Raw genomic sequence first — 54004 nt, forward strand, 5'->3', positions numbered from 1 at the left:
TGCCTTACTAAATTGACTTTCTAATACACTTAAACCATAAAGCTGACCATATTAATGTAGAAATATTGAACCATTAAAGAAGCAAAGCATGATGGAATAAGTTGACCATGTTAGCTAACCAGCTGAATATAATGAGAAGCTTGGAGTGTACACTTTCCCAGCAAAGACACTTTCCCAGCAAAGACACACAGAAGGGCTATTGTCTTTGCTTATGAGATAACTGTCTAACTAACAGAAATTAATGACCACATAACCTTGAGACCAAGACAGTCTCTACTGATAAGGGAGCTGTGTTGCTAGAGCAACGTACCTTTCCCAGATCCTGTGAGAGGCCACCGAGGGGGATGGGGGCCTGGGGGTTGGGTCCCTATTTTTGATTGACTAAAACACTTGAACCAATGAGATTGTACATGTACGCCTATATTCAATGATAGACAAACATTACTAAAGTAAGTGTATAAAAAGAAAGCTAAATCCTTTGTCTTTCGAAGTCGTAGCCTCAACCTTTGATTTGAGGTGGACTTCCCTTGTATACAAGCTTCTTGGTAATAAATTCTTACTTGTCTGAAAATAAGTAAATTGGAGTTAATGTATTGTGTATAATAGGTAATTAAGTTCTTTTCGACATCTTAAAGGAGCTTCTTCCCTTGCAGCTCCACAAGACATATTTAAACAATTCTGCAGCGAGTGACTAACCTCCTGACTCCCCAAAGCCTTTCCACCATCTACAAGGCACAAGTCAGGAGTGTGATGGAATATTCTCCACTTGCCTTGAAGAATGTAACTCCAACAACACTCAAGAAGCTTGACACCATCCAGGACAAAGCAGCCTGCTCGATTGGCACCCCATCTACCACCATAAACATTCACTCCCTCCACCACTGGCGCACTGTGGCTGCAGTGTGTACCATCCACAGGCTTCTTCAACAGCATCTCCCAAACCCACGACCTCTACCACCTAGAAGGACAAGAGCAGCAGGTACACGGGAACAACATCACCTGCACGTTCCCCTCCAAGTCACACACCATCCAGACTTGGAAATATATCGCCGTTCCTTCATCGTCGCTGGGTCAAAATCCTGGAACTCCCTTCCTAACAGCACTGTGGGAGAACCTTCACCACATGGACTGCAGTGGTTCAAGAAGGTGGCTCACCACCACCTTCTCAAGGGCAATTGGGGATGGGCAATAAATGTTGGCCTTGCCAGTGAAGCCCACATCCCATGAACGAATAAAAAAAATTACAATACAAAGCACTGCATTAAAGATGCAGAGCATCACATTGACAGGTGTCTGTGGAGAAGTCTTGATAGTTGGCCAAAGACAATTTTTAAAATTTGATTTCCCCCCCCCCCCCTTCCTCCTGTCAGCTCCCGAAGGCGCTGACTCGTATTGGTGCCACAGATGCCAGCAGGCCTCCATTACCTCATGTGTGCGTCGATGAACGATCCTAGACCATGAACAGCAGCTGTCCATTCCACCACAGGGGGTATCACTCTGCTAACCCACACTTTTCAGCAAGGGACACGAGATAGCGATCAGAATCCTTGTCAATATTCCCCCTCCTTAACCCAACAGTGCTGAGACCGATTGTAATATCCCGTCTGCTACCCTGGCTCAGATCAGTTAACTCAACACAGACTAGGGACCGAAAGAGACCGCGGGATCTTAAACTTGAAAGTTTCTATTTTACGTAAGAAAGGTTCGAGAGCGAACAGGGGAAGCTGGCGGGTTTGCATTTGAAGCTTAAAGAGCCCAGCCTGATCCGTCCTTGCCTGACAGCTGAGAGGAGCCCAGCCGAGCGGAGGGAGCGTTCGATAAAAGGCGGGATTTCAGAGCGCTGAGAACAGCTGAGAGGGGCCGAGCCGAGCGGAGGGAGCGTTCGATAAAAGGCGGGATTTCAGAGCGCTGAGAACAGCTGAGAGGGGCCGAGCCGAGCGGAGGGAGCGTTCGATAAAAGGCGGGATTTCAGAGCGCTGAGAACAGCTGAGAGGGGCCGAGCCGAGCGGAGGGAGCGTCCGATAAAAGGCGGGATTTCAGAGCGCTGAGAACAGCTGAGAGGGGCCGAGCCGAGCGGCGCCGGAGTTCGAAGTGACGTCAGGAATCAGATCGGGACGCGACACAGGGGAGGCACCTGATTGGTGAGTAGGTTCAGGTGAGTATTTCTACTTATCTACAGTAACTAAAGTAAAAAGAAAGGGAAGGTCTGCAGGTCTTATAGGAAGTAGCGTTTTTTTTAGTGAATCAAGGTCCCTAGTGTAGTTAACATTCTCTAAATTAAGAACAATTCAAAGGAGTAAACTCCTTAAAGGGAGTGGTAAGTAGTTTTTCTTTCCTTTTTTTACTCTTGACATTGTAGTTGTTGTTAAGCTAACTTAAGGGTTAAGTCATGGCAGGAGATCCCAGGGCCGTGTCATGTTCCTCTTGTGGGATGTGGGAATTCAGGGATCCTTCCTGTGTCCCTGGTTCCTTCACCTGCGGGAAGTGTGTCCAGCTGCAGCTATTGTTTGACCGCTTGACGGCTCTGGAGCTGCGGATGGACTCACTTTGGAGCATCCGCGATGCTGAGAAAGTCGTGGATAGCACGTTCAGTGAGTTGGTCACACCGCAGATAAAAATTACTGAGGGAGATAGTGAATGGGTGACCAACAGACAGAGGAAGAGTAGGAAGGCAGTGCAGGGGTCCCCTGCGGTCATCTCCCTCCAAAACAGGTATACCGTTTTGGATACTGTTGGGGGAGATGGCTCACCAGGGGAAGGTGGCAGTGGCCAGGTTCATGGCACCGTGGCTGGCTCTGCTGCACAGGAGGGCAGGAAAAAGAGTGGCAGAGCTATAGTGATAGGGGACTCGATTGTAAGGGGAATAGACAGGCGTTTCTGCGGACGCAACCGAGACTCCAGGATGGTATGTTGCCTCCCTGGTGCAAGGGTCAAGGATGTCTCGGAGCGGCTGCAGGACATTCTGGAGGGGGAGGGTGAACAGCCAGTTGTCGTGGTGCATATAGGCACCAACGATATAGGTAAAAAACAGGATGAGGTCCTACAAGCTGAATTTAGGGAGTTCGGAGTTAAACTAAAGAGTTGAACCTCAAAGGTAGTAATCTCAGGATTGCTACCAGTGCCACGGGCTAGTCAGAGTAGGAATGACAGGATAGCTAAGATGAATACGTGGCTTGAGAGATGGTGCAAGAGGGAGGGATTCAAATTCCTGGGCCATTGGAACCGGTTCTGGGGGAGGTGGGACCAGTACAAATTGGACGGTCTGCATCTGGGCAGGACTGGAACCAATGTCCTAGGGGGAGTGTTTGCCAGTGCTGTTGGGGAGGGTTTAAACTAATGTGGCAGGGGGATGGGAACCGATGCAGGAAGTCAGTGGGAAATAAAGTGGTGACAGAAACAAAAGGCAGTAAGGGAGAGTGCACAGAACATGACCGGACAGATGGTCTGAGAAAGCAGGGCAAAGACCAAGGGAAGTCTAGATTAAACTGCATTTATTTCAATGCAAGAAGTCTGATGGGCAAGGCAGATGAACTCAGGGCATGGATGGGTACATGGGACTGGGATGTTATAGCTATTACTGAAACATGGCTAAGGGAGGGGCAGGACTGGCAGCTCAATGTTCCAGGGTACAGATGCTATAGGAAAGATAGAGCAGGAGGTAAGAGAGGAGGGGGAGTTGCGTTCTTGATTAGGGAGAACATCACGGCAGTAGTGAGAGGGGATATATCCGAGGGTTCGCTCACTGAGTCTATATGGGTAGAACTGAAAAATAAGAAGGGAGAGATCACTTTGATAGGATTGTACTACAGACCCCCAAATAGTCAACGGGAAATTGAGGAGCAAATATGTAAGGAGATTACAGACAGCTGCAAGAAAAATAGGGTGGTAATAGTAGGGGACTTTAACTTTCCCAACATTGACTGGGACAGCCATAGCATTAGGGGCTTGGATGGAGAGAAATCTGTTGAGTGTATTCAGGAGGAATTTCTCATTCAGTATGTGGATGGCCCGACTAGAGAGGGGGCAAAACTTGACCTCCTCTTGGGAAATAAGGAAGGGCAGGTGACAGAAGTGTTAGTGAGGGATCACTTTGGGACCAATGATCATAATTCCATTAGTTTTAAGATAGCTATGGAGAATGATAGGTCTGGCCCAAAAGTTAAAATTCTAAATTGGGGAAAGGCCAATTTTGATGGTATTAGACAGGAACTTTCAGAAGTTGATTGGGAGAGTCTGTTGGCAGGCAAAGGGACGTCTGGTAAGTGGGAGGCTTTCAAAAGTGTGTTAACCAGGGTTCAGGGTAAGCACATTCCTTATAAAGTGAAGGGCAAGGCTGGTAGAAGTAGGGAACCTTGGATGACTCGGGAGATTGAGGCCCTAGTCAAAAAGAAGAAGGAGGCATATGACATGCATAGGCAGCTGGGATCAAGTGGATCCCTTGAAGAGTATAGAGATTGCCGGAGTAGAGTTAAGAGAGAAATCAGGAGGGCAAAAAGGGGACATGAGATTGCTTTGGCAGATCAGGCAAAGGTGAATCCAAAGAGCTTCTACAAATACATAAAGGGCAAAAGGGTAACTAGGGAGAGAGTAGGGCCTCTTAAGGATCAACAAGGTCATCTATGTGCGGAACCACAAGAGATGGGTGAGATCCTGAATGAATATTTCACATCGGTATTTACGGTTGAGAAAGGCATGGATGTTAGGGAACTTGGGGAAATAAATAGTGATGTCTTGAGGAGTGTACATATTACAGAGAGGGAGGTGCTGGAAGTCGTAACGCGCATCAAGGTAGATAAATCTCCGGGACCTGATGAAATGTATCCCAGGACGTTATTGGAGGTTAGGGAGGAAATTGCGGGTCCCCTAGCACAGATATTTGAATCATCCACCGCTACAGGTGAGGTGCCTGAAGATTGGAGGGTAGCAAATGTTGTGCCTTTGTTTAAGAAGGGCGGCAGGGAAAAGCCTGGGAACTACAGACCAGTGAGCCTGACATCTGTAGTGGGTAAGTTGTTAGAGGGTATTCTGAGGGACAGGATCTACAGGCATTTGGAGAGGCAGGGACTAATTAGGAACAGTCAGCATGGTTTTGTGAGAGGAAAATCATGTCTCACGAATTTGATTGAGTTGTTTGAAGGGGTAACCAAGAAGATAGATGAGGGCTGTGCAGTAGACGTGGTCTACATGGACTTCAGCAAAACATTTGACAAGGTACCGCATGGTAGGTTGTTACATAAGGTTAAATCTCATGGGATCCAAGGTGAGGTAGCCAATTGGATACAAAATTGGCTTGACGACAGAAGACAGAGGGTGGTTGTAGAGGGTTGTTTTTCAAACTGGATGCCTGTGTCCAGCGGTGTGCCTCAGGGATCGGTGCTGGGTCCGCTGTTATTTGTTATTTATATTAATGATTTGGATGAGAATTTAGGAGGCATGGTTAGTAAGTTTGCAGATGACACCAAGATTGGTGGCATTGTGGACAGTGAAGAAGGTTATCTAGGATTGCAACGGGATCTTGATAAATTGGGCCAGTGGGCCGATGAATGGCAGATGGAGTTTAATTTAGATAAATGTGAGGTGATGCATTTTGGTAGATCGAATCGGGCCAGGACCTACTCCGTTAACGGTAGGGCGTTGGGGAGAGTTATAGAACAACGAGATCTAGGAGTACAGATTCATAGCTCCTTGAAAGTGGAGTCACAGGTGGATAGGGTGGTGAAGAAGGCATTCGGCATGCTTGGTTTCATTGGTCAGAACATTGAATGCAGGAGTTGGGATGTCTTGTTGAAGTTGTACAGGGCATTGGTGAGGCCACACTTGGAGTACTGTGTACAGTTCTGGTCACCCTATTATAGAAAGGATATTATTAAACTAGAAAGAGTGCAGAAAAGATTTACTAGGATGCTACCGGGACTTGATGGTTTGACTTACAGGGAGAGGTTAGACAGACTGGGACTTTTTTCCCTGGAGAGTAGGAGGTTAAGGGGTGATCTTATAGAAGTCTATAAAATAATGAGGGGCATAGATAAGGTCGATAGTCAAAATCTTTTCCCAATGGTAGGGGAGTCTATAACGAGGGGACATAGATTTAAGGTGAGAGGGGAGAGATACAAAAGGGTCCAGAGGGGCAATTTTTTCACTCAAAGGGTGGTGAGTGTCTGGAACGAGCTGCCAGAGGCAGTAGTAGAGGCGGGTACAATTTTGTCTTTTAAAAAGCATTTGGACAGTTACATGGGTAAGATGGGTATAGAGGGATATGGGCCAAGTGCAGGCAATTGGGACTAGCTTAGTGGTATAAACTGGGCGACATGGACATGTTGGGCCGAAGGGCCTGTTTCCATGTTGTAACTTCTATGATTCTATGATTCTGCACCATTCGAGTTTCGGCAACAAGGACCCCGGCACGTTAGCGGCAGCCAAGTGCAGCTCTTTTCACCGAAGAAAAGAGGAGCCCAGATTTAAATGACAAAACGCATGACTGGGTGCAACACGGTGGAAAGCTCGAGCCAGGATAAGCAGCAAAAAGGAACAGGCTGGATCCAGGACCAAGTGAAGAACAGGAGGGAAAGCTCAGCAAGTAGAGCCGGGACGTTTATAAAGAGAGCAGAGAGTGTCCAAGACAGCTCGGAGAGGATTACTGGGACAGCACAAGGCGAGTAAGTTTAAATCCAATTTTAAGAGCGGATGCAGTGAAGATTTTTTTTAATATTACCAGTGGGGATGGAGCAGAATGAAGTCAGGGCAGATTAAATAAAGTCAAGTAGGTTTAAGTAGACCTGCTGGAATGTGGAAGAAATCAATGTTAATGCAAGGATGAGGGACTTCAGTTATGTGGAGAGACTAGAGAAGCTGGTATTATTCTCCTTCGAACAGAGAAGGTTAAGAGATGTTCAAAGCTATGAGAGGTTTTGATAGAGTAAATTAGGAGGAACTATTTCCACTGGCAGGAGGGTTGGTAACCAGAGGACACAGACTTAAAATAATTGGCAAAAGAACCGAAAGGGAGATGAGAGGTTTTTTTAATGCAGCGAGTTGCTATGATCTGGAATGCACTGCCTGAAAGGGTGGTGGAAGCAGATTCAAAAATAACTTTCAAAAGGGAATTAGGTATATACTTGAAAAGGAAAAATTTGCAGAGCTATGGGGAAAAAGCAGGGGAGTGGGGCTAATTGGTTAGCTCTTTCAAAGAGCCGACACAGGCATGATGGGCCAAATGACCTCCTTCTGTGCTGTATGATTCTATGGTTTTTCATGTAAGCCCACATGGATGGATAGTTGTGTATTTAGGTCTGGCCAACTGTGGGGGGAGGGAGGGTTAAACTCAAGATTTGGCCAACTTGGCAGAAAGGAGACCGAGCCGGGAACCACACCGACTTGCAGGTCGAATCTGGAGACCGAGGACGGGTAACAGAAGTTCCTGGGAGCGAGCTGGAGGCGGCCCTCCAAACCCACGTTGGTCGACCTCATGGTGATTGCCCCCCCATTTTAATATTGTAGGGAAAGTGATCTTAAAAATGGTGATTTGAACCACGCTGATAATACCCAAAGTGTTCATGCTAAGCATTCTGGAAAATTCAGACAAGCCTCTTGGAAGAAAGGATCCTTACAACTGGCAACTGGTTCCAACGAACAAATGGAGCTGTTAGACCTGTATTATAAAGGTCACAAGCCCAGCGATAACATACAGGTTACACTGTCTGGGCAGGATAAATAAGATCATGAAGGGGCTCAAAGTTTTGTCGTTACTTAAGAACGGAAAGTAAAAGGAGTTACCAGCTAACAAGCATGTCTGAATTTTTTTGTCTCATAACTAAAATTTGTCCATGATGACTCCTTAATAAGTGAATGTTTAAGGTGATTGATAGCTAAAGGTGAATCCTTGCAATAAAATGAGTCATCCTAATTGTTCAAACATTGAAATAAGCGGGAAAAGGGGCCTTATTTTGTGAAATTAAATGTATAAAAATTGTGTAAATGGAAGGTTGAAGGAAGAAAAGAAGTCTGTCGAAATCTGGGAAGGGTTCAGATTAGTTTATGAAGCAAGTCTTCTGAACCAAGAAAGTGTTTAGAGTGAGAGTTCACAGGGTTTTAAGAAGTCTAGTCAGATACATTCAAGTCTCTGAGAACAGAGGGACAGAAGGTAGCACATTTACACAAGCACACATATAGTAGGGTGCAAGGTTACAGAAGAGAAGCAGACAACGGAAGAAAGAAGGAATATCACGGCTACAGACAGAGATCAAAGTCACAAGCACCCCGAGAGTTAGTATCAGTGACCAGAAGGTGGCAGATCCACTCAACTATAAGACAAGAAGGAAAAGATTATCTGAAATCCAGGAGTAATATTATCAGATCTAGTAGTTTATCAGGAATATTCTGAAATAGACTTTACAGATACCTGGATAGACTTGTTATCCACAGCTGTTAACCAGTCGGCTATGCCATTGATAACCTTGATGACATCTGTAATCTTCCAGAATGAGTGTTTACATTAAGTAGATCCCAACTCATGATGAGTAGTTGTGATACATTTAAACTACATTATAGTTCAATAGTTACACGCTCATTCAGTTAACAATATTTACTCAAGTGTTTCATGTATTCCTTAATATTTAATTTTATAGCGGTATTAATTGCGTTATCATAGATGTGTCCATGTATATCTGAGTCTGACTTTGTTTTTGATGACTCTGGCAAGAGAATTTTAGTAAATTTATTCAGTGGTGTGCAACATTGTGATTGGGCTTGGCTTGTTTAACTGTGAATATAATTCTACCTGGATAATTTAATTTAAAATAAGCAACAATTTAGGCATCCAATTAACTTTAAACCTTCTGGTGTGGAGTTGAAGGAAAGACGCTAAAGATTCATCTGAAATTTTCTGATAAATTCTCTTATGTTAGCGTAAGGTTCTGAAAAAGGCTCTTGAGCATTGAAAATCAGGTGTCATCAATTTATTAAGCATACGGCACATGCAATAGTACTTAAACATACACTTAAAAGGTGGTACTTACAACCACACATAATGATGGTTGGTTGGGGATTCAAACGTATTACAGTTCTGAGCTCAGTATCTTAGGCCTTTACGAATCCAAAATATTCATTACATACTGTCAGTTTTTATACATTTCTCTCACTCCCTCTACGTCCGCACAATCCTGCATTACATAATTATGAGTTAAAATACAACACCATATAAGGAGAATTTAATTGACTTGTCCCTTATCAATAATTTTATTTTCCTTACACAACAAGCTCTTTTTCTGTTGAGCTAACAAGCATAACTCCCTTACTTTGTTATCTTATTGATAGCTGCACTCTTGTTCCATATAATTGCTATTCTACCAAGTGAAACCTTTAATTATAAGTCTGTCTTTCGTTTCTGTATCATTCATACCAATTAAAAAATGATGTATGCCCAGATGTTTTCCTTTGCCGAACTAACTTATTTTCCAGCACTCGTTATCAAATGATTAAAGATCTCTGAAACTTTTGGAACCAGTATGCAATAGCACATCTTATTACTTTTTCTTGAAGCTGACCATTTCTGCAGGGGGCAGCCACGGCCCAACAGCTCAGTGCTACCCTAAATTGGCTTATACTTCACTGTTTAACAGTCAAGGGCTAAAGATTAACATTACTACACTATAAAGAGAAATCAATAGTATTATAACATTAGTAGACTTCAGGACAGTCTGATTAACCCTTTGCTTACACTTACATGGTTTACTGATTGAGCAGTAAATTTTATTATGTTTTCAGTGTAAGACCCCTGTACGGGAGCAGTAAATTTTAATATATTTCCAGTGTAAATCCCTCCGAATCGGAGCAGTAAATTTTGATATGTTTTCAGTGTAAGACCTTTGTATGGGAGCAGTAAATTTTAATATATTTCCAGTGTAAATCCCTCAGTATTAGAGCAATAAATTTTAATACTTTTTCAATGTTAGCCTTTATCTCAAGGGGGCTGGAATACAAATGGGTGGAAGTTATGCTTCAGTTGTACAGAGCTCTGGTCAGACCCCATTTGCAGTACAGTGTTCAGTTTTGGGCACCGCAGCTCAGGAAGGATAGATTGGCGTTGGAGTGGGTGCAGCCCAGATTCACCAGAATTATACCAGGTCTGAAAAGCTTAAATTATGAGGACAGGTTACATAGACTAGGATTGTATTCTCTTCAGTATACAACCTAACAGGTCATCTAATTCAGTTGTTTAAGATGATTAAAGGATTTGATAGGGTAGATAGAGGGAAACTATTTGCTCTGGTGGGGGAGTCCAGAACAAGGGGGCATAACTTTAAAATTAGAGCTAGGCCATTCAGGGGTGATGTCAGGAAGCACTTCTTCACACAAAGGGTAGTGGAAATCTGGAACTCTCTCCCCCAAAAAGGCTAGGTCAATTGAAAAATTCAAAAGTGCGATTAATAGATTTTTGTTAGGTAAGGATATTAAGGGATATAGAACCAATGTGGGTAAATTGAGTTTAAATACAGATCAGCCATGATCTAATTGAATAGCGGAACAGGCTCGAGGGGCTGAATGGCCTACTCCTGTTCCTATGTTCCTAATATATTATCAGTATAAGCCCCCCCAGTACAGGACCAGTAAATTTTAATATATTTTCAGGGTAAGCCACAGAAAGGTCCCACAAACAACAATGAGATAGGTGCCCAACAATCTGTTTTGGCGATGTTAGTTGAGGGATAAATGACGGCTAGGACATGGGGGGAGCTCTCTGCTCTTCTTCAAATGGGATATTTTACATCCACCTGAGATGAGCAGATGGGACCACAGTTTAACCGAAAGATGCATCTCTGACAGTCAGCACTCCCTCAGTACTGAAGGGAATGTGCACTCCATATCAAACAAATAGAAAGTCCACTTAGATGAATTTCTCTGGTTTAAAGAGTGAATATCAGACATCTGGCTAACCGAAAAAAAAGGAACAAGTGGTATTTCAGAAAACCTAACTGACCCTCAGCACTTCCTCCACTGCCTAAAGATTGCACCACTAAGGGAGCACCTCTTCTCCATTTTCTAAAAATAATTGTGGTTTCTTTATATCACTGGCTCACGATTTCCTAACTTCTCAGTAGACTTCTTTGAAAGGTGGATATCAAAAGTGAATAGAGCCTATAGCACCAGTGAAAATAAAATCTGCAAAACATAGAATTTAAGACAATGCTGGCGTACAATTTCATTGCCACTGCACCAAATCCCCCCGCCCATTGCAGCAGATGAGCGGCAGCACTGTGAGCCAGACACCTGAGGCTGTATCCAGCTAATCAGGTACTGTCCCCTCCAGCCAGACACCCGCTCTGCATCCAGCTAACACAAGACACTAGGGAAAGAAAAAACTTGCATTTACATAGTGGGGTAGATTTTCATCTTCACTGCCTGGGCAGTAATCTGGCGGATTAGATTGCCCGCTCTTTACAGAACCTGTCTGATTTTCATCCCATTTGCACTGTGTGTCTAGGTTTGTATGTGTGTTTGAACTGTATGCCCATGAGTCTGTTTGTATGTGTGTGTGTTTGGACAGTATGTCTGAGTTTGTGTGTGATTGGACTGTAGTTTGGACTGTTGGGGCTGGCGCATGCGGTGTGTATTACATGTTTGAGTTTGTGTGAGTGTGTTTGTACTGTCTGAGTCTGTGTGTGTTTTTACTGTATGTCTTTGAGTTTTAACATTTTTGTACTGTGTCTGAATTTGTGTGTGCTTGTGTGTACTGGTGTCTGAGTCTATTTGTATGTGTACTGTGTGTCTTGAGTACACCATGGGGGTGATTTTAACCCCCAAGAACGGACGGGTTGGGGGTGGGTGGGAGTTGAAAATAGTTTTTTTTTTGGGGTTACAACCACAACCTGGCTTTATTTCTGGGTTTAACTTCTGTGCATAAAAGTACAGGCTTCCCACTGGGACTGCCAAATCCAAACATTTTGCAGTTGCGACCTAAAAAAACCAACTATTTTCAACTCCCACCCGCCCCCAACCCACCCGCTCTTGGGGGTTAAAATCACCCCCTATGTGTGTTTGTATTATGTCTTTGGATTTAAGTAAATGAGTTCTTGTGTACGTGTTTGTACTGTATGTGAGTCTATTTGTGTGCGTGTACTGTGTGATGTACTTACTGTACGTGTGTACCTGCTGTATTCTTTGAGTTTATTTGTGTGTCCTACTGCTGGTGGGTGCGATCACTCCAGTAACCTTCGCAGCCCCGCTTTAACACAATTTCCCTACCTCCGCTGGCAGGGAATGCCTTGGATTATCAGATCTCCAAACAGATCCTCGGGTGAGATAGGGGGGAGTGGGTCCAGATGCTCTGGAATTTATCCAGTGTCAGAGGGGGGGGGGACTGAAAAGTGATAGCGATCCAGAGGAAACGAAGAGCAATAAAAACACTCTGGAGGGGAGTGCAGAACAGAGCGCAGTTCAGGGGTGGCGACTTGGGGAACTGGAATAGAAACTTCAGTGACTGGTACAACGGGAGCGGAGTGAATCGGACCAGTTTGCCTCTCTGCAACATATAACCCGGACAGCAGCCGAGATCAGCCTTCTAGCAGGTAACTGGCGCTTTATCCGGATCCTGGTCCCCGGAAGCATTGTATAAAGACACCTTTGTAGGTGTGTTCGTCCTTAGATTAGACCATTCCTTGTCTCCAGTCTGCCAAACGTTGGGTCATTTCCAAACTCAGGTTGTTTTTTTTGGGGGGGGGGTGCATAGAGTGACTCAGGGAGGGGGCTGGAATTCCCAACAGTATCTTAATTCACATCTGTAACTTGGAGACCCTGGAGTCTCCTGGCCCCATCTTTCTCTGTGAGCTCGGCAGAGAAGCTGAGGAAATGAAGCCCAACAGTGTGGAGTGGATCAATTGAAGTGTGATTTACCCAGACAATCCTATGCACTCTCGCATTTGAGTCAGAAAGTCGTTGGTTCAACTCCCACTAAAGAGACTTGAGCACATAATCTAGACTGACAGTCCAGTGCCCTACTGAGGGAGTGCTCAGGTTCTATAGGGTAGATGTGGAGAAGACGTTTCCACTTATAGGGAGGCCAAAACTAGGGGTCATTAATATAAGATAGGCCAATAGCCTAATAAATCCAATAAGGAATTCAGGAGAAACTTCTTTACTCAGAGAGTAGTTAGAATGTGGAACTCGCTACCACATGGAGTGGTTGAGGCAAACAGCATAGATGCATTTAAGGGGAAGATAGACAAGTACATGAGGGAGAAAGGAATAGAAGGATATGTCGATAGAGTGAGATGAAGTAAGGTGGGAGGAGGCTCATGTGGAGCATAAACACCGGCATAGACCTGTTGTGCCAAATGGTGTGTTTCTGTGCTGTAAATTCTTTGTAATTCCATGTCACATTGCCTTTTTAACTGTGCCTTGTTAACAAGAGGCAAAGGAATGACGAGCTTTACAAAGGATTAGAGGACCTTGGAGCTGCCCCGTGAATTCCAACCAGTTTACACTGGAGTCCCTCGTCATCTATCACCAACTGTGAGCATGAAAAGGAAGATTCAAAGAGACCTTTTGATGTCTGCTGTAATGACACTACTACAGACCTGCTAACCCTCCAGGGACTTACCATAATAGAGCCCTTTGATGTCCTCATGCAGTCAGGAATCTTGATAGCGTGGAAGCCTTTACATTAAGGTACTCTACAGCTGAGAATTTGTACCCCAATTGTCTCACTGCCTGAGAAGCGTGCTCTTTGATTAATGCCTGACACTCTCAAGCTAGGGATTGTATTACATGCTCTTTTATGAGCCTAATTATCAAACAGTGCCATGGAGCCCGTGTTATGTTCAGGATTTGTTACTGGATGAAACCTAAATCAGTACTCTTCCCTCCCCAGTATAGGTGGGATTTGGTCACATTACATTGTATAGAAGAAGTAGAAAGACTTATATTTAGATAATACCGTTTCTCATAGAAATCACTTCACACACTGAATTATTTTGAAATGCTTTGAATGTTACGTAGGCAAGTGCGGCAGCTATTTTACACAGCAAGATCCCACAAACAGCAATGGGAAGAATGACCAGTTAAATTGTTTTTGGTGGTGTTAGTTGAAGAGGGAATGATGGCCAGGGCACTGGGAGAACTCCCTGCCTTTTTTTGGAATAGTGCTGTGGGATCTTTAATATTTACTGAAGGAATGGTACACAGAGACAGGGCCTCGGCTTAACGTCTCAGCTGAAGAGTGGCACCTCGTGCAATACATCAGTCGCTCCAACTTGCATTGAAATATCCGCATAGGTTATGAGCTCAAATTCCTGAAACGGGGGTCAAACCCAGAATGTCCTTATCAATGGGGAAGAAAGAAGAACTTACATTTATATCGCAACTTTCACTACCTCAGGATGTCCCAAATTACTTTGTGAGAGTTCAAGATTTCTGCTACCCTTTGTGTGAAAAAGTACTTCCTGATTTCACTCCTAAATGGCCTAGCTCTAATTTTATGATTATGTCCCCTTGTTCTTGATTCCCGCACCAGAGGAAATAGTTTCTCTGTATCTACCCCATCAGGAGCCACCTAGTCTACTCCCATTTTCCTGCTCACTCTCTGTACCTTTGAATCCTTGACGGGCAGGATTTGTTAAAAATCACCTTATATGTTCATTTTTTTTCTACCAATTTTCTCCAGTATCTTGACTGGCCATTATTTGTTATACGTGTGAACATAGTGTGTCTTGACAGGCTATTCGACTGTGACAGCCGAGTCTGATCCTGCCCTCAGCCAGGGTCCTCACACGTGCACTGTCGAACAGGGTCACAGGATAGTGATTAGGAACAAGCAACCCTGGCCAGTTGCTGCTGTCTGGCTGAGATTGACTGAATTCCTGTTTTCCCCCAGGCAGCGGCCAGCTATCTATTCATGATAGACTGTCAGGTCTAGTCTGTCCCCAGCAACTCAGGGGCATGAGATGGGATCGAATGATGCCCACAGTTAATGTTCAATCCATTCCTTGTGATAACTTTAAGATGATGTTGTTGTGTTGTTGTAGATATCAGTATGGATTACATTGAAAAGATTTTTGATATTGCAAAGGCTATTTACTCTCTCTGCAATGAGGCAAAAATGAATCACAAGCGATGCCAGCGTCTGAAGGCTCGGATCAAATCCCTCCTGGATCCTGTGCAGATCATCCAACATGAAGACCTGACTAGCATAGCAACGGTTCTGAAGGAGCTGGTGGGGATTCTGGAGAGCGCAAAGGATTGTATTGAGTCCTTCACCAACAAGCACAGGTTCTCCAAGGTCTTCAAGGCTTATGAGATCAAGGAAGACTTCAATCATCTCAACGAACGACTGAACGATGCTTCTGTGGCCCTGGATCTCGCCCTGCACACTGAACAGACCAAAATGCTGCTGAGTGTGTTCAAGGGCAAGCAGAGGCAGGAGGAAGATGAGCAAGACCTAGAAGAAGATCAGAAACATCTGGATGTGGTGGCAAAGAAATTAGAGGAAGGTAACTAGATGGTCATTTTTAATTTGAATGTTTTGGTTTTACTTTGTGATGATCAGGAGGCATTACAGATTGTAAGTAACGTTCAGAATGATTGCACTCCAAATACATTTACAGCTGTCTAATGTGGGAAAGGAAAGGTGTTTGTGTTGGTTGGTGTGAGGATGAGTGGCAGTCTGCCCACCCCTCTGTACCTACTAACATGGAGTGAAACCTCTCCTGACCCATTCAGCCCATCCTTTTCTGGTTGATTTCAATCCCACCTGGTCACCATATCCCTCAATTTAAAATGACAAGCCCTTGTTATCTAGCACCTGAAGTCTTGGTGATTCACCCTCCTGCTCCAACTGTCCACTCTTCCTATTCGCTCTGACTGTCCACTCTTCCTATTCACTCTGACTGTTGTCGCAGAGTCCTACCGTCCTGTAGCCTCCTTCATATGACAAACGATGGTCCTTGACCAATTCGTACCACATTTCTTTTAATTCCCTCCATACAAAAGTCACGCTACAGCACCTTTAGCAATGCCTAGTACGCTGTCCCAGCGCAAGGCTCTTTCAGCTGACTGCAGCTGCCTTGCAACTGCCCTTCAGGGCATTAGCTTCTTTACAGATCTGAGAGCCCAGGCCAGCCCCAGCTGCTTTCCAGCTTCCTCTTTGGGCTGTGTTCAGGGGGGGCTGTCTCAGTAGCAGCTTTCTCTTGTGCCTCATCCTTTTAACTCTCACCTTACCTCACCTACTCCAGCCTTAATTACTTCTTAAAAAAAGGTGAAGTCTCTTAAAAGGGGAAGTCTCCTTAAAAAGGGCCATACCCTTTTTCAGGGATCAGAGCCCTCAGTCACTCTGCTACACATCCTCCCCCCCAGCTCCAGCGGCCTGTGCCATGAGGCAGCATAGTATTCCTCTGAGCCAACCCCAGCTCCACGCTCAATAATTGCCTTTGCAATCATTTCACCAAGTTCTTGCTGCCCATGTTCACATGCCCCATGGACAGTGCCTGTGGCTATTTCAAAGGCCATTAATGCAGTGTCCAAGTTTCCCGCCTTTCCTTTTCGTGCGGACTCCAGCATCTCCCTTTCACAGGAACCCTCACGCCAGATTTTCCCCGTGGAAATTTCCCACTCGTGTCCATCACCTGGCGTTTCTGGTGTAACCACCTTTTTTGCGAAAGGACACTATCAGACTTGCCGATAGCTTCATCTTTCCAGCCTTCTTGTCAGTAAAGGACTCCTTCATTCTGGCTTTCTCCAAGCTCAGTCTATTTCTCTTTTCCAATGCTCTTTCAAAAGACTGCTGGTAGCCATATCCCCTCATACAGCATAGTCCTCTCAGCAGGCTCATCCAGTGGACCACCAAAGATAGGCCTGAGGGAAAGAAGTATCCAATTGAGCTGCTTCCTGGTCTGGAGCAGACTTCTTTTTCTCTTTCCAGTGCTTAACCTCTGTTGCTGTTATATCTTTGGACTTTTTCCCCCTCCCATTCAAATCCTTTCCCCATGTACTCCCTTCGGCACCGGGGTCTGTAGATGTGGAACTCTCCACTGCCCGCACCGGCACTCAATCCCATAAGATTGCGAACAAACCCTGGTGGTGGCCAAGTTACCCATTCCTTGGCTTTCTCAGAGTTTGGAACTTGTTTCTCAGGCTTTCTCCTTAACTGCCCCAGCTCCAGCTCCAGCCGCTACTCCTCGGCCACACTTTGCAGGATGAACAATTGCGTCACCTTTTCTGACCGGGAGCAGTTGGCTTCGTCCTTCATTTTGAAGCTACCATCCCTCACTCCACTTGATTCCTGTGTTTTGCGTCTGCCCCTCTATTTGATCCATTTGACCCTCCTGTGGGTTTTCCCCCTTGCGCTTTGTTCCTCTTCCACCAGAGGAATCCTTCTTCCCCTGGTCTTTATTTCACCTCCGGGTTGCTGATTCTTCTTTGCACCCTTCAATTGAAGTTTTAGTGAAGGCCCAATCTCCAGGAGCCTCCAACCGGATAACAGGGTTATCGATCGCTCCATTAGCTCCCTCCATTTCATCCTCTTGGTGCCTTTACGTTGTTGAGGTCGCCAAACCTGTTTCTTGTCTGAGATCCGTTTTGATTCCTTCCAGCTGTGCTGATTGGGATGAAAAAACCGGAAGTCCTGCAAACGGTCCCAATTATTTCTGTTACCACTTCAGAAAGGATGGTTTCCATTCTTTGGTCAACTATTTCAACACCTATTCCCAAAGAAGAATTCTTGTTCAATGTCTTTGATTTTGCATTCAGCCAATCCACCTTCAAGCTGTTCCGCTCTGGAGCTCTTGCACATCAAGAGTTGAGCCGTTTTCTGGACCACACTACGAGTGTCTGACAAGCAGCCAGCCGTTGCTTCTATTGCAGCCTCTGATGGCAGCTGTAGCTTCAATCACCAGTCCTTGTACAACCCCTGCATCAAGCTCAGCAGGTTGTAGATCCACGGCACTTAACTCTGGAATTTGTCTCCACACAGAGGCTACCGTCTATGCAATAATTTGCTCTTCTACAGCCACTGCAGTCACAAGGAACCCAGGTTCATGGGACTCTGAACTCTCAACTTCAGAAAGATCCACTAACAGGTCATTGTCCCATTTTGTACAGCTTAAAATTTGTCAATAGCAGCGGAATATAATTTTACTTCATGGTCACTTTCCAAAGTTAGACCCTTAGCTTCAGGCGCTACTTCACTATGTACAACCTTAGTCACTCCCACTGCTGGAATGATCTTGATGGTCTCTCTGCACCGAGCAACTTGCTCTTTCAACTCATCATTAGTCCTGTCCCTCTGAGCCTCTCTGTCGAGCAATCTTGAACTTTTCCTTCCAAAATGCAACCTCCTTACGAAGCCTCTCATTTTCCAGCCCTCTGATAGTCACCTGCTGGTTGCTTCTGGAGGGTCTTGTTATTCAGAGGACTCTCCTTGAGACTGACCAACTTGTCCCTGTACTCTTCCAAGTTGCCTTCAACCTCCTTGACAATCAGTAAGATCACACTGCAGTTTTGCAGATCATTCCACCTGTTCATCATTGGATTGCCTCCTTTGACCTTCAGTCACCTCTTGCTTCCTTTGAAGAACTACAACCTCTTCATCGGCGGACTGGAGGCTCTGGTTGAGAGGTCAGCTCCGCAACCTCGGTCTGCAACTTTTGCACCAGCTCGTTCCTCTCTTGGTCTTCATTGCCAATCTGATTACCTTCCAAGGTCTGAATCAGTTTAGTGAGCTCTCTAGCTCAGCTGCCCTCTCAACCTTCAATGTCTCGGACTGCACGACAACAGAAGCCTTCTCATTGCACATCCTTTCCCGCCTCTTCCTTCAGCATGGCCACTTGTTGCAACTTACTCTCTTTTGGCTTCTATCTCTCAAAACTTAGCATCGCGTCCTCTTTGGCCCCCAGGGCTTCTTCGAGGGTCTCCCATTTCCAGTGGAGATAGAGGTCAATTTGCTGGGCTGCCCGCTCTTTACTTTGCGAGCCTTCTGCCAGCCTCAGTTTCTTCTCTTCCTCCAGCTCCACATCCTTTTGCATCAAGGATTTGTAGAGCTTCATTATCTCCATGTTCAACGCAGCGAGCTGTCCGGTCAGCCTTTCCTCCTGAACCCACGCAGTTTGCTCGAGCAGCGCCTTCTGATCAACCACCTCGTTGACTGACTGCTGGAGGCTGGCAACGGTCGCAGTTAGCTGGCTTTTCTTTCTTGAAGTGCCTTTGCGGCCTGCAGGCAGAGCTTAGTATCCTCGATGCCCTGCCGCTCGTCAGCCCGCTCCTCCAACACCTGCTGATCCGGCACTTGCACATTCTTGCCCACATTGTCCTTGGCACTCATCAGGTCCTCCCTCTCAGCCTGGTGTTGCTTGTCGAGGCACTTGAGCTCCTCGTGTAGCTCGCGTACCTGTCTAACCAGCACCTGTCTCTTCCCACCATTTGCCAACTGAGCCTGCAGGGAGATCACCTGCCACCCCAGCTTCAGCCTCTTCTCCTTCTCTTCCTGGAGCAGCTTCTGGGTGTCCTTTAGGTGGGACTCCAAACTTGACACCTCCTTAACCAGTTTGTGGGATTTGGACTCAGTCCTCCCCAGAGCTCTGGCGGAGTCTTCCAGCGTGGCCTACAATTTGAGGACCTGATCCATGCCATTTTCCTCCTGACTGTTACCACATAAGCACATGTCACTGATCTCTTCCTTAGCCTAGGGAAAGCTGCTACAGGACTGTTTTGGTTACGAACGGACTTTCTAGGCCTACCTCTGCGACCTTTTCTGGACTGCATCTCCTCAGAATGGGTTTCCTGAAAAATTTCAGGACGCTCCTTCCTCAGCTCACTCCTAGAGGCCTCCTTTATGGCTCCTCAGTGAATGCATAATTGTACTTATCCTTAAACTCCTTATTGTCAGCCACCATCATTTCTTTACTTAATTTCCAGAACTCGTCCTAACCAGGATTGTAATGGGGACATCAACATCTTTATCCACAACACCTTACTTATCATACAAAGCACGTTGCTTCCGGTCACTCAGCAACACATACCCTTTACCCCAGGACTCCTGCTGGGCGGCGTGGATCAGGAACCTATTGGTCCTCTCTTGAGCACGCAACAATTCTTCAAGCGTTTCCAGCATATTGGGTTGGTCTCTTTCTTTTCTCTCAGAGACAGGATCCAACTTCTGGCACCATATGTCACAGAGTCCTACTGTCTCGTAACTTTCTTCATACAACAAATGATAGTCCTTGACCTATTTGTAATTCGTACCACATTTCTTTTAATTCACTCCATGCAAAGTCACACTACAGTGCCTTTGGCAATGCCTAGTTCCCGGTCCCAGTCAGCTGTTCCAATCCCAGTCCCAGGTCCCGGTCCCAGTCAGCTGTTCCAATCCCAATCCCAATCCCAGTCCCAGTCCCAGTTCCAATCCCAGTCCCAGTCAGCTGTTCCAATCCCCGTCCCAGTTCCCTGTCCCTGTCCCCTGTCCCCTGTCCCCTGTCCCCTGTCAGTTGTCCCAAGCTGCCTTGCTACTGCATTTCAGCTCATCAGCGTCAGTCTCCCGGAGCCCAGCTGCTTTCCAGCTTCCTCTTTGGGCTGTGTTCAGGGAGCTCTGTCTCAGCAGCAGCCCTGTTAATCTTGTGCCTCGGTCTTTTAACTCACACCTGACTGGGGAAGGCCTCCACCCACTCCAGCCTTAATTACTTCTTAAAGGTGAGGTTTCTTAAAAGAGCCAGCCCCCTCCTCTTAAAGGGGAGGTCTCTCTAAATGGGCCATACCCTTATTCAGTGATCAGAATCCTCAGTTACTCTGCGACACTGTCCTCTCCGTTCCTATTCTCTCCGACTGTCCTCTCCGTTCCTGTTCTCTCCGACTGTCCTCTCCGTTCCTGTTCTCTCCGACTGTCCTCTCCGTTCCTGTTCTCTCCGACTGTCCTCTCCGTTCCTGTTCTCTCCGACTGTCCACTCCGTTCCTGTTCTCTCCGACTGTCCACTCCGTTCCTGTTCTCTCCGACTGTCCTCTCCGTTCCTATTCTTTCCGACTGTCCTCTCTGTTCCTGTTCTCTCCGACAGTCCTCTCCGTTCCTGTTCTCTCCGACTGTCCACTCCGTTCCTGTTCTCTCCGACTGTCCACTCCATTCCTGTTCTCTCCAACTGTCCACTCCGTTCCTGTTCTCTCCGACTGTCCTCTCCGTTCCTGTTCTCTCCGACTGTCCTCTCCGTTCCTGTTCTCTCCGACTGTCCTCTCCGTTCCTGTTCTCTCCGACTGTCCTCTCCGTTCCTGTTCTCTCCGACTGTCCTCTCCGTTCCTGTTCTCTCCGACTGTCCTCTCCGTTCCTGTTCTCTCCGACTGTCCACTCCGTTCCTATTCTCTCCGACTGTCCACTCCGTTCCTATTCTCTCCGATTGTCCTCTCCATTCCTATTCTCTCCGACTGTCCTCTCCATTCCTATTCTCTCCGACTGTCCTCTCCGTTCCTGTTCTCTCCGACTGTCCACTCCGTTCCTGTTCTCTCCGACTGTCCTCTCCGTTCCTGTTCTCTCCGACTGTCCACTCCGTTCCTGTTCTCTCCGACTGTCCACTCCGTTCCTGTTCTCTCCGACTGTCCACTCCGTTCCTATTCTCTCCGACTGTCCTCTCCGTTCCTGTTCTCTCCGACTGTCCTCGCCGTTCCTGTTCTCTCCGACTGTCCTCTCCGTTCCTGTTCTCTCCGACTGTCCACTCCGTTCCTGTCCTCTCCACTGTCCACTCCGTTCCTGTTCTCTCCGACTGTCCTCTCCGTTCCTGCTCTCTCCGACTGTCCTCTCCGTTCCTATTCTCTCCGACTGTCCTCTCCGTTCCTGTTCTCTCCGACTGTCCTCTCCGTTCCTGTTCTCTCCGACTGTCCTCTCCGTTCCTATTCTCTCCGACTGTCCTCTCCGTTCCTGTTCTCTCCGACTGTCCTCTCCGTTCCTGTTCTCTCCGACTGTCCTCTCCGTTCCTGTTCTCTCCGACTGTCCTCTCCGTTCCTGTTCTCTCCGACTGTCCACTCCGTTCCTGTTCTCTCCGACTGTCCACTCCGTTCCTGCTCTCTCCGACTGTCGTCTCCGTTCCTGCTCTCTCCGACTGTCCTCTCCGTTCCTGTTCTCTCCGACTGTCCTCTCCGTTCCTGTTCTCTCCGACTGTCCTCTCCGTTCCTGTTCTCTCCGACTGTCCTCTCCGTTCCTGTTCTCTCCGACTGTCCTCTCCGTTCCTGTCCTCTCCAGCTGTCCTCTCCGTTCCTGTTCTCTCCGACTGTCCTCTCCGTTCCTGTTCTCTCCGACTGTCCTCTCCATTCCTGTTCTCTCCGACTGTCCTCTCCGTTCCTGTCCTCTCCAGCTGTCCTCTCCGTTCCTGTTCTCTCCGACTGTCCTCTCCGTTCCTGTTCTCTCCGACTGTCCACTCCATTCCTATTCTTTCCGACTGTCCTCTCCGTTCCTGTTCTCTCCGACAGTCCTCTCCGTTCCTGTTCTCTCCGACTGTCCACTCCGTTCCTGTTCTCTCCGACTGTCCACTCCGTTCCTATTCTCTCGACTGTCCTCTCCGTTCCTGTTCTCTCCGACTGTCCTCTCCGTTCCTGTTCTCTCCGACTGTCCTCTCCGTTCCTGTTCTCTCCGACTGTCCACTCCGTTCCTATTCTCTCCGACTGTCCACTCCGTTCCTATTCTCTCCGACTGTCCTCTCCATTCCTATTCTCTCCGACTGTCCTCTCCATTCCTATTCTCTCCGACTGTCCTCTCCGTTCCTGTTCTCTCCGACTGTCCTCTCCGTTCCTGTTCTCTCCGACTGTCCTCTCCGTTCCTGTTCTCTCCGACTGTCCACTCCGTTCCTGTTCTCTCCGACTGTCCACTCCGTTCCTGTTCTCTCCGACTGTCCTCTCCGTTCCTGTTCTCTCCGACTGTCCTCTCCATTCCTGTTCTCTCCGACTGTCCACTCCGTTCCTGTCCTCTCCACTGTCCACTCCGTTCCTGTTCTCTCCGACTGTCCTCTCCGTTCCTGCTCTCTCCGACTGTCCTCTCCGTTCCTATTCTCTCCGACTGTCCTCTCCGTTCCTGTTCTCTCCGACTGTCCTCTCCGTTCCTGTTCTCTCCGACTGTCCTCTCCGTTCCTGTTCTCTCCGACTGTCCTCTCCGTTCCTGTTCTCTCCGACTGTCCTCTCCATTCCTGTTCTCTCCGACTGTCCTCTCCGTTCCTGTTCTCTCCGACTGTCCTCTCCGTTCCTGTTCTCTCCGACTGTCCTCTCCGTTCCTGTTCTCTCCGACTGTCCACTCCGTTCCTGTTCTCTCCGACTGTCCACTCCGTTCCTGCTCTCTCCGACTGTCCTCTCCGTTCCTGCTCTCTCCGACTGTCCTCTCCGTTCCTGTTCTCTCCGACTGTCCTCTCCGTTCCTGTTCTCTCCGACTGTCCTCTCCGTTCCTGTTCTCTCCGACTGTCCTCTCCGTTCCTGTCCTCTCCGACTGTCCTCTCCGTTCCTGTCCTCTCCAGCTGTCCTCTCCGTTCCTGTTCTCTCCGACTGTCCTCTCCGTTCCTGTTCTCTCCGACTGTCCTCTCCATTCCTGTTCTCTCCGACTGTCCTCTCCGTTCCTGTCCTCTCCAGCTGTCCTCTCCGTTCCTGTTCTCTCCGACTGTCCTCTCCGTTCCTGTTCTCTCCGACTGTCCACTCCATTCCTGCTCTCTCCGACTGTCCTCTCCGTTCCTGTTCTCTCCGACTGTCCACTCCGTTCCTGTCCTCTCCACTGTCCACTCCGTTCCTGTTCTCTCCGACTGTCCTCTCCGTTCCTGTTCTCTCCGACTGTCCTCTCCGTTCCTGTTCTCTCCGACTGTCCTCTCCGTTCCTGTTCTCTCCGACTGTCCACTCCGTTCCTGTCCTCTCCACTGTCCACTCCGTTCCTGTTCTCTCCGACTGTCCTCTCCGTTCCTGCTCTCTCCGACTGTCCTCTCCGTTCCTATTCTCTCCGACTGTCCTCTCCGTTCCTGTTCTCTCCGACTGTCCTCTCCGTTCCTGTTCTCTCCGACTGTCCTCTCCGTTCCTATTCTCTCCGACTGTCCTCTCCGTTCCTGTTCTCTCCGACTGTCCTCTCCGTTCCTGTTCTCTCCGACTGTCCTCTCCGTTCCTGTTCTCTCCGACTGTCCTCTCCGTTCCTGTTCTCTCCGACTGTCCACTCCGTTCCTGTTCTCTCCGACTGTCCACTCCGTTCCTGCTCTCTCCGACTGTCCTCTCCGTTCCTGCTCTCTCCGACTGTCCTCTCCGTTCCTGTTCTCTCCGACTGTCCTCTCCGTTCCTGTTCTCTCCGACTGTCCTCTCCGTTCCTGTTCTCTCCGACTGTCCTCTCCGTTCCTGTTCTCTCCGACTGTCCTCTCCGTTCCTGTCCTCTCCAGCTGTCCTCTCCGTTCCTGTTCTCTCCGACTGTCCTCTCCGTTCCTGTTCTCTCCGACTGTCCTCTCCATTCCTGTTCTCTCCGACTGTCCTCTCCGTTCCTGTCCTCTCCAGCTGTCCTCTCCGTTCCTGTTCTCTCCGACTGTCCTCTCCGTTCCTGTTCTCTCCGACTGTCCACTCCATTCCTATTCTTTCCGACTGTCCTCTCCGTTCCTGTTCTCTCCGACAGTCCTCTCCGTTCCTGTTCTCTCCGACTGTCCACTCCGTTCCTGTTCTCTCCGACTGTCCACTCCGTTCCTATTCTCTCCGACTGTCCTCTCCGTTCCTGTTCTCTCCGACTGTCCTCTCCGTTCCTGTTCTCTCCGACTGTCCTCTCCGTTCCTGTTCTCTCCGACTGTCCACTCCGTTCCTATTCTCTCCGACTGTCCACTCCGTTCCTATTCTCTCCGACTGTCCTCTCCATTCCTATTCTCTCCGACTGTCCTCTCCATTCCTATTCTCTCCGACTGTCCTCTCCGTTCCTGTTCTCTCCGACTGTCCTCTCCGTTCCTGTTCTCTCCGACTGTCCTCTCCGTTCCTGTTCTCTCCGACTGTCCACTCCGTTCCTGTTCTCTCCGACTGTCCACTCCGTTCCTGTTCTCTCCGACTGTCCACTCCGTTCCTATTCTCTCCGACTGTCCTCTCCGTTCCTGTTCTCTCCGACTGTCCTCTCCGTTCCTGTTCTCTCCGACTGTCCTCTCCATTCCTGTTCTCTCCGACTGTCCACTCCGTTCCTGTCCTCTCCACTGTCCACTCCGTTCCTGTTCTCTCCGACTGTCCTCTCCGTTCCTGCTCTCTCCGACTGTCCTCTCCGTTCCTATTCTCTCCGACTGTCCTCTCCGTTCCTGTTCTCTCCGACTGTCCTCTCCGTTCCTGTTCTCTCCGACTGTCCTCTCCGTTCCTGTTCTCTCCGACTGTCCTCTCCGTTCCTGTTCTCTCCGACTGTCCTCTCCATTCCTGTTCTCTCCGACTGTCCTCTCCGTTCCTGTTCTCTCCGACTGTCCTCTCCGTTCCTGTTCTCTCCGACTGTCCTCTCCGTTCCTGTTCTCTCCGACTGTCCACTCCGTTCCTGTTCTCTCCGACTGTCCACTCCGTTCCTGCTCTCTCCGACTGTCCTCTCCGTTCCTGCTCTCTCCGACTGTCCTCTCCGTTCCTGTTCTCTCCGACTGTCCTCTCCGTTCCTGTTCTCTCCGACTGTCCTCTCCGTTCCTGTTCTCTCCGACTGTCCTCTCCGTTCCTGTTCTCTCCGACTGTCCTCTCCGTTCCTGTCCTCTCCAGCTGTCCTCTCCGTTCCTGTTCTCTCCGACTGTCCTCTCCGTTCCTGTTCTCTCCGACTGTCCTCTCCATTCCTGTTCTCTCCGACTGTCCTCTCCGTTCCTGTCCTCTCCAGCTGTCCTCTCCGTTCCTGTTCTCTCCGACTGTCCTCTCCGTTCCTGTTCTCTCCGACTGTCCACTCCATTCCTGCTCTCTCCGACTGTCCTCTCCGTTCCTGTCCTCTCCAGCTGTCCTCTCCGTTCCTGTTCTCTCCGACTGTCCTCTCCGTTCCTGTCCTCTCCAGCTGTCCTCTCCGTTCCTGTTCTCTCCGACTGTCCTCTCCGTTCCTGTTCTCTCCGACTGTCCACTCCATTCCTGCTCTCTCCGACTGTCCTCTCCGTTCCTATTCTCTCCGACTGTCCTCTCCGTTCCTGTTCTCTCCGACTGTCCACTCCATTCCTGCTCTCTCCGACTGTCCTCTCCGTTCCTATTCTCTCCGACTGTCCTCTCCGTTCCTGTTCTCTCCGACTGTCCTCTCCGTTCCTGTTCTCTCCGACTGTCCTCTCCGTTCCTGTTCTCTCCGACTGTCCTCTCCATTCCTGTTCTCTCCGACTGTCCTCTCCGTTCCTGTTCTCTCCGACTGTCCTCTCCGTTCCTGTTCTCTCCGACTGTCCTCTCCGTTCCTGTTCTCTCCGACTGTCCACTCCGTTCCTGTTCTCTCCGACTGTCCACTCCGTTCCTGTTCTCTCCGACTGTCCTCTCCGTTCCTATTCTTTCCGACTGTCCTCTCCGTTCCTGTTCTCTCTGACAGTCCTCTCCGTTCCTGTTCTCTCCGACTGTCCACTCCGTTCCTGTTCTCTCCGACTGTCCACTCCGTTCCTGTTCTCTCCAACTGTCCACTCCGTTCCTATTCTCTCCGACTGTCCTCTCCGTTCCTGTTCTCTCCGACTGTCCTCTCCGTTCCTGTTCTCTCCGACTGTCCTCTCCGTTCCTGTTCTCTCCGACTGTCCTCTCCGTTCCTGTTCTCTCCGACTGTCCTCTCCGTTCCTGTTCTCTCCGACTGTCCTCTCCGTTCCTGTTCTCTCCGACTGTCCACTCCGTTCCTATTCTCTCCGACTGTCCACTCCGTTCCTATTCTCTCCGATTGTCCTCTCCATTCCTATTCTCTCCGACTGTCCTCTCCATTCCTATTCTCTCCGACTGTCCTCTCCGTTCCTGTTCTCTCCGACTGTCCACTCCGTTCCTGTTCTCTCCGACTGTCCTCTCCGTTCCTGTTCTCTCCGACTGTCCACTCCGTTCCTGTTCTCTCCGACTGTCCACTCCGTTCCTGTTCTCTCCGACTGTCCACTCCGTTCCTATTCTCTCCGACTGTCCTCTCCGTTCCTGTTCTCTCCGACTGTCCTCTCCGTTCCTGTTCTCTCCGACTGTCCTCTCCGTTCCTGTTCTCTCCGACTGTCCACTCCGTTCCTGTCCTCTCCACTGTCCACTCCGTTCCTGTTCTCTCCGACTGTCCTCTCCGTTCCTGCTCTCTCCGACTGTCCTCTCCGTTCCTATTCTCTCCGACTGTCCTCTCCGTTCCTGTTCTCTCCGACTGTCCTCTCCGTTCCTGTTCTCTCCGACTGTCCTCTCCGTTCCTATTCTCTCCGACTGTCCTCTCCGTTCCTGTTCTCTCCGACTGTCCTCTCCGTTCCTGTTCTCTCCGACTGTCCTCTCCGTTCCTGTTCTCTCCGACTGTCCTCTCCGTTCCTGTTCTCTCCGACTGTCCACTCCGTTCCTGTTCTCTCCGACTGTCCACTCCGTTCCTGCTCTCTCCGACTGTCCTCTCCGTTCCTGCTCTCTCCGACTGTCCTCTCCGTTCCTGTTCTCTCCGACTGTCCTCTCCGTTCCTGTTCTCTCCGACTGTCCTCTCCGTTCCTGTTCTCTCCGACTGTCCTCTCCGTTCCTGTTCTCTCCGACTGTCCTCTCCGTTCCTGTCCTCTCCAGCTGTCCTCTCCGTTCCTGTTCTCTCCGACTGTCCTCTCCGTTCCTGTTCTCTCCGACTGTCCTCTCCATTCCTGTTCTCTCCGACTGTCCTCTCCGTTCCTGTCCTCTCCAGCTGTCCTCTCCGTTCCTGTTCTCTCCGACTGTCCTCTCCGTTCCTGTTCTCTCCGACTGTCCACTCCATTCCTATTCTTTCCGACTGTCCTCTCCGTTCCTGTTCTCTCCGACAGTCCTCTCCGTTCCTGTTCTCTCCGACTGTCCACTCCGTTCCTGTTCTCTCCGACTGTCCACTCCGTTCCTATTCTCTCCGACTGTCCTCTCCGTTCCTGTTCTCTCCGACTGTCCTCTCCGTTCCTGTTCTCTCCGACTGTCCTCTCCGTTCCTGTTCTCTCCGACTGTCCACTCCGTTCCTATTCTCTCCGACTGTCCACTCCGTTCCTATTCTCTCCGACTGTCCTCTCCATTCCTATTCTCTCCGACTGTCCTCTCCATTCCTATTCTCTCCGACTGTCCTCTCCGTTCCTGTTCTCTCCGACTGTCCTCTCCGTTCCTGTTCTCTCCGACTGTCCTCTCCGTTCCTGTTCTCTCCGACTGTCCACTCCGTTCCTGTTCTCTCCGACTGTCCACTCCGTTCCTGTTCTCTCCGACTGTCCACTCCGTTCCTATTCTCTCCGACTGTCCTCTCCGTTCCTGTTCTCTCCGACTGTCCTCTCCGTTCCTGTTCTCTCCGACTGTCCTCTCCATTCCTGTTCTCTCCGACTGTCCACTCCGTTCCTGTCCTCTCCACTGTCCACTCCGTTCCTGTTCTCTCCGACTGTCCTCTCCGTTCCTGCTCTCTCCGACTGTCCTCTCCGTTCCTATTCTCTCCGACTGTCCTCTCCGTTCCTGTTCTCTCCGACTGTCCTCTCCGTTCCTGTTCTCTCCGACTGTCCTCTCCGTTCCTGTTCTCTCCGACTGTCCTCTCCGTTCCTGTTCTCTCCGACTGTCCTCTCCTTTCCTGTTCTCTCCGACTGTCCTCTCCGTTCCTGTTCTCTCCGACTGTCCTCTCCGTTCCTGTTCTCTCCGACTGTCCTCTCCGTTCCTGTTCTCTCCGACTGTCCACTCCGTTCCTGTTCTCTCCGACTGTCCACTCCGTTCCTGCTCTCTCCGACTGTCCTCTCCGTTCCTGCTCTCTCCGACTGTCCTCTCCGTTCCTGTTCTCTCCGACTGTCCTCTCCGTTCCTGTTCTCTCCGACTGTCCTCTCCGTTCCTGTTCTCTCCGACTGTCCTCTCCGTTCCTGTCCTCTCCAGCTGTCCTCTCCGTTCCTGTTCTCTCCGACTGTCCTCTCCGTTCCTGTTCTCTCCGACTGTCCTCTCCATTCCTGTTCTCTCCGACTGTCCTCTCCGTTCCTGTCCTCTCCAGCTGTCCTCTCCGTTCCTGTTCTCTCCGACTGTCCTCTCCGTTCCTGTTCTCTCCGACTGTCCACTCCATTCCTGCTCTCTCCGACTGTCCTCTCCGTTCCTGTTCTCTCCGACTGTCCTCTCCGTTCCTGTCCTCTCCAGCTGTCCTCTCCGTTCCTGTTCTCTCCGACTGTCCTCTCCGTTCCTGTCCTCTCCAGCTGTCCTCTCCGTTCCTGTTCTCTCCGACTGTCCTCTCCGTTCCTGTTCTCTCCGACTGTCCACTCCATTCCTGCTCTCTCCGACTGTCCTCTCCGTTCCTATTCTCTCCGACTGTCCTCTCCGTTCCTGTTCTCTCCGACTGTCCTCTCCGTTCCTGTTCTCTCCGACTGTCCTCTCCGTTCCTGTTCTCTCCGACTGTCCTCTCCATTCCTGTTCTCTCCGACTGTCCTCTCCGTTCCTGTTCTCTCCGACTGTCCTCTCCGTTCCTGTTCTCTCCGACTGTCCTCTCCGTTCCTGTTCTCTCCGACTGTCCACTCCGTTCCTGTTCTCTCCGACTGTCCACTCCGTTCCTGCTCTCTCCGACTGTCCTCTCCGTTCCTGCTCTCTCCGACTGTCCTCTCCGTTCCTGTTCTCTCCGACTGTCCTCTCCGTTCCTGTTCTCTCCGACTGTCCTCTCCGTTCCTGTTCTCTCCGACTGTCCTCTCCGTTCCTGTTCTCTCCGACTGTCCTCTCCGTTCCTGTCCTCTCCAGCTGTCCTCTCCGTTCCTGTTCTCTCCGACTGTCCTCTCCGTTCCTGTTCTCTCCGACTGTCCTCTCCATTCCTGTTCTCTCCGACTGTCCTCTCCATTCCTGTCCTCTCCAGCTGTCCTCTCCGTTCCTGTTCTCTCCGACTGTCCTCTCCGTTCCTGTTCTCTCCGACTGTCCACTCCATTCCTGCTCTCTCCGACTGTCCTCTCCGTTCCTGTTCTCTCCGACTGTCCTCTCCGTTCCTGTCCTCTCCAGCTGTCCTCTCCGTTCCTGTTCTCTCCGACTGTCCTCTCCGTTCCTGTCCTCTCCAGCTGTCCTCTCCGTTCCTGTTCTCTCCGTTCCTGTTCTCTCCGACTGTCCACTCCATTCCTGTTCTCTCCGACTGTCCTCTCCGTTCCTGTTCTCTCCGACTGTCCACTCCGTTCCTATATTTCTTATGCTGCGGCTTCAGCTGTTTGAATCGAATGGTTCCGGCGATGTGAAATGGCCGGTACTACATGCTCCTCTCTTATTGGTGGATGAATTCCAAATCCACTATTGAGGGAGAAACTCTGGGAGCAGATAGTTCCAAAGCACCAGGCTTCTGAAGCTCCCAGTGGCATAAAAAATATAAACAGAAATAGTAATGGAGCAACAGGGACACAGCCCCTGGACAAATTAGTCCCACTTTTGAACCCTGCAAAGACTAAATTATATGAATCATATCACATCAGAAAGTCTTAAAGTGCTTCCCACAATGTCAGAGAGTGGTAAATCTTTGGAATTCTCTACCTCAGAGGGCTGTGGATGCTCAGTCGATGAGTATATTCAAGACTGAGATTGATAGACTTTTGGACTGAGGGAATCAAGGGTTACGAGGATCGGGCAAGAAAATGGAGTTGAGGTCGAAGATTAGCCATGAACTGATTGAATGGCGGAGCAGGCTCGAGGGGCCGTATGGCCTACTCCTGCTCCTATTTCTTATGTTCTTAAAGTACGACAATGATCGTCACTACCTGCAACTGGTGACCTTAATGTCACAGCTGACTTGTGAGGGTCCATTCAGGAGGAGGTCAGGAGTTCTGGTCTTCAAACAGTTAGTTTTTCCTCAGCTGAATCTCCTGAAACCTCCTGGCCACTGGATTTGGGGAAAGGGCAAGGATTCGGGCCATGCCAATGGTGATTTATTTACCAGTTGCAGACACAAAGAAGTAAGAAAAACCTCTTAAGTTGCCACATGAATTGGGAATAGGAGGGCACCGTCTCCGTGGAAATAAAATGCTTGGCAAATCTTTTCTCATCTGTTCACAATCACGATGCAGCAGCGGAAACATCTGGTTCTTCTCCCTCCCCCAAATAAAAAAAAAATGTCTTAAAGCAGAGAGAAACTTGATGTCTTTGTGTGCGATTATTACTCTTCCAGCTTTGTGTGTTCTCACTGTTTCTGGTGAGAGAATGAAATTCAGCAGATTTGAGTTTCTTAAGAGCTGTTGACTTCCTCTTATTTGGCAGTATTGCTTTCAATGGAGGAGAAGATCCAACAGGCTGTGCAGACCGTGAATGATGGCATGGAGGAAATGAAAATGGACTTGAAGGACATCAAATGCATAATTGAGTCATGTGAGTGCACAAGGCAGAGGTGCTCTGCAACAGCTTCAGCAAGTAAATTAAATTAGCTTCTTACTGAGCTGAACTGGAGAATCTGTAACAAAACCAAAACCCAGACCCAGTCACAGAACCAACTAACACTGTAACCCAGACCCAGTCATACAATTGACTAACACCCCAATCCTAGACCCAGTCACAGAACTGACCAACACCCAATCTCAGACCCAGTCACAGAACTGACCATCACACCAATCTCAGACCCAATCACAGAACTGACCAACACCCAATCCTAGACCCAGTCACAGAACTGACCAACACCCAATCTCAGACCCAGTCACAGAACTGACCAACACCCAATCCCAGACCCAATCACAGAATGGACCAACACCCAATCCCAGACCCAGTCACAGAACTGACCATCACACCAATCTCAGACCCAATCACAGAACTGACCAACACCCAATCCTAGACCCAGTCACAGAACTGACCAACACCCAATCCCAGACCCAGTCACAGAACTGACCATCACACCAATCCCAGACCCAGTCACAGAACTGACCAACACCCAATCCTAGACCCAGTCACAGAACTGACCATCACACCACTCCCAGACCCAGTCACAGAACTGACCATCACCCCAATCCCAGACCCAATTACAGAACTGACCATCACACCAATCCCAGACCCAATTACAGAACTGACCATCACACCAATCTCAGACCCAATCACAGAACTGACCAACACCCAATCCCAGACCCAGTCACAGAACTGACCATCACACCAATCCCAGACCCAGTCACAGAACTGACCAACACACCAATCCCAGTCCCAGTCACAGAGCTGACCAACACCCCAATCCCAGACCCAATTACAGAACTGACCATCACACCAATCTCAGACCCAATCACAGAACTGACCATCACACCAATCTCAGACCCAGTCACAGAACTGACCATCACCCCAATCCCAGACCCAATTACAGAACTGACCAACACACCAATCTCAGACCCAGTCACAGAACTGACCATCACCCCAATCCCAGACCCAATTACAGAACTGACCATCACACCAATCTCAGACCCAATCACAGAACTGACCAACACCCAATCCCAGACCCAGTCACAGAACTGACCAACATCCCAATCTCAGACCCAATCACAGAACTGACCAACACACCAATCCCAGACCCAGTCACAGAACTGACCAACACCCAATCCCAGACCCAGTCACAGAACTGACCATCACACTAATCTCAGACCCAATCACAGAACCAACCAACACACCAATCCCAGACCCAGTCACAGAACTGACCATCACACCAATCTCAGACCCAATCACAGAACTGACCAACACCCAATCCCAGACCCAGTCACAGAACTGACCATCACACCAATCCCAAACCCAGTCACAGAACTGACCATCACACCAATCCCAGACCCAGTCACAGAACTGACCATCACACCAATCTCAGACCCAATCACAGAACTGACCAACACCCAATCCCAGACCCAGTCACAGAACTGACCATCACACCAATCCCAAACCCAGTCACAGAACTGACCATCACACCAATCCCAAACCCAGTCACAGAACTGACCATCACACCAATCCCAGACCCAGTCACAGAACTGACCAACACACCAATCCCAGACCCAATCACAGAACTGACCAACACCCAATCCCAGACCCAGCCACAGAACTGACCAACATCCCAATCCCAGACCCAGTCACAGAACTGACCAACACCCCAATCCCAGACCCAGTCACAGAACTGACCAACACCCCAATCCCAGACTTAGTCACAAAGCGAAATAGCATTCTGATCCCAGACCTTGTCAAAAACGATGACAAGTGTGTGTGGAGATCAGGTGCGGACAGGATTAGACCCATAGTCAAAAACTCATTGATACTCAGTATCCAGGCCCACATGTGAAGAATGGCTCCTTCACTCAGGGGACCATACCTAGTACAAGTCACCACTTTCAGGAACGGGGCAGCTGCTGGGTGAGAAGCACTTTTCAAACCTTGTGAGATACAGTGGTCTTCTTTCTGTGCATCAGCGTGACAAGAAAATGTCAAATACAATGGGACTAGTTATTTGTTCAGTAAAGCTACCTGATTTAATCAAACTAGAATCCTGGCGACATGACTCATTCTGCTTTGTCAGTACAGAACAGCTAAGGTATCCACCGAAAAACCAATGAGTCTCTAATGGGTCAATAGCAGGAAAATGACAATTGGTGGTGTTTATACCTGAGCTCCAGCCCCTGCCACTGCCCCTCACAGTGTCCCCATCACTTGCTTACATACACATGGAACTGCACCAGGGCAGACTGGATGGTGTCGTGGGCTGGACACTGACTTTTCACCTCCATGACCTGGGTTCATATGCAGCCCGGACTGATGGGAGGAAAGTCCTCTCTCTCTGCTGTTGACTATAATAAGTGAGTTTGGGCAGTCTCAATCCAATGGACATGGGCCCATAGCTTCAAATTTGGCACTAAATTGCCAATTCACTTAGAGAGGCCATAATATGGTTGGTGTGGGAAATACACCAAGGTTTTCCAAGGTTAGGGTTGTGGTAGATTGTTTGGGGCAGAGTAGAGGGAGCTGTACTCGGCATCTAACCGATCCTGACCTGGGAGTGCTTGACTAAAATTAGCAAAAACACGATAAGAATGGTATTTTCTTGCATTAACCCAGGCCTAGTGTTGAAATGTCTCTCTCCTTCTCTTCTAGACAATGAGAAACCTTCTGTTCACCCAGTGCAGAATATTTTAGAATTAAAACTGGAGGACATCGAAGTGCAGAACAAACCTTTCATGGAAACTGCCAACTCCAAATATTACAGGGGAACGTTGCATAAATTCCCAGTGGCCATTAAACGTTTTCTTAACATTGGGTTATCCAACGTGGAGTGAGTATGGATCACAGGCTCTCTTTGAACTGAGCACATTCCCTCTCTGCCGCGTTAGAGCAGGGATTCACATTTTGGCCTTTTCTTCTTCCCCTGCAGGGAAATTCGGAAAATTTTTTGCAAAGAGGCTGGTACCATGAAGCACTTTGAATCACCAAACATGGTGCGAATTTATGGAATCTGCATTGATCAGAGAGGTGAGTGAGTAAGTAGTGAAGACCATAGTCCCAGGCATGGATTTAATGAAAGAAAAGAAGGACTTGCATTTATATAGCACCTTTCACGACATCAGGACATCCCATAGCGCTTTACAGCCAATGAAGTACTTTTGAAGTGTAGCCATTGTTGTAATGGAGGAAATTTAAATAAAAACTACTTTTCACTTTATTCCCATTCCTCGCTCTCTGTTTTGAGCCGATTTCTTTCTCTCCATTTCATTACACACTCTCCTGCTTTTCTGTCTAATTTTATAGTGAAGGAGCATTGGGGTATTGCTTTGAAAGTGAAGTTTTGAGTTGCACTAATGGCTCGGTTGGTAAACGTACTGCTCGGTATGGGTTCTGAGCCATTCCAGGTCTGCGTTGAGTTAACTGGTTCCAGCTGTGGTGGCAGTAGAGCCTCAACAACAGGCCTTAGCTATCGGGGATAGGAAGGAGTTTGAAATCCAGCCAGGCTTCCCATTCTGGTCCAATGACTTCGGCTGGAAAGTGCGCTTCTGTCTGCGTGTCGGGTGAGAACAGGATCGGGCAGGTCTGTGATGTTCTCCACGGTCAAATAGCCTGCTGGCACTCAATATCGAGGCTCATAGATGAGTAATGGCCACTTGCATGAGGCACTAGAGAGCTGCAGGAACCATACCACAACAGGAGTTAGTAATATCTGCAGAAGGAGAGGAAAGGAAAGTGAAGTTTCAGTGGTCGGGGTGTGCACACTGGGAGGACTCATCGGGTTGCATGTGTTAGCGGGCTGGCAGTATATTTAGAATAAGATGTGGCAACCTGCAAGTACTGGGTTTCCACTTCCCCATTTCTTCTGACACTGCTGAAAGTACAGGAAAATGACACTCCTTCCCATCTGATCCAAGCTAATAGCACAAGCCCGCATAGTGTCTGCTCCCAGCTGACATTCAGTACAAGGCCTGTACTCTTTGTGGCAAGCTGTAATCTTAGCCAGCATGAGCAGAAGGTGCACGGTGGATGCACAAGGAGGGAGGGTGTAGATGTTCTGAGCAACTCTCCCAGCACCGCCAGGCAGCTACATTGATAGCGGCTTGGCAGATCCCATGAGGTAAATCACCTGCTCATCACCCAGCTGAGGAGTTGTGTGAGTGACTTGGTTGGGGGGAAATTAAAGGGAGCAGAAAGAAATATCTCTGCACTGTCCATCCTTACTCAACACCCAGTTCTCACAACACTAACCAGCCTGTCTGACTTCCCCACCACTGTCTAGCCTGTTTCACTGCCTGATTCTCCCTTCACTGTCCAGCCTGTCTCACTGTCTGACTCTCCCTCCACTGTCCAGCCTGTCTCACTACCAACCTGCAATCAGTGTTCCATTCCTTGCATGTGGAATCAATGCAATTTGCACATTCCACCAGCAGGAGGAGCTCAATCTCTTAAAGGGAGGATGTTTCTTAGAAATCTCTTAAAGGTAGCTGGTACCTGTTATTTTTTTAAATTTTTTTTATTCGTTCACAGGATGTGGGCGTCGCTGGCAAGGCCGGCATTTATTGCCCATCCCTAATTGCCCTTGAGAAGGTGGTGGTGAGCCGCCTTCTTGAACCGCTGCAGTCCGTGTGGTGACGGTTCTCCCACAGTGCTGTTAGGAAGGGAGTTCCAGGATTTTGACCCAGCGACAATGAAGGAACGGCGATATATTTCCAAGTCGGGATGGTGTGTGACTTGGAGGGGAACGTGCAGGTGGTGTTGTTCCCATGCGCCTGCTGCCCTTGTCCTTCTAGGTGGTAGAGGTCGCGGGTTTGGGAGGTGCTGTCGAAGAAGCCTTGGCGAGTTGCTGCAGTGCATCCTGTGGATGGTGCACACTGCAGCCACAGTGCGCTGGTGGTGAAGGGAGTGAATGTTTAGGGTGGTGGATGGGGTGCCAATCAAGCGGGCTGCTTTATCTTGGATGGTGTCGAGCTTCTTGAGTGTTGTTGGAGCTGCATTCATCCAGGCAAGTGGAGAGTATTCCATCACACTCCTAACTTGTGCCTTGTAGATGGTGGAAAGGCTTTGGGGAGTCAGGAGGTGAGTCACTCGCCGCAGAATACCCAGCCTCTGACCTGCTCTCGTAGCCACAGTATTTATATGGCTGGTCCAGTTAAGTTTCTGGTCAATGGTGACCCCCAGGATGTTGATGGTGGGGGATTCGGCGATGGTAATGCCGTTGAATGTCAAGGGGAGGTGGTTAGACTCTCTCTTGTTGGAGATGGTCATTGCCTGGCACTTATCTGGCGCGAATGTTATTTACTGAAAATAACAGACTACTGTCCGCACGGAGCCTGAACGATGACCTAACTCCATATACCCGCCTTAGCCCCATATCCCTTAATACCCTTGGTTCACAGAAATCTATCGATCTCAGATTTAACATTCACAAGTGAGCTAGCATCAACTGCTGTCTGCAGAAGGGCATTCCAAATGTCTTCTGCGTGTAGAAGCATTTCCTAACTTCACTCCTGCACGTCCTGGCTCTAAATGTTAGGCTATGTCCCTGCGTCCTAGTATTGAAGTCTAGGAGACCTCCAAAAACAGTTACAAATGTCTCGGCAGCCAGAAGCAATAATCCAGCCACTAACCTGTAAATCCTGCATGGTCCCTTTAAATAGCGCTGGTGGGGGGTCCTCCAGGCACTCTAAGACACGTTCAGATGGTCGGGGTTAAGACTGTGTATTGAGTTGAGCGTTAAGTCCCAAAATGGTGTCTATCACTTTAAATCAGCGTTGCACACTGATTGAAGCCATTTTCTCCCTACTTTACATGATTCCAGTGTTCCTTATCTGCACCTATTACAAGATGGCGTCCGGCACACGTCACACTGGAAACATGCGTGCCCAACCAAGACGCCATCTTGGATGTCAGAGAAGCCATGTAGCGCCGAAACAATGGGCGCTATACGGCCCAATTTAGCGCCCATGGATTCTAGGGGAATCAAGGGATATGGGGATCGGGCGGGAAAGTGGAGTTGAGGTCGAAGATCAGCCATTATCTGATTAAATGGCGGAGCAGGCTCGAGGGGCCGTATGGCCTACTCCTGCTCCTGTTTCTTATGTTCTTAAGTAGCTCCTCCACTGTCCAGCCTGTCTCACTGTCTGACTCCCCTCCACTGTCCAGCCTGTCTCACTGTCAGACTCCCCCTCCACTGTCCAGCCTGTCTCACTGTCAGACTCCCCTCCACTGTCCAGCCTGTCTCACTGTCTGACTCCCCCTCCACTGTCCAGCCTGTCTCACTGTCTGACTCCCCCTCCACTGTCCAGCCTGTCTCACTGTCTGACTCCCCCTCCACTGTCCAGCCTGTCTCACTGTCTGACTCCCCCTCCACTGTCCAGTCTGTCTCACTGTCAGACTCCCCTCCACTGTCCAGTCTGTCTCACTGTCTGACTCCCCCTCCACTGTCCAGCCTGTCTCACTGTCTGATTCCCTAACTAGTTACAAAATTGTATGAAAATGCTGAAAATGTTGAGTGTTATTATGGGATGTTGTTGCTGATTTCTGGTTTGCCTTCTTTAGGAAAGATGCCTGTTAAATCTGAATTGCAGTTAAGAAAACAATTAATAAGGAGCAGTGCTACTTAAAAATATAAATTTGTCAGCAGTTTAATTTTGCATTTTTACATTCGATGTATGGAGCTGATAAAAGACAACTCCCACCATCAGCTGCATTTGTGAGTTTACAAGTGCAGGACGAAATATCTGCCTTCAGACATCTTATTCCAGATAAGAGAGAATTCCCCATTCCAGCCTGGTTAAAGCCATCGGAATAACGACTCTGGCATTGGCCTCCTAGAAGCACCGCCCCAGTTCAGGACGCCAGGGTGTGGGGCATGAGATGGGCTCAGCAACAAAGCCCTTGGCTCGCCTGTTGCATGTCAGGACGTTGTGGCAGAGTGCACCGCCCCCCTCCCGGCTCACCCCCTGAATCAATCTCCGACAGGCCTTAAGGGAGACATAACAAAGCAGCTGTGTAAATGGTTGGTGAGGGAAGCAGTACTCAGAGGTCTCTCTCCCCAGGCTGGATCAAAACAAAATAAACTATAAAACCAAAAGGAAAATACTGCGGATGCTGGAAATCTGAAATAAAAACAGAAAATGCTGGAAACGTTCAGCAGGTCAGGCAGCATCTGCAGAGAGAGAAACAGAGTGAACTTTTCAGGTCGATGGCCTTTCTTCATAAAATATAAAACCAACGTGTTACCTGGTCTCCTTCAAAGATAATCATTCTGACCATCGAAAGCCGCTTACAGTGGGTTAAGTGCCATGCCGGTGTTGCTGTTTTTTCACCAGATCTTGCCGGCAAGTCTGCTTTATGGTTACCGCCCGCTGCCTGAGGCAAGTGCGCCAGGAGCCAGCAGCAGCAGCAGCTCACTGGGCTCACCAGCAAAGTGGGTTCACAGTCCAATCACCACCAGCATCTCAGCAAATCCCCCATTGATAGTCTTACAGTTGTCCAACCTGCCACTGTTTCTCACAGGTCCCAGCCCTGAGTTCTTGATCGTGATGGAATACTGCGAGCTGGGGTGTCTGCGCAGCGTGCTGGAGGGCGAGTGGCAGCTCAGCTGGCAGAGTCGTGTTCACATGGCACTGGACGCTGCCAGTGGCCTGTACAGGTAGGCTGGCTTTTTGGGAATTAGGAAATTGGGAGAATGGAGAGATTAGGTCGGGCGGTATCTTGGCCGCCTGGTTTATCGCTGCGGTCTGGTTTACCATGATCCAATATAGAGACAATAGCATTGGAACTAGAGAGGTGGGGGTTGTCCTGAGTCCCTGCCCTGTCTTTTTCCTACTGCCTGAGTCCGAGTCAACAACAAGAATTTACAATCATAGATCATTTAAAGAGGGTGGAACGTGCCAAGGGGCTTCACAGAGGAGAAACAGATACCAAGCAATAATAGGAGAGACGGTCAAAAGTGTGGTCGAAGGTTAGAGGGTGATCTAATCGAGGTGTTTCAAATGATAAGGGGGTTTGACAAGGGAAGATACAGGAAAACTATTTCCTCGGGTGGGGAAATCCAAAACAAGGGGGCACAATCTTAAAAGAAGAGCCAGGAAATCAGGAAGCACTTCTTCACACAAAGGGTAGTGAACATCTGGAATTCTCTCCCCCAAAAGGCTGTAGATGCTGGGTCAGTTGAAACTTTCAAGACTGAGATTGATGGATTTTTATTAGAAAAGGGTTTCTAGGGATATGGATCAAGGGCAGGTAAGTGGAATTGAGGTACAGATCAACCATGATCGAATTGAATGGCAGAACAGTCTCAAGTAGCTGAATGGCCTATTCCTCTTCATATATGATTTTCAGGAGGTTTTTAAAGGCATAAATACTTTAGGGAGGGTGTTACAGAGTAGAGCTCAGCCAGCTGAAAGCTCCATCATTGATGGTGGAGCAAAAGGAGGGTGGGATGCACAGGGAGCCACAATTGGAGGGCCAAAGCGTGTGGAACAGGCCCTGAGGCTGAAGGAGGTTGCAGAGGTAGGGAGGGGTGATCCCGTGGAGGGATTTATGAACCAGGACGAGGATTTTGAATTTGGTGAGTAAGGAGCCAGTAGAGGTGGACGAGGACAGGGTTAAAGGGTGAGATTTCGTGTGGTCCTGCCACCGGCCTCATTAGGCACGTGTGTCAAACTGGGATCACGCCCCATGTTTCTAGGCCAATGTCAATAAAGGGCAACGTGTATATGTGCAAAAGGAATGGGCCAAGGATAGAAACTTGGGGTACTCCAGAGATGACCACGTGGGGCGTATAGAAAAACCACGGTTGGAGTTGTGTTGGCTACATTGGGACGGGTAGGACCAGAACCAGACCAGGACAGTCCCATGAAAGAGGACCATGGGAGATGGGTAGTGGAGTGGGATGGAATGGTTAACTACGTTGAATGCCATGGAGAGGTCGAGAGGTGGTATATGGAGGGATAACACGCCACGGTTACAGTCACGGACAGCGTCACTGGTGACTTTGACCAGGGCAGTCTAAGTGCTGTGGGCAGGGTGGAAATCAAAATAGGGGGATTTGAACAGGTGGTTGTGGGACAGGTGAGCAGTTGCTGGGCTGCAATGACACTTTCAAGGACCTTGAAGAGGAAGGGGAGGTGTGAGCCCAATATAAATCTGACAGAATTAACTCTTGAGTAAAATCTACACTGAAGTTGCTCTTTAAATATAACTGGTCAGTGTTGAATGGTGTACATCAGCAGTGTACAAACTTACATCGAGTTACATCGAGTCTACAACACAGAAACAGGCCATTCAGCCCAACTGGCCTATATGTTTATGCTCCACATGAGCCTCCTCCCTCCCTACTTCATCTAACCCTATCAGTGTATCCTTCTATTCCTTTCTCCCTCATGTGTTTATCTAGCTTCCCCTTAAATGTATCTATGTTATTTGCCTCAACTATTCCTTGTGGTAAAGAGTTCCACATTCTAACCACTCTTTGGGTGAAGGAGTTTCTCCTGAATTCCCTATTGGATTTATTAGTGACCATCTTATATTTATGGCCCCGAGTTCTGGTCCTCTGCAAGTGGAAACATTTTCTCTACGTCTACCCTATCAAACCCTTTCATAATCTTAAAGACCTCTATCAGGTCACCCCTCAGCCTTTTCTTTTCTAGAGAAAAGAGCCCCAGCCTGTTTAGTCTTTCCTGATAAGTATATCCTCTCAGTTCTGTTATCATCTTTATAAATATTTTTTGCCCCTTCTCCAATGCCTTTATATCTTTTTTATAATATGGAGACCAGAACTATGCACTCTACTTCCAAGTGTGGTCTAACCAAGGTTTTATTCAAATTTAACATAACTTCTCTGCTTTTCATTTCTATCCCTCTAGAAATGAACCCCAGTGCTTGGTTTGCCTTTTTTATGGCCTTATTAACCTGCGTCGCTACTTTTAGTGATTTGTGTATCTGTACCCCGAGATCCCTTTGCTACTCTATCCGGTTTAGACTGTTATTATCCAACCAGTATGTGGCCTCCTTATTCTTCCTACCAAAATGCATCACCTCACACTTATCTATATTGAAATTCATTTGCCAATTACACACCCATTCTGCAAGTTTATTAATGGCCTCCTGCACTGTTCCTTTGTTTTAACTACACCCCCCCAATTTGGTGTTATCCGCAAATTTTGAAATTGTACTTCCGATTCCCGAATCCAAATCATTAATGTAAATTGTGAAGAACAGTGGTCCCAGCACCGATCCCTGTGGAACACCACTCCCCACCTTTTGCCAGTCTGAGTAGCTACCCTTAACCCCTACTCTCTGTTTTCTGTTTTGTATTCAGCTTGCTATCCATTCTGCTACCTGTCCCCTGACTCCATATGCTCTGACCTTAGTCATGAGTCTATAATGCGATACATTATCGAAGACCTTTTGAAAATCCAAATATTCAACAAGGTTGGTCAAGCATAACTTTCCCTTCTGAAATCTGTGCTGACTGCTCTTTATTATATTTTCTATTACATCTTTGAGTAAAGATTCCATTATCTTTCCTACCACCGATGTTAAGCTAACTGGTCTATAGCTCCCTGGACTTGTTCTATCTCCTTTTTTAAATATAGGAATAACATTAGCTGTCCACCAGTCCTCTGGCACTATTTCCTTTTCTAATGATTTTTTATACATATGTAATAGTGTCTCTGCTATCTCCTCCCTAACTTCTTTCAACATGCATGAATACAATCCATCCGGACCAGGGGTTTTATCCTTTCTAAGTTTGATTAGTTTATCAATTATCTCCCCCCTTTCTATCTTAAATGTCTTTATATCTTTTTTGATCTCTTCTTCAAATGTCATGCCCACATTGTTAGTCTCCCTGGTAAATATTGAGGCTAAGTAACTGTTCAATATTTCTGCCATTTCACTGTCATTACCTGTGAGTTTATCTTGTGCCTCCCTTAGTGGCCCGATCCCTATCCTGATTTTTCTTTTGTTATTTATGTGTCTGTAGAATACTTTACTATTTTGTTTTATTTTCCTTGATAATTTAATCTTGTAGTTCCTCTTTGTTTTCCTATTTGTTTTTTTGACTTCTTTCCTAACCTCTTCATATTCCCTTTTGTCATCCTCATCTTTATTGTCTATGTACTTAGTGTATGTCTTTTTCTTTAGTTTCGATTTTACCCTTATCTCTTTATTCATCCATGGTGTTTCATTATTGGCTAGTTTGTTCTTGTTTTCTAGAGGAATATATTTCTCCTGAACTCTATCGATCACCAATTTAAATATTTCCCACTGCTGTTCTATCTCTTTGTTAGAATTTTTTTGCAGTTTACCTTCCCAAGTTCCATTCTCATCTCCTCAAATTAGCTTTTTTCCAATCTATTACTTTGGTCTTTGTCTTACTTATATCTCTCTCAATCATTATTTTAAACCTTCTTATGTTATGATTGCTATTGCCTAGATGTTCCCCTATGCTTACTTCTGTTAACTGTTCTGGTTCATTTCCCATTATGAGATCCAGCAGTGATTCCTCTCTTGTTGGGCTTCTCGCATAATGGGTAAGAAAGGAAGTCCTGTACACACTGTAACATCTCCATTCCCCATTCTCCTTTCCCTATCTCTTGCCAGTTTATTTGGGGGTAGTTGAAATCTCCCATGATTATCATTTGATGTTTTTTTACTCATTTCATGGATTTGTCTACATATTTCTTCCTCCACTTCCCTTTGACTATTAGGTGGCCTGTAGAATATCCCTATTAATGTGATCGATCCCTTCTTTTCCTTAGCCTCAATCCATATGGATTCGGTTTCTATCTTAATATTAATTATGCCCCTTTTTTCTATTGCTATTATGTTGTCTCTAATTAGTGCAGCTACTTCACCCTTCCACCACCCCCTCCCCCCCATCTTCCTTCCCTATCTTTTCTAAATAAGTTATATCCTAAGTTTGTTGGTCTTCTGGAGGCCCGCTGACCGCAGATCAGCAACGGTAATTGATTTAACACCAAAATCTGGTGGTTTGGAGATGCCTGTTCTCGGTATTGCTCCCCCATTGGTGGATTTAGGATTCATCCACCAATAAGAGACTAGTACATAAAATAGACCATTCCAAACCACCAGACCTGCAAAACGCAGGGCAGCGTAATAAATTTAACTGGAAAAAGAAACAGAGCAGACAGCGAGAGGGTGAGTGACTGGCACTTCATGGACCATACAGCAGGAGCTTGCAGGCTGCATTTGGCCCATGACCCAGGTGTAGATTATGATGTTAAGTTAGCACATCTTGGAGTTCACTACATTGCTTTCAGGGGTTGAGAGAGACTTCATTGAGCTGGTAACTTTCTGGGGTTTTTCCTGTTGGTTGTTACTTCAGGAGGTCCAAATGGTTGAGAGGTACTACCTGATATTATAGGTTGCGTGTACTCTGTTGGAGAGTATGGGCTTGATAGGCCAAAGGGACCTTTATCTTGCCCCGCGAGTTCTTAATTTTGTATGATGTGGAGATGCCGGTGATGGACTGGGGTTGACAATTGTAAACAATTTTACAACACCAAGTTATAGTCCAGCAATTTTATTTTAAATTCACAAGCTTTCGGAGGCTACCTCCTTCCTCAGGTGAACGATGTGGAAATGAAGTCCTCGAAATGAAGTCGCATTTATAATTCACAGAACAATGCTTAGTGATAACAGACAGTTTTTTCAACTGCCCATTGCCAAGGCAATCAGTGTGCAGACAGACAGGTGTTACCTGCCAGGTCTCAGAATATACAAATCACCAAAAAAAAACAACAAACAAAAAAAAAACAGAGATAGAGAGGTAGAAACATAGAAAAGACAGCAACTGACCGTTTACAATTAATTTTGTATGGCACACCTGGCCCCAGATGTTCCACTGAGCACATCCCTGCAGAGGCTTAGATTCAGAACATCTATCCTGTGATGATTGGGCGACAAAGAGGCAAACAGCTGCTGCTGAAGTTCCACGGCTCTAACTGGTTGGAACCACCATTCAATGGGGCGTGGTGCTGCGGTGAGGAAGATGGTGGCGATACAATCACACGTCCTATGGTGAATTGTGCTGCTTGCCATGCCACTCATCAGGAGTTCCTATTACCCGCTGTCCACCGAGCAAGGACTCGAACCAGCATCGGTGCCTAACAGCTACCAAGTGACTATCCTGAGGGGAAGTAGGTGGGATCTGTTTGGGGTTGTGGTGGCTTCAAGATGACACATGCGGTGATGGAAATTTGGAACCAAGTCCATCCTCTATACCAGTCACCACCAGGTCGGTCCGCAGTATGAACTGTAGGTGATTGACTAGCCAGCCTGGCTCACTAATGGAACCTGGAGGGGTAGACTTGTTGCTGCGGGCTGGCATTCCTACCACTCGACTCCAGATAACCCTGCAGACCGGTGCCCTGCGTAGTTATAGCTGGTTAACTTCTAGCAGTATCCCTGTGTGCACTTAGGGGGGTCCCTAAACCTGTGCATATGCTCTCTGGACTTGGGCAAGTGGGTGTGCCCCTATGGGGACAGAGTGTACGTTCCATCTCAGGCAAAACCCCAGAGGGCTGTGGATGCTCAGTCATTGAGTATACTTCAGATTGAGATCGATAGATTTTTGGACACTAAGTGAATCAAGGGATTTGGGGATCGGGCAGGAAAGTGGAGTTGAGATTGAAGATCAGCCATGATCTTAATGAATGGCGGAGGAGGCTAGAGGGGCCGTATGGCCTACTCCTGCTGCTATTTCTTATGTTCTTATGTTCTTAAAATAAAAATTCTCCGGGTGTAGATTTTTCAGTGTATTGGTTCAGAGACTCTTAATCATAGTGATAGGCTTCCATGCCTGTCAGATACCCAGCTGACCAACACTCGCTGCCTTGTTGCTGCTCCCCTGCAGCTCAGTTCATGATCCTGTCCCTCTCAGACATTTAGTTCCCTTGGCCAGCTCCTGATTTATTCAAAGGTCCTTACAGTTTAATAAAAACTCACAAAGGCACTCCTATATCCCAGTTCGTACAGGATTGGCTGGTCTTCCCACCAGCAGGTTAAATGGAAAGAAAGAAAGAACGTGCATTTATATAACACCTTTTACGACCTTAGGATGTGAATAAAGTACTTTATGACGTGGAGCCACTGTTGTAATGTAGGAAACATGGCAGCCAATTTACGCACAGCAAGGTTCCACAAACAGCAATGTGATAATGACCAGATAATCAGCTTTTTAGTGTTGTTGGTTGAAGGATAAATATTGGCCAGGACACCGGGGACAATTCCCCTGCTCTTCTTCAAGATAGTACCATGGTATCTTTTGCATTTCATCCGAAAGACGGCACCTCCAACAGTGCAGCACTCCCTCAGTTCTGCACTGAAATGTCAGCCTAGATTTTGTGCTTAAGTCTCTGGATTGGGATTTGAACCTGCAGCCTTCTGACTCAGAGGCGAGAGTGCTACCATTGAGCCACACCTGACACCTCATTAGTTTAATGTTTAATGTTACAATAATGTCCTTGCATTTTGATTTGTTGCAGGATGCACCAATCAATTGAGAAGTTCAAACTTCACTGCTGCATTGACAGCACCAAGTTCCTGGTGGACAATGGCCTCAGAGTAAAGGTGGGTTGATGGAAACAATAACCTGCCACCATTAATACTGATGATGTGGAGATGCCGGTGATGGACTGGGGTGGACAAATGTAAGGAATCTTACAACACCAGGTTATAGTCCAACAAATTTATTTTAAAATCACAAGATTTCGGAGATTATCCCCTTCGTCAGGTGAATGAGTGAAAGGTTCTCAAATCGCATATCTTATATTAGGCTGGGACACCATCACACCAATCAAAAGGTGTCCCAGCTGTAATGAGGTTTGGAGCAGAGTGGTCCTGGCGGAACCCAAACTGAGCATCAGTGAGCAGGTTATTGGTGAGTAAGTGCCGCTTGATAGCACTGTCGACGACACCTTCCATCACTTTGCTGATGATTGAGAGTAGACTGATGGGGCGGTAATTGGCTGTATTGGATTTGTCCTGCTTTTTTTGGACAGGACATGCCTGGGCAATTTTCCACATTGTCGGGTGGATGCCAGTGTTGTAGCTGTACTGGAACAGCTTGGCTAGAGGCGCGGCTAGTTCTGGAGCACAAGTCTTCAGCACTACAGCCGGGATGTTGTCGGGGCCCATAGCCTTTGCTTTATCCAATGCACTCAGCCATTTCTTAATATCACGTGGAGTGAATCGAATTGGCTGAAGACTGACTTCTGTAATGGTGGGGATATCGGGAGGAGGCCGAGATGGAACATCCACTCGGCACATCTGGCTGAAGATGGTTGCAAACGCTTCAGCCTTGTCTTTTGCACTCACGTGCTGGACTCCGCCATCATTGAGGATGGGGTTGTTTGCAGAGCCTCCTCCTCCTGTTAGTTGTTTAATTGTCCACCACCATTCACGACTGGATGTGGCAGGACTGCAGAGCTTTGATCTGATCCGTTGGTTGTGGACGGTTATACTCAGGAAGGCTGTGCTGACTAGCTGGGCGACCTTGGCAGACAGTTTGAATGTGGAGCAGCAGGAGCGGAGGCTTCCTAATCGGGATGCATGGCCGCTGAGAGAGGTGTCTAACTCACTGACTACCTACCTGTTTCCTCAGAAGCAGGGTGTGGATTGGGAGCTCGGTGTTGAGGGTGTGAGGTCCGTCCCAGTTTTTGCTTCATGCAGTCTCTTCTTGTGTTTAGTTGGGAGGCTTGGATCTGGCAAAGACGGAAACCTCGATCCGACGGAACAGTGTCACCAGCCAGAGTTCCCACACGTTGCCATACATCTCACCGCAGCAGCTGGGCAACATCCACTACAAATATGATAAGCCCTGCGAGGTGTACAGGTAAGAGTTTGGCTACAGTGACTGCAGCAGGAGAATGAAGAAAGTCATATTCAAACCACACCGGAAGCGGGTGGCATTGTAGCTTTTACTGCCTGAGTGTACGACAGGGCAAATGGAGCAGCGTGTAACAGGGATCGGTGCGTAATGGGGGATCGGTGCGTAACAGTGATCGGTGGGTAGTGGGGATCGGTGCATAACAGGGATCATGCCTTATGGGGGATCAGTGCGTAATGGAGGATCGGTGCGTAATTGAGGATCGATGCGTAGTGGATATTGTCGCGTAATGGAGGATTGGTGCATAGCGGGGATCGGTGCGTAATGGGGGATCGGTGCATAGCGGGGATCGGTGCGTAATGGGGGATCGGTGCATGGCGGGGATCGTTGCGTAATGGGGGATCGGTGCATAGCGGGGATCGGTGCGTAATGGGGGATCGGTGCATGGCGGGGATTGGTGCGTAATGGGGGATCGGTGCATAGCGGGGATCGGTGCGTAATGGGGGATCGGTGCATAGCGGGGATCGGTGCGTAATGGGGGATCGGTGCATGGCGGGGATCGGTGCGTAATGGAGGATCGGTGCATGGCGGGGATCGGTGCGTAATGGAGGATCGGTGCATGGCGGGGATCGGTGCGTAATGGAGGATCGGTGCATGGCGGGGATCGGTGCGTAATGGGGGATCGGTGCATTACGCTGATCGGTGCGTAATGGGGGATCGGTGTGTAAAGGGGATCGGTGTGTAAAGGGGATCAGTGCGGAATGGGGATCGGTGTGTAAAGGGGATCGGTGTGTAAAGGGGATCGGTGTGTAAAGGGGATCGGTGCGGAATGGGGATCGGTGTGTAAAGGGGATCGGTGTGTAAAGGGGATCGGTGTGTAAAGGGGATCGGTGCGGAATGGGGATCGGTGTGTAAAGGGTTATTAGTGGCAATTTTGCATTGAACTATAGCCTGCTGCATAATGATTGACAGCTGATTGATAGGTGCTTGTTCCCTGGTGTTATCTGTTTTTTCCCTTCTTTCAGTTTTGGGATTGTCCTATGGGAGATAGCCACCCGTAAAACACCATTTAAAGGTAAAGAGTAGAATTTTTTGCACCCCACTAATCTTTCCTCCCCTGTTTCACTGGGTGGGCACTGTGGTACGAGGCTCTGTCCGGCACTGGGCAACATCTGATACCCAACGGGTGCTGTTTGGTGCTGAATGCTGGGTGGGTGCTGTTTGGTGCTGTCTTGAGATGAATGCTGTCACGTACTAAATACTGTTTGATGCTGGATGGGTGCTATCTGGCACTGAGTACTGTTTGACACTGTGTGTTGCCTGGATCTGGTGTAGTCTGGGGTGTGCTGTCTGGCAACGAATGGATATTATCTGGTTCGGGGTGCTGTCTCATGCTGCCTGGGTGCTGTCTGGTTCTGGGTGAGTGGTGCCTGCCCCTGAGTACTGTCTTGTAATGGGTGGGTGCTGTCTGGCTCTGGGTGCTGTCTCACAGAGGGTGGGTGCTGTCTCACACTGGGTGCCATGCTTTGTTTTGATGCAGACCCTCTTTACTGTTGCTGGGATTGAATCACTGTTTAATGAGTGCATTGCTGCCTGAGCGGTACTGTGTGCAGGAAGGGTGGAGGGTTCATGGTAGCTGGTGCTTGGAGGAGGGGGGTGGCTGCTGGGCAGTGTTAAGAACGAGACAGTAAATGCTGAATTAAAGGTTATGGACAGGATTCCCGAGGGAGAATTACGAGAATAGATTGTCTTGATTGAAGGTTTCAGTTTGACATATAGAGTTGATCCTGTAACAATTGATGTCAAGTGTTGTGCCCCATAACTGACATCCAGTATATAACATAATCAGCTCCCTTCATCTAGCTCCCCGCATTCAGCTCCGAAGGTCCAGATCCCTGCATCCAATTCCTTCCATTTATCTCCGAGTCCAGCTCCTCCCAGCGTCCAGCTCCTTGTGTCCATTTCTCTCCATTCATCCCCGAGTGCAGCTCCTCCCAGCGTCCAGCTCCTTGTGTCCATTTCTCTCCATTCATCCCCGAGTGCAGCTCCTCCCAGCGTCCAGCTCCTTGTGTCCATTTCTCTCCACTCATCCCCGAGTGCAGCTCCTCCCAGCGTCCAGCTCCTTGTGTCCATTTCTCTCCACTCATCCCCGAGTGCAGCTCCTCCCAGCGTCCAGCTCCTTGTGTCCAGTTCTCTCCATTCATTTCTGGGTCCAGCTCCCCCCTGCATTCAGCTTGCCTATTCAGTTCCCTTCATCCAGCTCTCTCCATGCAACTCGGACTCCTCTTCTCTGAGTCCTTCATCGTGCCCCCCTCAGATTCCTGTCAGTCTGTGTGTTTTGTTTTATTGTCACCGCACACCATGGTGGTGTAAATCTGGGCCTTGACATCCTGACTGGCCCCACTGGGTGTTAAATTGAGGCACATAAGATTTATGGAGGGATCCACGTGCGTGAGTTACTCGACAGAGCATGAGGTGGAGGAGGGTCTGGGTGGGTTCATGCTATAAGTACAGATATATTATATAGAGACGGGCGTCCGGTCACACTGAAGTGCAGTCGACAGCCTCTACACCGCCGTGAGTCAGCACAACCGGCTTAAAGTCCACCTTTATTCTCGAGCAGATTGTAGCGATAAGGTCATCTATCAAAAGGTTTGTGAGGAAAGAGTCCGTGAGCCTCTGCCGGATGACTGTCCCGTGGACCTCTGCGAGCTGATCGACGAATGCCGCGCCTTCGACCCCTTTGAGCGGCCGAAAGCTGGAGGTAGGCGGTGCTTTTATAGCTGAACGGGGGGTTGTTGCAGACAGGATGTTGAGTTTGTCTTGCTCATGAACTTGTGTGTACTGTAAAGGTGTGTGCGTTGCCCTATTTCCTGCTCCGGGTAGTAACTACAGGTGTCTCCAGCAGAGATCTGCAGCCCATCTCCTGAAAGGCTTCCCCCGACACCCAGTATACGAGCGGATACAGACAGGTGTGTGTGGGGGTCACCTTGGGTTGCCAACCCTCCAGGATTGGCCTGGAGTCTACAGGAAATAAAGATCAATCTCACGGACGCGGCTGTCAGAAAAATCATAATGTTTATTTCATTTTCTTTGAACACTTTCGTTCATCAGTTACAGTCTAACGATATTGAAGACGGGGAAAGAGGCTGTCTGACAGACAGTCAGGAATCATCCAGTCGAGTAACGAAAAGTCTGCTCGCTTTCCAATTAGTGTGGGTAAGGCGGTGACTCTAAGGATGGAGGTATCGGGCGGGAGTGTGAGGGGTGGGCGGCAGGAGATCATGTGATGAAACCTCCAGGAATACGTCCAACCAGAGTTGGCAACCCTGGGGTCACCAAACGAAATCTCCCAGGTGAGAACACTCCAAACCAAGCTAAGATTGCTCGGTAGTCTCCGTGAGGTGAAGCATGTTGTGTTGTGAGGGGCTCTGCCTGATTTCCTGGCAGCGAGAGGATGAAACCCCTGAGTGTTTCTCATGTTACTCATCTTGTTCCTGGTACACAGTGGGCGACACACCCTCTCTCCACTTTCTTTCAGCTATCGTCGACAGACTGAAGAACATTCTAAAGAGAATTGCCGCAGTAACCAAAGCATCAAGGGACTGAATCCCAGCGTTCCACCTGGTTCCTGTGCTCCACAATCATTGACCAGTTCCAGGCCATTGCATTAACGCAGGCACCCAACAGACTTCACTCAGAATCTGACTCTGTGTAACGTGGATACATTAATGTCTGTGAACGCCAGCCCTCCATACCCATTACAGCAGTTAGCTAATTGCAATAAAGTGCTTCCTACTCTCCAACTGTCTAAGTGTGAGTTCCTTACTGTTCACAGTGCAGTGTTTGCACAAGTACTTGTCTTATCCATTGGATCGTGATTGCTGAGCAACTCAGAGCAACTTATTGATTGCCTATTATTCTATAAATAACCTATCTGAACCCCTCGATTAGATTCCAGCCTGTCACTCACTCCCAGGTATCCATTATTCTATAAATAAACCATCTGAACCCCTCGATTAGATTCCAGTCTGTCGCTCACTCCCAGGTATCCATTATTCTATAAATAAACCATCTGAGCCCCTCGATTAGATTCCAGTCTGTCGCTCACTCCCAGGTATCCATTATTCTATAAATAAACCATCTGAGCCCCTCGATTAGATTCCAGCCTGTCACTCACTCCCAGGTATCCATTATTCTATAAATAAACTATCTGAGCCCCTCGATTAGATTCCAGCCTGTCACTCACTCCCAGGTATCCATTATTCTATAAATAAACCATCTGAGCCCCTCGATTAGATTCCAGCCTGTCACTCACTCCCAGGTATCCATTATTCTATATATAAACCATCTGAGCCCCTCGATTAGATTCCAGCCTGTCACTCACTCCCAGGTATCCATTATTCTATAAATAAACCATCTGAACCCCTCGATTAGATTCCAGCCTGTCACTCACTCCCAGGTATCCATTATTCTATATATAAACCATCTGAGCCCCTCGATTAGATTCCAGCCTGTCACTCACTCCCAGGTACCCATTATTCTATAAATAAACCATCTGAACCCCTCGATTAGATTCCAGCCTGTCACTCACTCCCAGGTATCCATTATTCTATAAATAAACCATCTGAACCCCTCGATTAGATTCCAGCCTGTCACTCACTCCCAGGTATCCATTATTCTATATATAAACCATCTGAACCCCTCGATTAGATTCCAGCCTGTCACTCACTCCCAGGTATCCATTATTCTATAAATAAACCATCTGAACCCCTCGATTAGATTCCAGCCTGTCACTCACTCCCAGGTATCCATTATTCTATAAATAAACCATCTGAACCCCTCGATTAGATTCCAGCCTGTCACTCACTCCCAGGTATCCATTATTCTATAAATAAACCATCTGAACCCCTCGATTAGATTCCAGCCTGTCACTCACTCCCAGGTATCCATTATTCTATAAATAAACCATCTGAGCCCCTCGATTAGATTCCAGCCTGTCACTCACTCCCAGGTATCCATTATTCTATAAATAAACCATCTGAGCCCCTCGATTAGATTCCAGCCTGTCACTCACTCCCAGGTATCCATTATTCTATATATAAACCATCTGAGCCCCTCGATTAGATTCCAGCCTGTCACTCACTCCCAGGTATCCATTATTCTATAAATAAACTATCTGAGCCCCTCGATTAGATTCCAGCCTGTCACTCACTCCCAGGTATCCATTATTCTATAAATAAACCATCTGAGCCCCTCGATTAGATTCCAGCCTGTCATTCACTCCCAGGTATCCATTATTCTATATATAAACCATCTGAGCCCCTCGATTAGATTCCAGCCTGTCACTCACTCCCAGGTATCCATTATTCTATATATAAACCATCTGAGCCCCTCGATTAGATTCCAGCCTGTCACTCACTCCCAGGTATCCATTATTCTATAAATAAACCATCTGAACCCCTCGATTAGATTCCAGTCTGTCGCTCACTCCCAGGTATCCATTATTCTATAAATAAACCATCTGAGCCCCTCGATTAGATTCCAGCCTGTCACTCACTCCCAGGTATCCATTATTCTATATAAACCATCTGAGCCCCTCGATTAGATTCCAGTCTGTCGCTCACTCCCAGGTATCCATTATTCTATATAAACCATCTGAGCCCCTCGATTAGATTCCAGCCTGTCACTCACTCCCAGGTATCCATTATTCTATAAATAAACCATCTGAACCCCTCGATTAGATTCCAGTCTGTCACTCACTCCCAGGTATCCATTATTCTATATATAAACTATCTGAACCCCTCGATTAGATTCCAGCCTGTCACTCACTCCCAGGTATCCATTATTCTATAAATAAACCATCTGAACCCCTCGATTAGATTCCAGCCTGTCACTCACTCCCAGGTATCCATTATTCTATATATAAACCATCTGAACCCCTCGATTAGATTCCAGTCTGTCGCTCACTCCCAGGTATCCATTATTCTATAAATAAACCATCTGAACCCCTTGATTAGATTCCAGCCTGTCACTCACTCCCAGGTATCCATTATTCTATAAATAAACCATCTGAGCCCCTCGATTAGATTCCAGCCTGTCACTCACTCCCAGGTATCCATTATTCTATATATAAACCATCTGAACCCCTCAATTAGATTCCAGCCTGTCACTCACTCCCAGGTATCCATTATTCTATATATAAACCATCTGAACCCCTCAATTAGATTCCAGTCTGTCACTCACTCCCAGGTATCCATTATTCTATAAATAAACCATCTGAACCCCTTGATTAGATTCCAGCCTGTCACTCACTCCCGGGTATCCATTATTCTATATATAAACCATCTGAACCCCTCGATTAGATTCCAGCCTGTCACTCACTCCCTGGTATCCATTATTCTATAAATAAACCATCTGAACCCCTCGATTAGATTCCAGCCTGTCACTCACTCCCAGGTATCCATTATTCTATAAATAAACCATCTGAACCCCTCGATTAGATTCCAGCCTGTCACTCACTCCCAGGTATCCATTATTCTATAAATAAACCATCTGAACCCCTCGATTAGATTCCAGCCTGTCACTCACTCCCAGGTATCCATTATTCTATATATAAACCATCTGAACCCCTCGATTAGATTCCAGTCTGTCACTCACTCCCAGGTATCCATTATTCTATATATAAACCATCTGAGCCCCTCGATTAGATTCCAG

The 54004-nt window shown here is 48.1% G+C and overlaps 1 protein-coding gene across 3 annotated transcripts; it reads left to right on the forward strand.

Moving 5' to 3' along the window:
- Positions 1-6261: 6261 nt before the first annotated feature.
- On the forward strand, positions 6262-51093 carry LOC137318602 (mixed lineage kinase domain-like protein). Of its 3 annotated transcripts, none has more exons than XM_067981360.1 (11): positions 6262-6656; positions 15018-15482; positions 31243-31350; positions 34078-34255; positions 34355-34452; positions 38944-39079; positions 45945-46029; positions 47148-47293; positions 48313-48362; positions 49911-50051; positions 50829-51093. In XM_067981360.1, the coding sequence occupies exons 2-11, from the start codon at positions 15026-15028 to the stop codon at positions 50894-50896; spliced, it is 1467 nt and encodes a 488-aa protein (XP_067837461.1). In that variant the 5' UTR covers positions 6262-6656; positions 15018-15025; the 3' UTR covers positions 50897-51093. The 3 variants fall into 3 exon arrangements, with proteins under 3 accessions (XP_067837461.1, XP_067837460.1, XP_067837462.1); XM_067981359.1 differs by lacking the exon at positions 6262-6656 and adding an exon at positions 12427-12563; XM_067981361.1 differs by lacking the exon at positions 6262-6656 and adding an exon at positions 12428-12563 and having other exon boundaries at positions 15062-15482.
- The last annotated feature ends 2911 nt before the right edge of the window (positions 51094-54004 follow it).

This window comes from Heptranchias perlo, unplaced genomic scaffold (assembly GCF_035084215.1).
Source record: "Heptranchias perlo isolate sHepPer1 unplaced genomic scaffold, sHepPer1.hap1 HAP1_SCAFFOLD_701, whole genome shotgun sequence".
Taxonomy (NCBI): domain Eukaryota; kingdom Metazoa; phylum Chordata; class Chondrichthyes; order Hexanchiformes; family Hexanchidae; genus Heptranchias; species Heptranchias perlo.

What these genes read in the sequence shown, in the direction of transcription:
- LOC137318602 (XM_067981360.1), top strand. Translation starts at nt 15,026, where the DNA reads ATGGATTACATTGAAAAGATTTTTGATATTGCAAAGGCTATTTACTCT. An exon ending in CCGTAAAACACCATTTAAAG is followed by an intron (nt 48,363 to 49,910) that starts GTAAAGAGTAGA and finishes ATTCTCGAGCAG; the next exon opens with ATTGTAGCGATAAGGTCATC. An exon ending in TGAGCGGCCGAAAGCTGGAG is followed by an intron (nt 50,052 to 50,828) that starts GTAGGCGGTGCT and finishes ACTTTCTTTCAG; the next exon opens with CTATCGTCGACAGACTGAAG.